The sequence below is a fragment of the Pyrgilauda ruficollis genome, unplaced genomic scaffold (genome assembly GCF_017590135.1).
Source record: "Pyrgilauda ruficollis isolate IOZ18807 unplaced genomic scaffold, ASM1759013v1 scaffold38, whole genome shotgun sequence".
In the NCBI taxonomy this organism is placed as follows: domain Eukaryota; kingdom Metazoa; phylum Chordata; class Aves; order Passeriformes; family Passeridae; genus Pyrgilauda; species Pyrgilauda ruficollis.
Window position 1 is genome coordinate 1,258,211 of NW_024525267.1, and position 72,089 is coordinate 1,330,299.

Consider the following 72,089-nt stretch of genomic DNA (forward strand, 5'->3'; position numbering starts at 1 on the left):
GTCTGCTTCAGTTTCCCTCTTTCCTCAGCTGGAAAAATCTTACTTACTAGAGTAGTGGAGATCTTTGCAAGAGTCATGTTTTCTTTTTCCTCCTCCTGCCTCTGCTTGTCCTTTGCTTTACAATCTGTGCTGATTTGAAAAGGTTTTCCAGTTGGCCACGTCTTCTCTCCAGTAACTCCAGTTTTGTTCTCCTTGCCCTCTTCTGTCTGGACTCTCTGCCCTCTTTGTGCTTTGTCTATTTCCCAACAACTTTTGTGCCCAGAACACCAGGTGCAATTCTTTTCTCCTTGCCACCAGACCAAACCCCTCAGCTGCCCACTCCTACCTGCTGTCATCTCTGTCACTCATCTGTTAAATCCCCAGGCTTCTTTTATTCCTAGGCAAATGTCCCTTCTGGTTCTTTCTTGGAACATCTCCTATGGGTTTTCTGAATATTTCTGTGTGTGTATTTCTCATGATAGTTTTGGTTTTTTGGTGTTATTTCCTCTGTTAATAGGGCACAAGACTATTTCAATGCTCTATTTTGTTTATTAGTACTCTGAAAGGTTTTGCAGCTCATTATTGATGTGAAACATAAATTCACAATGCATCAAAGGTGAATAAAAAACTATTAGACCCCACCTTTGATTCATGTTCAATCTAGGATCATATTGCCCTGGTAAAAATGACCACATAAGGGCAAATAGGTTGATTTGCATTACGCTATGCTGTTAATTAAAAAAAAAACCCCAAACCTTTCATCTAAAACAAAATGGTGTTTTACAAGGAACTTTTCAGATGCTTTAGAATAATCTGCATTCCTTACCTTATGCTTAGCTTTCCATTGGGGGAAAAATAAACCAACAACCATGAGGCTGTGAGTTAAATATGTCATTCTATGAAGAAAATTATCCCTAAGTCCTTTCAGTCTTTTATGCTTTCCATTTTTTGAGTGTTTAGTAACTAAAGATTATTAAACCTAATAAATTAGAATCTTAATCAGTAATAAAACTTCAAACACTTCTACCCAGTATATTATACCTGTAATGTGAATTAATTGTTCACAAATGGCTTGCTCTAAAGACCAGGTACAAATGTTTTTTCACGATATCCCTAGGAAGGTACACACCTACACATGCACACCTCTTCCTTCCATTCACCTTTGTGATTCTAGAATGACATAATAGTTTTTTTATTTCCAGCAGATGCTCTGGCAATTCAGAGATGTGACAAACAACATTTGCAGGAGAAGGTTACGTATCCTATTTGACCAATTGCATACAGAAATGGCAAACTTCCATGCATATGATTTTCCCTTTCAGTTTTCTTATATGAGAAATTTTTCTTGCATCGCATTCTGAACATTGCCAAACACAGCCTTTCTCTCTTTCATATGACACAAAAATTGGTCACTAAACAATTAATTACATTTTGAGCTTAATCTAAACAACAGAACAAAGATATCAGTGCTGAAGTGGCAGCAAGTGTATCTTTAGCTGGTTATATAGGGCTATATTGTTTCTGGTTATATAGGTTATATTGTTTGGGTTTTTTTAAGATTCTGGAACAGTTGTGGGGTTTTTTTTTTTTTGATGCCTGGGGTGTGAGTGCTGTGTGCCATACCATGGGGTCTTGATTAAGAGTGAGAGGCAATGTAGCATCTATGTTTATGTTGAATACTCCATGATAGCTGACTACAGGAAGGGAGCTTTTCATCCCCAAACAAGCACTTGAATAACATCTACACAAGCAGAAGAGAGAGACAGCATGTGCACTTTGGGATAATTTAGTTCTCTCTGCATTCAGGATCGAGCAAACACCAGCAATGATTTCATGCCTGAGCCAGGCAGAACTGTCCCTCTGCTAGGATGATGTCTCACACACAAACAATATAAAGTTAAGTAAACAGCAAGCACTCAGGAAACATTTTCAACTTTAAACAAATAACTTAATAAAAAAGGTAAAACACCTCATCAGGCAATCTACTCATTTTAAAAGTAGTTGTATCCTCTCAAGTTTTTACAACTAGAAATGCAGGCAAAGCAGGCTCTATTTTGGGGCTCTGCAGATAAATTATGTATTAAAAATATGCTCCTACTTTAATGATCATTCTCAAAAGGCTCTTTGAAAATGAAGGAAAAGCAAAGTTTACTTTGGTCAAGGAGACGGGACACAATCCTAAGAAATATTCAAGAATAAGTTATATAAAATTCATGAAGCTGGAATATTTACTCTTTTACCCATCAATCTTGACCCAGCTAAGTTACTTTCATCAGGAGAGATGGAATGCTTTATACTTATAGCCTTTCTAGCAGTCAATACAGTATTGACTGTATTGCAGCCAATGTAGCCAGTGTGGTGATGAGATACTGTAGTTTTCACAGGCTTTCATTAAGTTTGCTGTGAAATGCCATGTTCTCATATTAGTCATCCTCTCTGCTTTATATCTTAGAAGATGCATTTCAAACTGTTTTTAAAGTACATTATTATTCAGCTGTTCACCAGAATAGACCAATATACATTATAATATGTTTACGAGGTGGCAGTCTTACAATTCAACAATTTAAAACTTACATTCTATCTGACATAGCTACAAAATTGTTTCAAATGGCTGTGCTTACTTTTTGGAGCAAGTAGTTCTAAATGAAAAGGTTGATGGCTTCAATTTGATTATTAGCAAGTAAAAGAACATTGGTAGAAATATTGCAGTCAGTATGTTGATATTCCAGGGAGAATGAAAAATGTTTAGTGGACAGTTTAGAATACTGTCAGTATACAGTGTCACAAAAACTGCTGAACTTGCTTCTCTATTTATATCATTGATGTAGGTTTCATACCATTTAAATATCTTCAAAGCCACGTCATTACTGAAAAAATTAGCTGTTTCAACAATAGATGGTAAACACTTCCTTCCTAGTATACTTCCATCAAATATGAGCTATAGGCAGCTGGAGAGGGACAAAGCTTAGAATCTCCTGTCAAAAAGCAGCCAGTCTGCAGGGAATGTGGAACTCACCACCTCCACCATGAGATACGCAAGGTCATCTTTCGTATGTGTGGATGGAGTCAGGTTCAAGCATTTGAAGGGAAAAGAGGTGGAGGAATGGAAGTAAAAGGCAGAAATTTAACCTATTGTCCCAGTAACAAATCATAAAACAGAGAGCCCATCAGATTCTACACAATTTTTCTCTGCCCTGGTAATTTCACTGTGGCAGAGGACAAAACTGATTATCATGTTTTCCTAGTTGCTACTACTATATTAATTAATTCAATGCTTTCAGCAGATGTCTGCATGAAAATACGGCAACTCAACTTGAAAAAACAGATCTTAAAAACAGAGGTCTTAGGAGGTGAGATAATACTCAAGTAAAACAGTAGTTCTCTGAATAACAGGGCCAGTGCTTGTGATATGGAAAATAAGCAAATGAGACCCTGAGGACAGAAAGAAGATGGAAAGAAGGAGCAGAGTTACAGAGTGTCTCCTGAAGTCAAGGTTGGAAAAGTGATGAGATTGTGTGTGAAGCTACATGTGTGTTTCGGCAGCTTCTTAAAGCCTTGCATAACTCTTCAGTGAAAAATGTGTTTGCAATTTCCCCCACCTACCATCAGAAAGAAAGCAATTATTAATTTATCATCAGACAAGAAGCTGTCCTAAGCTATCTACACACATTTGCATCAAGATATTCTAGTGGAATACCTGTCTACAAATATCCAAACAAGTGGCCTTTAAAGCAAAGAGCACTGGTCACACAGAAGCTTTCTTCACTAACAGTCCTGCACACTGAAATGTAGCACTGTCAGTGGGGCTGCAAACATCCACCATCCTCACCTGGCTCCCTGCAGCCAGAGGATGCTCTTCTGTCTCCTTTCCATTCATCCTGAGCCTGTGCTGCTGCCAGCACGTGTGACAACCATTGCCAATTGTGACAGTTGTTTTCGTGAAGGGGGACATCTGTCTACATAAAATGATGCTGGGGTCTGCAAACTCATTCACAGAGGACATGAAATAGTCATCAGATGGTAAAAATTACCTTCTTGGTTAAAACACAAACTGCTGTCCCAAAAGCGAGAGAGACTCTATCTGCCTAATGCTCACCTGAGCCAGGCTGAAGTTTGTAACATATGTGTTCAGGGGAGCCCTTGCAATTGCTGACAGATGGATCTCCATCTAAAGAGCCTTCCACCTCTACTTGCATCTCTCATGTTTTGAAATATTAACAATAAAAATGACCTTCTCCACTATGCATCAAAAAACAGGAATATGAAATTCTTGAAAAAGTTATCAATATATACTCTAAATGTCTTATCAATGAGCTGTTTACAAATGCCAATGAAATGGCCCACTGGCTTTGTGGCTTATCATAGATGGGGCTGTCTCAGAGGAATATCAACATCAGCCCAAGGCTCTCCTTGGCATCCCCTTTCTCCTGATTGTTTCTATAAATCTTTTGCTGCAAGCCTAATAGCAAAAGAGTTCTCTGTACAGTTGGTTCCAATTAAGAAAATTAAAGCTATATATTTGTAAGCAAAAATAAAAATGACAGACAACATTTAAACATCTAAAGCACAAGAACAGTGAATGGGCAGGCAGTTATATTGACTCTTGACAATCTACCTTATGTAACACATTTCCGGGGTAGATGCATTAGCAGTTCAGTGTTTCTTTAATTTTTGCATTGTGGGGTCTTTTTTTTTTTTTTTTTTTTTTTTTTTGGTCAGATCACATTTTATAACACAATATCAATCTTGCCATACCCATGTTCTAGATGGGCTGTAGGGATTCTGCTGCAATTATGTCAAAAATTGAAATATTCCAAAATCTGATTGACAGCTTGGTTACAGTAATGCATGTGACTAAATTCAGGGTGTGCTGGTGTAACAAAGGAGGGAATGCCAGTGGTAATCAACTGTATTTTTGTTAAATTTTGCGGAGCATTTCTTGCTCTTAGGTTGTAGTGCATTGAAACCAATGAGACACCTAGTGGTAGCGCTTTTTTAGAGTTTCTTAGTGCCATTAGAGATTGGGGAAAACCAGTTCTTATGCAAATCTTGTATTTTGTTACATGCCACGTAAATATGATGTAGACTAGCATGGTCATGAACACCAACACTATGCAGTGCAGTGGCATGACAGGAAGGATTCCATGCTATGCTCAAGTACAGAATAGCAGCTCTGTAAGTACTTTTTCTTCTCCAGACAGCTATTTCTGTATAATAAAGCTTGCCAGAAGACAGACAAGTATGAATTATAATGAATTGCAGTGGTTTATTTTTAATTTTCATTGTATTACTTCTCCTTCCAAGGAAACAGTCAATGATTTCTGCCCCTTTTACTTCCTCAAAGAAAGTTTGTAGGAGACAATTAATTCACAAAAACCCCTATTTATATGAATATGGATTAACTTTTGATTTTAAAAAAGGGTGAAATGTGCTGATTTTCATTAGCTTTTTTTTTTTTTTTTTTCTCTGAACAACATGCTCCTCAGACAAAAACTGCTGTCTCCAAATCTTATAAAAGATCTTAGGTGTTTCAGCATGTAGTTTATAAGTAAAAATATTACCTAAATGATAAATTTCTAGTGCTGTCTCTCATGAAACTGATGGATAAATGCAGAGATAGAAATTATTATTTCCTAGATTTAAATAATTCAAGGTGCCACACAGTATAATTGACTCAAAACTGTGCTCCTTCATAGGTCTGCTGATACCTGCTAACCTTGATATTTTGCCTGCACATCTCTTCCACAAGTTTTACTGTCCTTTCAAGTGTCTCCCTTACAGCTGCAAAATCCATTCCAGGCCAATATTTTTCCCTCGACCCAGATTTTATTCCCTTTTAACCGTCTGTAACCACTGACTTGTCAGAAACCAGGTTACCTATATTTGTTCTATTTTGGGGAGTGAGGAGACAGGGTAGAACAACCAACAAGGCTTTTGAATTTATTTGGTATTTACTGACTGTAATATCTTTGAACATGTGCTATGTTTTCCTCTGTATCTGGGTAACATTCAATAAACTTTGCTTCTTGGCAAGGTATAGTTGGTAAAAATGACAAATAAGATGCAATCTAATATAATAAAGTGAAAGATAAAAATATATATAAAGCTAGCATAGTCATTTATTTTCTGTGAAAAGAATTGAAGAGATTGCTAGAGGAATTAACAAGTACATGGTGATTCTTTATTTTTCCCAACACACAAATACATTTTCAAAAAGTGTGCAGAAGGATGCTATTTCTTTTATTTTCAAGCAAAAGAGTTAATACTGCATTGTTTAAAAATCCACTGTAGAAAACATATGACAGCTTGGTGACCTTGGAAGTGATAGCAATGTCTTTAAGCAGTGGGAAATAGGGAACTGTAGATAGGGAGTACAAGGCACAGAGCTCTCCCTCTTTGCATCAAAAGAGGGTTTTAAAAAATATAACCTCATTCTTTCGTGCATTTTGCTGGAGCCAAATCACCTTAAGAAATCACTATTTGATCAAGAAGTCCACAGCTAAGTATAGGATCACCTCATTCAACAGATCTATGTCCTCTGAGCTACAAAGAATAGCAAATAATAAGTTTATAGAATTCTGCTTTCTTATTTAAATAGTATATAATGGCAACACTACTATTTAGCAGAGAAGTGTTTGGAGGTATGTTAATGACCACAAGAAAATTTCAAACCTCCATAATGTGCTTTAATCACCAGCTGGAGATCAAAAGCCACCATGTGATTTTATACAGCATGGGCAGCTTCCAGAACTGCCTTACATGGAAAGAGATCAATGGTAAAATTGGTAGATACAGCAAAGCTTTGCAATAAAAGCGTTTTATGTATCTTGTTCAAAGTATTTAAGTGCCTTTTAGATCACTGATTGAACCATAGACATTATAAAGTGGAACCTTTTAATACCAAAATAAATTTGCAGAGTAAAATTCCATTACAGGAAAAAGCATTGCACTGCAACAGGACAGATAATAATTCTTTCACATGTAATGGAATATATGAAATGTTTGATGATAAACAGAAGTTCTTTGTGCCGTTACAGTTGGATCCTATGCACTGCTGTTTGTGTGCATGTGAGTGAATCTGCAGTGTAGGATATACAGTGCCCCCAGATAAAATGCATTTATACCTATAAATATCACTCTAACTGGGATGGGGGGAGACACTTCACAGTGAAGACAATTCAGTCATTTAAGTAGAGGGAAACTGCCTATGCATATGAGTTTGGACCTTGACCAAAGAAAACATAGAAATGCTTTAGAAACTCATAAAAGTCCTTTAATTTGGATTAATTTAATGCACTTCAAGCAAGCTCTCATCTTAGAAGCTTCAACTTATTTAAAATTATTTCCTTTAACAGCTTCAAATCATGTGTCTGTTAGCATCACAAAACTGCCAGGAAAAAAGTGAAACTTCCAATGGATCTTACTGTGTAGCTTTCCTTTCACCAATTTTCATCATGAGTGTTTTCATCAATTCTTCTAATACTTCATCCCCTTGCTGCTGAATTATTGGGTACTCTGTAGAGACTGGATCTCTTCTACCCCATATTCCATTCCTCTCTTTAACAAATTAACTACTCAGGAAATGAATACAGATGATATTTTAAAAGAGCTGCAAGATTTAAAAGTATTTTCCTGCCTCAGCATCTTAATTTTGAATTTAAAATGTTTTGAAAAGTACCATCAATAATGTCTTTTTAATTAATAATATAGAATTAAGAGTCAAGTAAACCAGGTCTTTGAGATTTGTTACAAATTTCCTTTATCACTTTTTTTCAAGCTAAACAAACTTTACTCAGCCCCTCTGTGTCTGATTCTTCATTTGTAATGAGAGGTAAATATTTATTTTGCTGAAGTGATTCTTTATTAAGTTCTTTAGGAAATGGACCCAAACAAAAGCCAATATTGTACCTTTATTTGGTGAGGAAAACTAAGATGATATCTCATGGGGAACTTTTTAGACAGATGTGTAGTAACTTCACTGAGTAAATAAAAAGTCTCATCAAATTGATTAAGTATTCAAAGTAACAGTTTCATATTCACTGCATTCTGAAGGAATTAATAAACAAAAATTTTTATTTCTTCCCAAAAATACGAAAATTAGTCTAATTTGTAAAGACACCTGGAAAGATTGGCAAAACCAGTTTTGTTCCTATCTACCTTTAACAGCACCCAGACACAATCAGATATTGTACTAGTCTCCTAAAATACACACAGGCTCTGAGGTTACTGGGTAGATAATTTTACATTATCTTGAAATGTATATTAATGGATAAACAAGACAACTCTGAGGAGTGCCATACTGATATTCTTAGAGAATAGTGATTACTCTTTTAAAGCTTAATAAAAGCACATTAGATCAAAAAAGCCACCGCCTTAATTTAAACCTTAATTTAATTTATAAAACTTCTTTCCTCTGAGGAAAATAGTGTGAAATGTGAATGGGAGGACATGAATTAAGTTTACAGTGAACGCATTTTCCCCTTAGTGTCAATATATTCCCACTGCAGGACAACAAGGGGATATGATGGGAAGTGTAATTCCTTATACACCAGAGTAGGGGCACAGTGGGTGCATGGCAACAAAAGGCTCTGAATCAAAAACTCGCTCCTCGGGAAGTGATCATACCACTGCTCTTTTTCAGCCTGTTTATGGACTCTGACCACAAGGTTTTTAGCAAAATCTTCTGTGGTCTAGCCATTCATGAGGTCTGCAATTTGAATACTGTGATTATTTTTTGATTCAGTAACCATAATCTCTACTCCCATCTGTGGTCTTCAACCCCCAGTTAGGACAGCTGAGTGTAGTGCATGTGTACTCTTTTATAGAGTAGCTGGGGTGGTACAGTCTCCTCACTCATTTGGGAATTGTTTTTTAATTAATTAACTAATTTTTAAAATTACCTTTTGTGGTTTTAATGCATTGTGTGTAGTATGACATGGTGTTTCTGCAATGTATATGCATTTTTCTTCTCATTTTGCAAAGTAGAAAAATAAAGATTGCAGAAAGAGAACATATACTGGAATTATAAGACATTTAATTCTATAATTTTTGGAAGAATGGAAATGTGAAGAACATAATTTACTTTAGAACTTGAAACTACCTTCTATTAAATAAAAATGTGATTCACATGTAGGACTGGAATGTTTAATACATTTCTCATTTAATTTTCTCTATCAGCGTCTTAAAATGGTTTCATGATCTCAGTAATTCAGTACTAAAGAGGATGGTACTGCAAGTGAAATGCTATCATGTCTGGTAGTGTTCTTCTCTCAGTTCAAACAAACTTTTGGTCTTTCCTATGAACATATTTCCCCAGAACATACAGAACAGTTCAGATTCTTGAACATCTCTAGTAGCACCTAATATTTCAAAAATACATTTCTAGTATTCTTCATGTAGCCCAGGTGGTTAAGGAAATCTTTGTAAATACTGTCATGATGAACATACCACAGAATGACAGTTCTTTGTTTGAACAAAGATAATAGATTGGTACTATTTAATACCTCTCAAACTGCAGCATGTCAACACAGTGACCATGATTTTCAAAGGCCTTTTTAACAGCTTGAAACACCCAGTAAATTCACAAAACAAAATCATTGTCCTTTTATTTTCCTGCCACATGCCCTAAATTGCCTGGTTTGCCATGTCTTTCGTCTTCTGCTCCTCCCTCTCCCTTCACAGCTCGGCAGAATCAGGTGCAGACATGCGGACATTTGCGCCTGGCAATGGAAGGAGGAGGAATCACCGTCTCTGGAGGTGTTTAAGGAAAAGCTGGGCTTAGTGCCCTGGTCTAGTTCACCTGGTGTTGTCCATAGGCTGGACTCGATGATCTTTTCTAACCTAACTGATCCTGCGGTATCAGCTTGACAAAGGCCTTCCCAAACTTATTGCAGCGTAAGAAACCAAGGTTTCTTCTAACTCTCAAAACTGTTTCACTGAGAAGAGCTGTGAAGCACTGGAACAGGCTGCCCAGGGCAGTGGTGCAGTCACCGGCCCTGGCAGTGCCCCACAAACGCGGGGAGGCGGCACTCAGGCACGGCTGAGCGCGGCACACGGCTTTTAAAGGCGCTCTCCAACCCAACCGCCTCCAAGACCGTGAAAGACTTCAGCTCTTGGCCCATCTCGGGCCGCGGTGCCTCTTGGGAAGTGTAGTCCGTGTCGGACCCTCCTGCGGCCACTTGCTGAGGCTACGGACTATACTTCCCAGCAGGTACCGCGACCAGGGAGGGACGGAGGCGGAGGGCCGCGCTCTGCGGACCAATGGGCGCGGGCGATGCTGGGAGGTGGCGCCGGGGCGGGCGGGCCGCCGGGGGCCGCGGGCAGTGCGGGAATTTCGGACCGGGAGGAAGGAGCGGCGCCGGGCCCGCTCGCGCAGGAGGTACTTGGAGCCAGCGGCTGCTCTGGGGTGCAGATGTTTGGGGATTTTTTTTTAGGAGGCGAGTTTTGGGGCACTGTTTCGCATCTGTTTCGCTGTACCGAGCATCCCCGGCCCTGCTGGCGGATTGCGGGCGGTTTTCCCCGCTTCCCTCGCGGAGGAGGCCGGTGGTACCGCGGGGGCCCGCCCGAGCCTGGTTCCTCCCCAAGGACAGGGAAGGCGCCTTCCCTTCACTTCCCGTCCCTCTCCCGGCCAGGGAGGGAAGGGAGGCAGTGGGGCCGAGCTCCCACAGTTTCCCCCGTGGGGTCTGGGATCCGCCTTTCCCGGCTGTGCCTCCAAAGCTGCCTTCGGTGGCAGCGGCCTAAATTGTTTTACTTCCTGGTTTTTTGGAGTTTTTTAGAACTAAAGCCAGGCGGAGGAGCTGAGTAAAAGCTATGCTCTGCGCCACTTTAGAGGTTCGTCACCTTCGGGATTGTCTCGGTGTGGCATCACCTTGGCTGGGAGGCATTCCTGAGTTTTGCTTTAAAGTAAACTTTTTTTTTTAATTTTTTTTTTTTTTTTTTTAATAAAGGCCTACAAATCGTAAAAGTCTGCGATTTTAGGGTCAGGGAAGGCCTGGTGTGTAAGAATTGGGCTAAGCTGGTTTCTGTCATTGGTTGTGGTTTTTCTTCACTTCCTTTTTTTTGCTGTTTGCCTTCCTTGTTTGAGACTTCAGCAGTTGCAGACAGGGTGAACTCTGTTGTTCTCTTTGGTTTTCAATTTGTGCTTAAGCACTGTAAGAACTATAGGCTTTTATTAATTTATAGGGAATCCATGGACCCTTTTTATGGCTAAGAAAAATACAAAAGCTGTTGTGAAGCTTCATATAACTATTACTGTATTAAAGGGATTGTGTCATCATCTGTAGGAACCAGCTGCCCACTAAATTCTTGGGGATAATCCCTAAGTGAGGTAGGATTCCTGATGAATTTCAGAGCTGACGATTTCTATACAGTGTGCTAAATTATCAAAAAACCTTTAAGTGTCTCACTCACATGTATCAGGTATTTGCAGTTTGTGTGGAGGTCAGGTGATTTGGAGTGACATGATTTGGTACCTTACAGTGCTCACCGGTTTTTATTGCAACAACTGAGTGATGATTAAAATTTTCAACAGAACCTTAAATAACCTTACATTTAAAAAAGTAATGTATTATTGAGAAAGCAATTTGAAATTAGTAGCACAGTCATTCCACTTGTAAATGACTGTTTCCTACCTCTGGACAAGCTGCATTCTAAAATATTAAGTCATCTTGGTTTGTTTAGCAGAAAAAGGAGAAAAAGGCATTTCCTTGGGTAACTATGGTGCTGTTGTGGTTACATATTTCTCAGTAGTTGTCCATTAATGGCATTTATTAATTTTGTCTAAAAATAATTTTTATTTCTTGGGAGAGAACTGTAGTGCTTCTTCTTGTGTGAGTGCCATTAACTGTCCAGTATCTTAATCAGGAACTTAGATTGGAGAGGTTTTCACAGACAGTGATCAGCCAGTCACAGAATGTTTGATTTATTCAAGAAAGTCTTTGTTCACTGTTTACCTCACCTGGTGTGACAAGTCACCAGCATATCAGTTATTTTTTGTGTTGTGCCTCCCATGAAACAGCTCTACAGTTTTCTGGAGTTTTTAAGTGTCATGTTCTTTCTTCCCTACTCCTTGAGCAAAATTTTAGTTTTGTTTTCTCCTTGTGTTGATTTTTTTTTTTTTTTTTAGGCAGACATGGATTTCTTACTTTGACTAATGAGCAGTTTTAATGATATACAGATTTCAGGTCTTGCTGGAACTACCTGCTCCTCTAGGAGCATAGGTCACCAGCATGCCTTCTTCGGGCTGGCAATGAAAATACATCCTACTAACATAAACAACTGTAAAAATTAAAATTTCCAGAGAATGAAAGAGGAAGATCAGGAAGCAACCAGTATAACTTGACACATAGCAGAAATTCCTTCAAAATAAATTTGTTTTGTATTCATTTCAGAGTTTTGTTGATAATGAATGGCAACAAGAATTGAGAAGTGGCTATTCATATTTATTCTAGGAGTTCAAGTATCGCTTAAGTAGCAGTCGTAGCAGGCAACATTTGTAAAGATAACACCACTGATATGCAGACAATTTTGCATCAATAGTGCTATCTCAAGTACAGTGTATTCTGTTTCTTCCAAGATGTTTTATTAGGTAGAAGCCTTTGTAGTACTAAGAGGCTTCTGGAGAGAGTTTAGACAAATAGACTTCTGTTATTCATACTTCTTCGTAGGAAAATCTTTGTTTTGAGCACATTGTAGCAACATAAAATGCTGCTGTTTACAATCGTGCGCCTTGAATATTGTTCTTGTCAGGCACCTTAGCTAAGTAGGGTCAGGTCTGACACTTGAATGATAGTACAGTACTTGACATCCATGGCACTGTTTCCAAGGACTTTGGCATGATTGCAGGAACTAATGAATTAAACTTTACAATACCTGTGGATAGAAAATATTTCCTTTGTTGATAGAAAGAAGTATTGAGAGGAAAGTTTAAAATGTTTTTTTTTTCTTTTTGGAGGGATGGTGGTAAATTTTTAGAAGTGATTTTAGGGAGAAGTAGATGGTTTTATTCCAGTTCTGCAGTGTACAGTAGACAGCTCTATGTCAGGTTTGGTGGTGCATAAGTTTCCTGACAAACCCCTTGTGTTTAATGTATTATGATTTGAAAAGCATATAGAATGATAGAATTTGTACTCAATTTTAATTGTCTTTTAAAAGTTTTTTTATCATGTTTTTTTTTCTAGTTCTATCTTTTCATGTAGAAAATTTCTGCTGTGTCCAGATGTCTTTAGTGTCAATCAATAGAAGATATGTGAATGGATTTATCCAAATAAATGTGGAAGCGTGTACAGCCATTGCTTAAATATTTCCTTGGGTAACAGCTTTTTTGCAAGAGATTGAGTGCTTAGTATTGTGCATGCTGCCCATTGCAAGCGATCAGTGTTTGGCACCTATGGCCTGCTGATAGTTTGACCAACTTGTAAGTAGGCACAGTGCCATGTTAACAGATGGGTATGAATACAGACAGCCAAGAAACCATGTATGTGTATCTAGTGTATTTGTTAAGGGCAGGGTTCCCAGCTGGGGACGTTCAAACTTATGTCCATTTTGAATTTTTGCTTTTATGGATAAAGGGAAGTTGTTGTTAACAATTTTTTTTTTTAAATAAATACCTTCAGGCATACAATTATTGACCATGTTAAACAAAATAAGCGGGGGTGTGGAAGAAGAGGGAAGCACCAGCTCTTCCTTTGATGCTCTTGAGGAGCTATTTTAAGTAAATTTAATTCCTTTTTAAGCAAGGCTGCTATCAGGAGTCTCACTGTGAATGTCAAAGATGTGGAGTGTATCAATAGGTTTGTTTCACAGGCTTGCTAGCCTTATTGTAAGAGAGGCTACAAATTTTCTTTTGTGAGCAACAATCTGTCCAGCATTCAGGCACCTAATTGCCTCTGTCCAAGTCTTGCTCCAATTATTTGTAGTAACTCAGAGATCAAGGGGGTGAAGTCCTTCGAGGCCTCTGCATGGTTCTTATATTGACAGTAAGTGATTTCTTAGCCTGAGGACAAGTATGCTCATTTTGGGTACATTTTGGTATCCTGCAGATGACAGTGTGTGTGATCTTGTCCCACATCTGAGTCACTGGGCAATGCTGCTGATTCTTGCACTTTCTTGCCTTATCTGAGTCAGCTTTGGGGCTCCAGACTTCTGGTTTATTTCATTAACACTTCTAATCATTTCAGTCTGCCCTTTGTTTTAATCCATTTCCTGATTTAGATGGCCTGTGAAGCTGCTTAAAGGTCTGTAGTGATCTTCCTGGCCTGCTCTTTTAAGTGATATCAACACGTGGGCTTTTCTACCACTGTTCCTTCTGACACTTTGACACCATTTCTTTCTCATTGGTATGGTCTTATCTGAGCTGGCTGGAATTGTCTTTGGTGCTTGAAAGTCTCATTTTTCTCCTGTAGAAAATCTGGAGGAAGGATCTTCCTCCAAGACAGTAAACTATGTATCACCTTGAAGATTAAAAAAAAAAAGAAAGACAAAGGGATGTAGAGAGCAGTTTCTTGAAGAGACTATGGATAATGATGTGGGTAAAGCTAGTGTTAAAATTTATGTGTAAGATGTCTCTTGATAGTAGGGAAGAATGTTATTGTATAGAAGTGGAGATATGGAAAAGTAATGAACAATTAAAACATCCTGTTTTGTGATAATGATAAAGCTTGTGCAACGTAGGTATTGGTAAATACCAATATCTTCCTGTGATGTGAGTGTTTCATAAAAGTGTTTTGTTGAAGTTTCTCATTTAGATACAAGTAATGTATTCAGATGTGGTTCCATGACACAAAGATTCTTCACAAATTAACAAGGACCCCAAAAAGGAAGAACTTTGGCCTGGAATGATGCACCTTCTTTTCTGTATTTATGCATGTATTGAGTGACTGTGATGTCTGGAGACTGCTTGCTGCCAGAGTCCATTACTCTCTGACTAGGTTCTTTTAGATGTTCCCTGTATAAAGGATGTAATATTTAATATCAAATTTACTTATTTGAAGATAGTGGATGCTATGTGAGATTTCTGATTTAGGAGAGTGTTATAAAATACACTTAATACAATTATTAAGTTACACTTGGCAAAATACAGCAATTGCAATACACAGTTCAGTCATGGTACTGGTGTGATTCTCATTACCAGTCTCTGTAGTATGTGGTTTTTTACAGCTAAGAGGAATTCCTCATATTACTGCTGAAGACTTGTGGTTTTTCAATATGCAAGTTTAACTCTAGGAAAACTGATGAGCTTTATTTCATAAATTTACTTTTATCTAAGTTTAGACCTGTGATTTTTTAGGAGTGATTGAATGTGATAGATTCTGAGATCTTTTTAGCATGTATTATACAAGGTCTTATTATAAGTTTCTCCTGTGAAGATTTTTGCTGTCAAATTTTTTTGTGATGCCTGGAAAAATTAGTTGTTTCTCACTTTTAATTCATACCAATGAAACTGCTTACTGAATTTCTTTTCAAGCATCTTTGTAGTAACAAATTAGGGTTTAAACAACCCATTCTTTTTTGTATTTCTAACAGATTTCTATGTAAAATAAGTTGGATCAACATGTAACCTATTTTTTAAAAATTATTTTTCCTTCCCTTCACTTTCTCTAGGGAAAATGCCAAATAAGAAAACAGCTGGAAAAAGAGCCCCTTCAAAAACAAAACTTGCTGAATTGTTTGGTCTGGGGGAGGTTCTAGCAGACACATCAAGAAAAGAATGGAAATTAGGTGTCCCTGTAGGGGAGGGAGGCTTTGGACGCCTGTACCTTGGTAAGTATAGCTATCTTTGATCATTCTTTAAAATGGAGAGTAGATCTTTATCCCTTTTCAAAACAAAAGTTGACCCTAAGTTAGAAATATGAATACAGAATAGTGTCTTTACATGATGTTTTCTGCTAGAACCTTAGCTGGGGTCATGGTGTTGGAAAAAAATGATGGAAATAGACAAATGGTCACTTTAAGCACTAGTTTTATGAGTTTCCAGTGGTAGTTTATTCTTTTTAAAAATCAAAATCTTTATTACTTTTTAGCAATGGAAAGGACAGTTTAGTATTTATTTCAGTTTGAATTTTGGTCTGGCTGAACGACTGGATTTTTGCATTATTGTCTTTATAATGATGAATTCTGAACTGAAACTGTCAGTGCATATATCTGGAGGCTACTGGTCAGCCAATACTTGGACTGGTTTTCACTTTGTTATTGCTTTTATTTTTTCATTGCCTTGTGAACTTCTGGCATGCAATATACTTTTTTTTTTTTTTTTTTTTTTTTTTATGTAACCAGTGCTAAAAACAAATCAAAATGTTGAATTTTACAGTTTAGAGCCTCAGTTCAGGACTTGTTTTGCAATTCTGTTGTAAGGAAAACTTCTAAAAGTGAAATAGTGTTCCATACTTAGTAGCTCTTTCACTTGGACAGATGAACAGATAAGAGAGGTCTTGAGACTTTTCTGCTTCATTGCCCCTAGACATTTTTCAACAATTCTGAAGGGATGAAAGTTAATGTGAACATTATAATATAGTCTTCCTCATCTTGGGGAAAAGGTTGTGCTGGATTCATACTGAGTTGGAAAACAGGAAAAAAATCTGTCCTGCTTTTAAAATGAACAGACTGCGGCATAAGTGGGTTAAGGAGAAAAAACAGGACCAGTGGGTGGCTTTTTGCCAAAGAAGCTTTCAACTTCTTACTCAGCCTCACTCAATGAACTACTAAATTTACTGGAGTTCCAACTCACTCGAATTCCTGCTTCGTTCAAGCCAAAGCTTGCTCTCTGCTTCCCCATCATTTGCACAAAGCTGTGACCCTGACTGTTCCTGCACTTTGTACTTGCCTAACTTGATGTTCTTCATATCTGTATCTTCTGTCACAAATACCAACAACTTAGTAGCAACAGAAGGTCACTTTTGGATACATGACATGGCAGCATGGAATTTATTTTTCTTCTTTATGTTGACAAATGTGTATGTTTATAATAGTCCTAGAAAGCAAAAGAATCACTACTGAATAGGAACAAGTTACTGGATAAAAAAAAAAAAAGAATGCCTTCATTTAATAAACAGTCTGTACTCCTCAAAAAAAAGGGAGAATGCAATATCTGTATAAAGTAGCCTTCACATATACATATGTTATTCTCTTACAGGTAAGGCTAAGGTACTGCTCTATGTTTATGTCAGCACCTAGTTACTTTGTTGTATGTTTGTCCATCCTGCATAACAAGTGAGTGTATGCTGTGTGACAGTTTCCTGCTACTAATAAAAGCTTCCTTTTTAACAGCTGATGTTAACTCTTCAAAGGCCGTTGGCAGTGATGCCCCTTATGTTGCGAAAGTGGTAAGAGAGCATTTGAATCTTTACTTCACAACTTGATAATATTTGTTCTAGAATAGAATGTGTAATTGGAAACATCTTCTGAAAATAATGGAATTGCCAAGTGCTGTTTAAAATAAAAGCGTGGGGCTACAAAGGAATGTTGCTGAGAATTGGGACTCCTGTGTATGAGGAACATCATAATAGAACATCAGTGGAGTTGAAAAGGATCCATGAAATGGATCAGATTCTGTTTCATTTGCTTCCTATGAACAACACAGATATCACCAAATGAATGAAATCTGTCTAGCTTTTGGAGAATTTCTGTGGTTCAGCAGTGGGTCTCTGAACTGTTGCTCATCACTGGATATTGATAAACTGACAGATGGATTGTGACCAGAAACAGCAAAACTTTAATTCCTGTGGTCTCCAAAAAGTTTTTTCATAAAAATGTTTTTTCATAAACCACATACATGTTCTAATTTCTATTGAACTAAAATAACGCTAATTATTAAAAAATAATTTTTAAACCTAATCATTAGAGAGAAGAAACAGCATTGTTGATAGTTTATTTTTGGCCCATTGTAGCAAATAATCAAATTCTTCTTATTACTTGAAATTTTCTTATGGTTTTAGTAAAAAAAAAAGAGTTATTTACTTGGATATGGCTATTTCTCTTCCTAAGGTATAAAGTATTTTTTCTTAAATTTTGCCAGAGTATTTTGTATAGATATGGTAAGATCTTAAAAAGTCTTAATAAAAAAACAAGGGAATATGGGAATAGTCATAGGAGATCCAGGCCCTTAATTTTCTTGGTGATGATTCTGTTCCTGCAATAAAAGTAAATACCAGAGAACTGTACAAGAACTTCACAGTGTAAAAGATTAGTTTTTCAGTGCAGTTCAGAACTGCACTGTTTTAACATTTTATTTATTAAGCTATATGATGATTCTGAAATACCTTGTTGCAGTAGCCAACCACTTTGTGTATATGTTAGTGCTTTTAACATTTGTTCCTGAACTATAAGGTTAGGTTAAATTAGAGTAAAATACATTTTGGTTACTATGTGCCTTTAATCTTGGTATTTACATCTGCTGACTAAAGGGAAATTCTAGAATACTGGTTTTGATCTATTCAGACACCCCAAGGTACAGTTTGTGATGACCCTCCCTCTGAAATGTTTTCCCTTGCTGAAAAAAGCAGTGCTTGCTAAGCAATTGTCAGACTGCCACACTCTCAACATCGATCTGCTGCTCCTGCCTTAGGTGATTGTGGGCAGGAATTCCAGACACACCAGGAGCCCCAGCCTGCAGTTGTGTGATGGCCAGCCTGTCCTCTTGAGGGTGGGGGTGTCCATTGTGCATCTGTTTCAGAGGCAGATAGCAGCAGTGGCTTGTCTGGGAGAGGCAGTGGCTTCTAATTACTGGCTCCTGCTGAGTTTGGACTGATCAGGAAGCAGAGTGCCATTTAACTTCCATGGAGGAATCTGGTTTGACTTGCTGGGAGAGCCATCAGATATGCATTACTTTATGCTGTGTGTAATTGCTATTACCCTCATTTCCTGAGCTTGAAACCCTTCCATCTTCTCTCCACCTTGGGCTCTTAATGTAAGAGTTGCCCCAGCTTTTGGGTTGCTCCTGTGCTAGATTCACTTTTTTGCAGCATTTTGTAAATACCTCCATTGCTAATATCCCAGATGACTACTCAATTTTAATTTGACTTTCATAATTTTGTCTTTATGGCAATAAAGAGTAGCCCCAGTCTTTGTGCTGGCTTCACAAATGACCCATAACATATTATGTCTCTACAGTCTGGGATAACACAACTTCGGATAAGAGCCCATTTTCTGATGCCTGGGTGGATTCTAGTTTTTCCATCAGCTGAAGCAAAGTGCTTAACAGCTTTGAACAATTATTAGTGTTTAACAAAATATGTGCTTCTATAGTAACGTTCTTCAAATTAAGCTATTAAAGCAGGATGGAAATTGGCTTAGTCTTTGACATATCCTCATAGTATTGATGTCTGAGCAGTATGAAATGAATCACAGTTTTTATTCAAAAAGAAATGCTTTTTAACATGTGGACTTTTCAGATGTCATTGTTCAGGAGTGGATGCAGGGTTTAATTACACTTCATTACATTGCTGACTGAAAAAGATCAGAATTCTTAAATCACTACTTGAAGTTTGTTCGGTTTTGACATGTACTCTGTAATCTTTCATTATGTTATCTTTTTGAATAAGAATTTAATTTCAGTTTTATAAGTCATGTATTTAGAATGACCCTGGGCATAAAGCTGTAGAAATTTGTGTTTGCACTCCTTCTGGACTACTATGGCAAATATTGGATGGTGTGTAAGCTTTTTTAGCATCATATATGCATTTATTTATGTGTAGGTAGAATTAATGGTATTGTGGGAAAACACCTTCATAGTCCACATAAAGATCTAGTCTATAGTTGAATCATTCACCCATTCTCCAAGTATGAAAAGATAGCAGATTTTTCTTTCTGACCAGAGAAAGAGGTACATTTTCAGCACTGAGGCATAAATATTTTTGGAATAATTTATTTATGGATAAAAAATGTAAGAACTTCTAATGCCTACTTTTTTTTTGGCTGTATTTTAGTAGGAGAACAACATTGTTGAAATCCATGTAAACTAAATTAAAATTACATATAAGAATTAATATTCTAATAAGTTAGGGTATTAATAGATAATGCTACACACAATCAAGTGAATAGGTCAAGTAATGTGTGTGTTTGAAATAACTGCAATAGAAAAATCAATTTATTTTACCCTTCTTCTCTGCATATATAATCTCTGTATTGCTAATTTCTTGTCCATTGTGAATAAATAAACTAACTGTGAAAGTAAATTTGCAGGTACCAAAGTTTCTGTGTGTTGATCACACAAACTGTCTGATCTTTGGTTTTGGGTTTTTTTCTGGTTCCTCCTCACAAGGAGAGGCCAGAAAGCTGCCTTGGCTCCACTGTTTATCAGGGCAGTGCTGCTGGAGAAGGTGAGGTGGAGACAGGCAGTAGCTTTGTAATCGAGTGTCCAGGCCTAGGAGTGGTGCCCAGGCCGGGGGTATCTGCTCCCAGCGCGTCCCGTGTTCCAGCCCAGCCCCGAGCCCGCCCAGCAGAGCCCGCGGTCAGGGCGCTTTCAGCTCTGCATTGCTCCAGGGAGACTGCACAGCACTGAGCCTCTCTTAGCTCCGTGTTACACTCTGCCCTGTAGCAATTGGCTGAATCACTACATCTGTATTTAAAAGTTAAAATTAAACCCATTTAAGATTGGTGTGTATCTAATGTCATGTGATTGTATTATTCTTGAGTTTCTCTGCCAGTAATTGCATACGCTTTGTTAGATATTCCAAAACGGGTATTTTCAAAGAGATAGAATGAATTTGGATATCTATGAGTAACTAGACAAAAATAAATTGCTTAAGCTCATCTCAAAATCAATTACTCAAAAATTACAAGAATTGAGATAATTTTTTTTAAACTTTTTTCTTTTCTGTGTTCTGGAAATGTAGAATCAAGATACTTGCCCATCTGCTGTTCTTGCAGTATTTCAAGTCTTTAGTGTTTTCATAGGAATTTCTCTCTTGAACTTTACTTGTAATACATGGTTCCCATAGTTTTGTCCCTTGAAAATCAAACTGAAATGTACTAAGTACAAGCTGTTTCTGAAATTGAAATAGGTGTAGTTCTAATAATTTAGAGAAATTTTGAAATCCTCTGTTATTTTTATCTTACTGAACTAATGCATGAAGGGAACAAAGTGCCTTATGTTCAATAAGAATTTAACTTTTGTTAAGTTTTTTTCATTGAATCATTTCAGGTGTTATTTTAACATCATTAAAGGCTACTACATGCAATCTAGCTATGATCTGGAGAATCTGAGATAACATTGTTTAATGTTCTCTGCTAAACTTCTGCCAATAATAGTTAATATTTCTATACATTTCAGTTCATTTCTTATTCTTTAGTCTTTTGCTGTGGGACAGTATTTTTTGATACCATTAATGTCAAGCCATTTATAATAAATATAGATTTTCGAGCTAAATTTCTTTTATAATAAGAAGATATTACAGTGAATTTATCAGCATCAGGTAGGGCATTTGAGGGAGAGTATGTTTTTATAGGGTGAATGCTTCAGCTTGTAGTAATTATTAGGCATTAACACAGCAGTTTTTAATGAATTTTAAATTGTCTTAAAGGAACCCAGCCAGAATGGACCTCTTTTTACTGAGTTAAAGTTCTACATGCGAGCTGCTAAGCCAGATGAAAGTAAGCAGTCTATTAAAATGTTTTTAATGACCTACAACCATTTATGAAAACAGAGCCTGTAGAAGTAAAGTAAGGTTGAACCTTGAGAATCTCTTTAGGTAATTTTCAAAATAATTTTTAAATTATTGAAATGGAATGTAGATATACAGTAAATTAGAGGTTTTTTGTAAGAAGTTCTTTGTAGTTCTGTTGGTAGTATTGTCTAAATTTAAACTTGAGTTGCATCCTTGTCCTTACAATGTACATGAGATTAACTTTCCTGTCTACTTTGCTTATACATTTCCATGAAATAAGCAGCTCACAGGTATGCAGAATCTGTAAGTGATGTGACTACTCCCTTTTTATGTAAGTCTCTACTCATGCAAATTCATGAACTTATCTTTATTTGTATTTTCAGTTCAGAAGTGGACTAAGTCCCATAAACTGAAATATTTAGGTGTACCAAGATATTGGGGTTCTGGCTTGCATGAAAGAAATGGAAACAGGTGAATATATCTTTTGTTGACATATATTGGAAGTTATTTCATCCACAAACATTATCTCTTTTAGCCTGAGTTACTTTACAAGGTGTATTTTCTGCTTATCTTCACGTTGTTAACTTCTGCTACAAATTTTCATGTGCATGGCAAGGTGTGTTTAGGGACTATATAAATAGATACATTTTGTTTGTATTCTGTTTGTTACTCCTGTTTGTGTTTGTTACAGTGTTTATAATTGAGATTTCATTTGTTGTGAGCATTACTGTAAAACAATGATGCTCTTTATGTATATGTGGTTTAGAAGCCTTTTGTATTGTAATTAAAACAAAGTCAATTTCTAATGTACAAGTCCTGGAATGATATGACTAAAGTTCTTGTTGTGTGCACTTAAAGTGTATTTTCACTCACAAATATTAAGGACTTAGTGCTCTCTAAAATCTCTTCTATTTTCCATAAGGATGGAGCTTTTTCTGGCTTAATATGTGAGCTGGAATAATTGCTAGTCTCATGTTAAATTTGTTTTAAGTCTAGGGATTGTTTTTAGTATTCTTCCATGCCAGGAAAGGTTTTTGTTACTTAGTCTTTAATGCTAATGCCTGCTTATGTAATAGTCTGTGTTTCCTAGTGGCCCTTCTCTAAACAGCTGTGCTGCAGAGGAGTTTTAGTAGTTTTCTGGCAGCTTACAGTAGGTCAGGCTGCTTTGTGTGCTCACTGCATAGAGCAGTCAGTGGGGATGCCTTAGTATGTCAGAAATATTAGCGTTTCAGTAGATCCTCAACTGTAAAACAAACCTAATGTAAAAACAAAATTCATTTTGATAGCAAAAGTAAATGTAACATTTTTTTAATCCTGCAAATAGAAGTGACTTGCATTCAGTGTTTAGTGCCTGAATTTTTTTAATATAACCAGTATGAACTCTCATAGTTCTAGAACCAGTTTGGCTATAGCAATGAATATCAAAATGCCTCTGGCAAGTGAGAGGTTTTTGTTATTAACAATAGGTCAAAAAAAGTTTTTAATAGACTTCAGTTAAGGAACATTGTAAGTGAACATGTTAAATCAGTTAGCCATTTATACAATCCAATAAATGTATTTTTGTAAGTAGATGATGCTTGGTTTTGCCTATAGTGAGTTACAATAGGGATGCTTTCCTCTGTGAGTACTTGTTATTTTGTTGCATAACTAGAATATAGAGCAGTTCTTTTGATAGATGAACATTTGAGTAGCTGATGTGAAAAAGGTAAGAATTGACGTACAGTGTTAAAAAATGCTGTATTTCAAGTATTTCCCACAGTTTCTTTTGAGAGAGAAATCACTAGTTTCACTCTTTTCAATCACTAGTTAGTACAGTTAACACGCAAATAAAAAATTTTCCCTAAGTATGATTCAGTATCTTTGCTGGTTTTTTGGCTTTGATTCTTTTTTTTCTCTTTGAATTTAGCTATAGATTTATGATAATGGACCGATTTGGCAGAGATCTTCAGAAGATGTATGAAGAGAATGCAAAGCAGTTTTCCCATAAAACTGTACTACAATTAGGCCTGAGAATAGTAAGTTTAAAAAATACATTTTGTTTTCTCAATCTGTCTTCCCTGTGTAAATGTCTCAGTTCAGTCCCACTTTTGTGCTGAGTCCAGGTCCTCTGGTGGGCAGACCTGGGTACTGCATTTACATGACTTTTGTTTTGTTAGCTTGATATTCTGGAATATGTCCATGAGCATGAATATGTGCATGGAGACATCAAGGCCTCAAACCTCCTTCTGAGTTACAAGAACCCTAATCAGGTATTTATGATACATTTTACTCCTCATGTTTTAAACCTATTTGACAACAATGAAAGTGTTTTGAACCTGTGAAATCTAGCAGAAGCTAATTTTTAAGAATGTATATGGTAACATTATTTCTGCTTGACATTTATATCTAGTTAATATTCTGTGATTTTTTAATGCCTTTTGCTGGACAGTTATCATTTGACTATTTGGCCTAAATAGTATTCTAGAGAAATTCTCAAGATTAAAAGAAAATTGACTCAAAAATAGGTATTTGCAGGTGGAAGCCTAAAATTATGTAGCACACTGGTAAATTATGTTTGCCTGTCTGCATTGTTACCTCTTTGCTTTGTTCAAGAAATCCATCAGATAAGTGTTCTGTTACTTGGAAAAATTGGTCTTTAAAGTGTTGATTGTTCCACTTGATTTATGGAAGTCTTTCATTTTTCTGCATTTTAAACTCTCTTTACTATTTAAACAATGCATATTAGAGTTTTAAATTACGGATTTGTCCTTGCTCAAATGTGAAAGATGTAAAATAGTAAGTAATTTCTGTTCTCTTAGAGTAATTATGTTGTTAGTGAGAAGTAGTAGTGTGTAGTATTGTTCAAATGGGTCAACTGACTTTAAAGAGGGTAACACAGTGAATGTGCTATAACTCTATGGACATTACTTTTTTTTTTTTTGCTTGTTACTTGGGTTTGTTTATAGTTTTTAAATCTAATTTTACTGGTAATAACTATTGTACTGTACTTGCCTTCTGTAGCAGCAAGAAATGACTTCCAGATCAGACTGCTTTGTGGAAAACAATGAAACCTAACTGACACATTGTTTTCAAATCATATGTGTTAAGATTAATAAAGTACTGAGAATCATTCACAGTTGAACAACTTGCCATTCTTAATATTTTCAAAGGAGTTATGAGAATGGTTGAGAGTTGCATTTATTATTTGTGTATTTTTTGTATTTATAGTTCTTTAACCTTCAAATGCTTTGTGGGAATTACTAGGTGTACTTGGTGGATTATGGACTTGCCTACCGATACTGTCCTGATGGAGTTCACAAAGTATATAAAGAAGATCCTAAAAGGTGCCATGATGGAACTATGGAATATACCAGTATTGATGCACACAAGGGTGTGGGTAAGGATGTAAAACTTTGCAAGAGGCATTTGCATATCCTTTTTTATAAATAAAAGACTTTAAAAAACTCAGTGCAACAAATAAATCAGGTTTTTGATTCTAAAAAAATGTTTTTCCTTTTTTTTTTGTTCTTTATGTGCTATGCTGGCATTTTTCTTTTTTTTTTTTTTTCTATTTACTAACTGTTACTAATTGTATTTTTAATGTAACTTTCTTAAGAGCTTCTTAATTTATAAAGATAAGAGGTTCAGCATATTGCTTTTTATTTACCAAGTAGAAATGGAATAGTGCTTGTGAGATTTTGATAGAAAAATAAGTCCTGGTTTTAGGAGAAAAGTAGTTGCTGTTATCAATGTGAATCATTTTAACTCAAAAAACTTAATTAATTATGCCTATAGTCACTGAACATCAAAAAACAAGCAGTGAGAAAAGGTTGAATGTGTAAAGGACAGGTTTATGTCTGATTAATCTTTGAGGATTTATAGTGAGTATCAACTTAATTTTCTTACTTCTTAAATATTGCTTTATTAGCATATGAGTGTTTTCTGCAAAAATAACAGTTCTTGAAAATTAGTATTATTATATAAATATTACATAAATATTATATAAATATTATATACTTGAGGATATTTAAAGCTGAACATAACCAAAGACAACTTGGTCTGCCGATTTATATTTCTAGTGTAGTCTGTGGTCACTATGTATGTGAATTGTTTTTTTTATGGGGGCTTATTTCTAGATGGAGGTTTTTGTGAAGGCTTTGGGATCTGATGTCATATGGTCCTTTGTTCAGTTTTCAGGCCATGTAAAATAATTCAGCATTGTAGAAGATTTTTGGGGGAGGTGGGGCTTCAGCACTTTTACCTTTTTATAGTTGAAGGGAAGTAAAAACTATTTTGAACTGAAAGTCAGTCATTTCACTAACTTGTTCTATTTTCTTCCACAACCTGAGTACTTAAAAAGCTTCCCAAATTGGGATAACTGCAGCATGTCATGTCTTTGAATAGAAGAAGTTGATAAAGGGCTTGAAAAAGAAGTGATCCTTCCAGATGTAGGAACAATATTTTTTTCCTTCCTAGCTTTCATGCTAAAATAAAGACATATGTAACAGATAAAGTAGCGTTAGCATTGTCTTAACATATTTATAAATTTGTTTATAAACTGTTAAGCTGTGTGTGCTTTATTAACTAATGTTATGGTTGGTTTTTTTGTATGTGCTTGTATATTTAGCACCATCAAGACGTGGTGATCTGGAGATCTTGGGTTACTGTATGATTCATTGGCTTAGTGGCCATCTACCATGGGAAGATAATTTGAAAGATCCAAATTTTGTCAGAGACTCAAAAATCAGGTGAGAAACTGTTTGTTTTCATTCTCTTTTGAGAATGAAAACGTCTTTCTGTAGAAATGCTTTGTACTTTGAGTATGTTCCCTTTTGGTGAGTAGCTCTTACTGTGTATACCTCCCATTTTCCTTTTATGTCTCCTGTATCCTTGACATATAATTATACTTCACTTGTTCTGCTGGCTTCTTTTGCGTGTCTGAGATGTTTATTTTTCCACCACAGTACTGGCACTTAGAATTGCCATGGTGAAGCCAAAAGCACTCTTAGCAGGATGCAGGTAACAATCAGTCATGCATTACAGGAAGAGAAGTGTGGAGTGTGAGTCCCTTTAACACCATGCTCTCATGTATGTGGCAGAAATGAAGGCTAAAGGGGAATCTTAAATGTCTTTGAGCATCATTCCAGCTCGAGCACTACTGTTATGGGATTTTAAAATTATTTTTGATTTTGTCCTTCAATCTCAATGTCAACATGCCTTCATCTTCCCCTCAGCCCAGGTCAGCCTTCTCTTTTCACATATTTAATATGAAGAGAGCTGTCCCAGCACAGCAGTTTCTGTCTCATTAACAAGTATTTGTTATTTGTCTTCCTTAGCATTGGTGTGTGAGGGTTGAAAATGGACCAGTTCTTTTTCTTCAGTCTTCTACTTGCTTTTGAGAATCAGAAACTGTTTCAGATGACCCATCTGGCATTCATCAGGTTCTGAAATGTGCTGCACACCTACAAATGGCTATACTAAGTCATAACAGAGGCTTATGCAGTAGTGTTTCTTGTATCTGACAGTGGCCCAAACTGGGTACATAAATAGTTTATCAGAACAGGACAAGATTGAAAATTCAAAAGAAACAGTAGTTTTGACTAATTTTGTTTTCCAGATGTAGAGATAATATTTCCATTTTGATGGACAAATGCTTTCCTGGGAAAAACAAACCAGGTAAGAGGAGCTATTTTAAAATACTTGTTTACTGAACTTTTTATATATTTTAATCCTTCTTTTCAATCAAGAACAAAAAAGTGGCCTGAATTTGATTGTTGCTGAAGAGAAGTCTAGACTCTTCATTTTGGCTGCAGTTACGCTACAGACTCTCTGTTATTTCTGGTTAAGCATTTCAGACATGAGATGTGTAAATTGATTTTTCACAACTGAATTTTAGATATGGAAATTTAAGAAGTAGTGCAGTCTTGAAGTATAGGCTGTTCCTATTTGGCACAGGTGATTTGCTGAGTACATTATTTTTTTTTTTTTAACTGACTGTATTAGAAATACACTTTCCTGGGATCTTACTATTTAGTTATTTTCAGCTATTCCTGGTGATCAGAAGAGTTTTCTCATTCAAGTGTGACTTGTTTGTTTTTTCAGTGGTCTAAGGATTCCTGTATTATTTAGTATATGTTTCAGTCTTGAACTGATGAAGTTCTGAGATAACATTGAATTTCCCTTTCCACATTTTTAAATATAGACATAAGAAATACTATGTAAATAAGCATTCATTGGTGAAAATTGGCCTATTAGGGTTTTTTACGACTGACTGTTTTCTTCATTGCAATAAACATGTAAAAAACAGTGATGCTGTCATCACTGGGTAATGAACCTTGGTATAATTTTTTTCTAAAATGTGTAGTAAAGACATAATTATTATGAGTTTATAAATAACCATTTCAAGAATAGCATAAGTAGTGCATGCATAATTTCTGTCTCTTTTGTAGTAAAAGTGAATGATTAAAATGTTTTCAAATAGAACTTAATTGGAAATGCCATTTCTTTAGATGAAATAGCCAAATATATGGAAAAGGTGAAGGTACTCAGCTATGAAGAGAAACCTGTTTATCAGCATTTCCGAGAAATACTTCTGCAAGGTCTCAAGGCCATAGGACAAAAAGATGATGGTGTGCTTGACTTTGGCTTGGTGGAGAACGGAGACTTTCAAAGAAATCCTGTGCAAAAGGTTTTACTCTAAAAATTCATGTCCTCTTTTATTGCATTTGGTTGAGTAAGAGTTAATGATATTGGAAGTAGGTGTCATAACTTAATCCAGTAGCAAATAATTAAATAGTGAAATGTTTAAGTCCTAGTTGCACACGTTATTTTTCTAATTAAACTTAACTAATTGTTAATAAAACTTAATACAGAATGATGTTTATAGAGGTACTTTCATAGTAGATAGTACCTTAGATAACAAAATTTGTATACCTAGATATAATGATGTTTGAACATTAATTTGGTTAATTTACTTATTTCTTTCAATTGGTAAAACTCTGGATGGATCAAGTACATGTAAGATTAGCCTAGTTTTTGTTTCATATTAGTTTCCTTTCCATGACTAGTTCAAAGCTTAGTTTTAAATATGCATCTTTATGGCAAGTATTTGATTCTGGAATTCACATATTGATTTCACTAATCTCTTATTTTTGAGTCTTAACTGTATTGGTAGGCTAGGAGTGTTTTCTTCCTTGTATTTAAGAAGCCTTAAATGCTGGACTTGAATTCCAATTTGAATACAGCATTAAAGACTTTAAGGTTTAGAGAAAGTATGTTAAAGCAGCTTATACCCATAAAAAGGTGGTCACATAATGGGACAGTAATTATCATCTTCTACTTCAAACTGCATTTATTACTTCTTTATTTACATTTGTTAATAGCAGGTGGGCAGTTTACTGGTTCCTTTAACATGAACCAGGGAACTGAGAATTATAATACAGGATAGTAGTACAAGTATGTTGCTTGCTTACTGACATGATCAGCAGTGTGTTAAAGATGGGGGAAAGCAGGAAATAAAAAAACCTGAAGAATTCTAAAGTTTTCTGAAGATACATGTTCAGCATTTCTTAGATCTTTTTGCCCAGTAAATAGTATTTTGGCTAAAATCATACAGCTGTGGTCTCTATACTAATATTTTCTGCTGAACTGAGTGTAAAGGTCCCTCCAAAAGTAGATTTTGATAGCGTAAGTTCTGGTCCCTCTGTGGTTTGATATGGCTTGAGACCTGTATTTTGGGGAAAAAATAATCCATCTTTAATGGTTGGCTGTTTTTTTTTGCTGAGTAAGTTGGCCTGCTGCAGAGCTAACATCTGTGACCTGTAATGTCCTTGTCCAGCAGAGATGTCTGGTGCACATTTGCAATGGAATAAAAACTTGAAAAAATCTTGGTTTTTTATCCTGTGTCAGTGAAGACCCTTCCCAGAGGGTGGGATAATCCTTTTCCATAGGTTCTTACCTCCTGACCTCAAATAGAAGTAAGCCTATTCATTGGGTTCCTTTTTTTTTTAATAGTTTGAGAACCGTGTGCATGGTCAGCTTTCTCAGTTGTCACAAAGATGAAGCACTTAGATAAAACAGGGAGTGATACTGGCCCACATGAGTAAGTGTTTTCAGCTGTCTGCTTCATGTTTCAGTGGGCTTGGTGCTACTTCATGCCAGCTACTGCTGGACAGAATAAGATTGATGGACATCATAACCTTCTTGCTTTTGACCAAACACCAGGACAGATGATTCTTCCTTCTATGTTGCGTTTTGTAGGCCTTGTAACAGCTGCAGCATAGGCTAGGGTAGAAGATAACTTAGTGTTTTAAAGATAACTTCCAAATTCCAAACTTCATTAAAACTACTCTCCATAAATATAATTTGCCATTGATCAGTAGCATTTTGCCTCTGAAAGCCAGGATGTTCTATCACATGCTGAATTTTGTTTGACATGCTTAATGCCTAATCTGAAAAAGAAAAATGCAGTCTGGCATCCACCCTTGAGAAGATTGTGACCTCTAACACAAAATATCTATGACATTTTGGCCCTACTATCTTTTAATCACAGCAGGTCTTAACACACCTATTCTTCATTTCTTTTGGTACAATCTACCATAACATTTTCTTAAAACAGTGTTATTTGACATTCCGAAGTTACGGTGTTTCATAGCTAGGAGATAATATTTCTAGCTTCTGTGTAAATACCTTCTTAGGCTGTAGGATTCTCCTGTGCTATCAGCTAATTGAGCCGTGGTAGGCATTTATATGTTACATATAAACATGGTTGTTCTGGAATCTGAGTCATTCTCCAGTATTGGTATCTGGGTAAAAGTCACAGATGTCTGCTGTATTAAAAGTTAGCATTTTATTTTCTATATCATGTCTCAAGTTTCCCCAGATGTATGAGTAAATTAAACATAGTCCACAGATGTGCTTAAGGTTTTTCCTTTTTTTTTTTTTTCCTGTATAGTAAACATGCTAGTTTGTGAGTGTGGTATTCTCTAGTAGTTCTAGACAAACAAGCTAGCAGTACCACATATTGAAGGAAGTATTTCAAGCTCTTGACTAAATTATTTAGAGCAAGGACCACATTTTACTGTTGTTCAGTGCTGAAGAGTGTCTGGGAAATATTGGGAGTGAAGTAGTGTGGAAAAATACAGATCTTAGTGATTTGTGGTTCCTTCTAATGTTCAGGTTCAGATGTGCAGGTGTTGCTTTTGTCAGATGAATGCTGCCTGATTTCTACCGCTATGTAATTCACCTGCATCAAGATTAAGAAACCACTTTTTATTAAATAAGCTTGGAAACAAGATAAATGTATTTTGCTTTTCTGTAATATGTATTGAATATCTGTTTTTCTGATGAGCATTTAAAATGTTTCCTAGTACAATTGGGAGGAGTGCATTATCTCTCATATAAAAGCAGTACAGTGCTGAAATAGTCCTCCTTAATTTTGGTCAGAATGAACAAAAGTGTCTGTGTTTATTCCTGCCTAATGCATCACAAATCTGCTGACATGCTAACCTTGGAGTCTTGGCTGGCGGTAATCAGGCCTGTGCACCGGCAGGAAAGATGTACCTAATGCACTCCATCAGTGCAGTTTGCATATGGAAGTTCTCACAGGGGAGCTGCCCTGTGCCAGCTGAGGGTTACCTGCCCACTGCAGTTATTGTATGTAATTATCGAACCAATCTGTTCAGCCCAGCAGGGTTTAGATGGTAATCATGAAGCAACACTTTGGAAAGGAAAGATGTAATGCACTCTCTCCTTCTCCTGTGAGCTGTGTGAAGTTGTAGCCACTTTTAAAGCTGTATTAGTAAAGCTCTAGTCTCACACAATTAAAAAATAAATAAATTAAGAAGAAGGAAAAGTAAAACTCCTCTGGTGTTCCATGCTTTTCGTGTATGTCTGATACACTTTATCTTTTGCAAAAATCATGGCTTTAAAACAATAATTTTCCGTAACTACTTCAGGAATACTTTGCAATAGTAAGATTAATTGTAATACACAGATAATAAGAGTTCTATCCATTTAGAGGTTTTAAGATAATGGACCTTGAATAGAGTCCAGATTTTCCAAATACCTCTCTTTAGAACAGAACCCATGGTTGCTATTTAAAAAAAAAAATACTGTCAGTGATTATTAGCTGCTTTTGAGCTGTGCAAAGAAAGCCTTAAGAAGCAAGGATCCAAACAAACTTGACTTTAATGTGGTGTAATTTTTTTAGAAAACTCAATTAATATGAACTTGGGATAAAATGTTATGTGTTCTTTAAGTTTTTCAGGTTATTCCTTTTGTAACATGTATTCAGTGTGAGATAAAAAAAACCCAGGTTATGATCACAACACCTCATGTTTTTCTAAATCAAAATTTCAACTGCTAAAGTGATCTGCAGATTGGGGAACTGTTTCGAGTTGTGTATGGATTAGTAACACTATTCTTGTGTTAATACAAGAATACATTTTTTCTGCTACTGGAGACATTTTATAATATATAATATACAAGAAGGCAATACCTTGTGAGGATATTGTCTGCTTTACATGGTCTTTCTTGCTCTTGAGATCAACTGCTAATTTTCGTAATTTTTTTTTTTCAGAAAAGAAGAAAGGCAGCAGCTACAGCCAGTGAGAGCACTGAGGCAAAAATGGATGATTCAGGAAGTCCAAAGAAAAAGAAAGCTGCTATTTCTAGTAAGTCAAAAGATTGTTCTGACAGTCACATGTACTGGTGTGGCAGGATACCTTGGCTAAAGTCCAGACCCTCACACAGCCACTTGCTCCCCTCCTCAGTGGGACAGAAGGAGAAAATAGGATGAGAAAACGTATTAATTAAAAAAAAGATGAAGAAGTCTTTTACTGTTTACTGTTTTGGACAAATCAGACTCAATTTGGGGAAAATAAATGTAATATATTGCAAATTTAAAATAAATTTGGATAGCGACAAACATTAAAACAACACCTTTCATTCGCTTTCCCCCAAACTCAGCCTAACTTTAAACTCTACCACTCTTCTTGTTCAGTGCAGGGGTCCTGGAGGGGAAGTGTGCTGTGGTCTCTGCTGCTCCTTCATCCTTACATTTTCCCCCTGCTCCAGTGTGGGCTCTGTTTTGGGTTGTAGACTTTCAGGAAAAAAAAAAAAAATGGTGGTCCAGTTTTTTTCAGGAAATATAAATTTTTTCCAGGTTGGGCTCTCACATGAGTTGCAGGGGATATCTCCTCCATTCTGGGTCCTTCCTGAGCTACAGGGAATATGCACTCTTATGCAATGGAATACCACTTCCACCTCTGACTTTGGTGTTCTGTCTGCTGTTTCCCCCTCTTCTCACTGCACTGCTACTCCCTTTCTACCTGTCCAGCGATTTGTTTTTTGTCCTTTCTTAAATCTTTCCACAGAGGTGCCACAAACAAATTTGGCTCAGCTTTGGCCTACAGTGGGCTTGTTTTGAAGCTTTGGCCTGCAGTGAGTTTGTACTGGAGCCAGCTGGAAAGGGCTGTGTCAGGTACAGGAGAGCAGCTGGCTTCTCCCCACAGAAGCTAGCCCTCAGCTTACCAAAACCCAGCCACATAAAATACCCAATAGAACCTTTAGCAGTTCAAGTGCTTTTGATCTTTTGTAATTTCTTGTTAGATTAACTTTGTTAAATAAACTTAAAATATTTCAACTTTCTGTGTAAGAAAGGATTATGCTCCAATTAAGTAGTGCCCAAAGCTGGTGAAATTGCTAGGTGATAAAAATTGGTAGCTGAACCAATATATTTTCATTTTGCCATTCTCTGCTCATTCTCATTTTTGTCCTCCTGTCTTGTCCAGTTCACTGTTAGAACATGCTGACTCCTCAGGATTCCTCTGCACAGAGTGTTAAAGCCAAAGGCTAGCAGCAGAAGCTTCCAAAAGCAAGCATGTTTAAAGTCAAGGAAAGGATTATCTATAAGGATAGAAAATGCTGAAGCTATTATTTCAGTGTAATTTGGCATAGTTTCAGTGCAGTATGGAAAAAGTCATGGACAGATAAAGTAGGATTATTGAAAATCCAATGTGAGAAATCTTCAATAGATCTGTATAGGGAAAGCTGGTGGTGAGTGTCCAGTTAAACTGCTTTATGGATCCAGCTTTGTAGTTCCTTTATGTAAATGTGAACTGAATTCAAGTAATAGCAAAGATATTTTTCCTAAAGAATTTTTGATTTATAATTTTAAGTAAAATACCAGATGTTGTCTGTGGTCAAATAGTCTAAAAATAAAGCAGTAGGACTGAAGTCTACCCCAAAACAAATGTCCTTGTTTAAAAACAGTTTGATGGAGAATGGGAATGGGAAACTGTAAGCTTTCAAAGACAGTAATAATATTGGTGAGTTTTGGATTTACCCTGGTATACTTACTCAAATTTTGGGGCACAAAGTACAAGGAATAAAGCTAATGTTATTCCAGGAGGTGACTCTGCTTTGGTCATTTTCAGCTGTTCATATTATAGAATTTTAATCATTAAGACCAGTGATTATTTCTGGTTTTTGAATGTGTATTTACTTACTGATTTCAGTTTATTATAAATTCTCTAGTTTGTCAGTGGCTGGAAAAGTATTAATTGGATTATACTTTCTTTCAAAGCAATAGGATGATGCTGACACAGTTTTCGCATTTATGCTTATATGATGCTGACACAGTTTTAGCATTTTAGATATAATTTAAGACTTTTTAACAAAATGCTTAATACAGTTGACTATTTTCTGGTTGTGATTTGATACACATGCGCAGAACATACTTTCTTTTCTTATATTATACTACTTTTTCCTGGGATTGTAGATTGAAATTCTTATAGAAAGAGATGGAAAAGAACTTGAAGAATTGCAGTCCAGGTGGTGACATCAGCTTTTTCTAAACAATGAGGTTTTTTCAGATTAAGTGAAGGTATTTGGGAGGCTGTATAGATTTTCAACATAAGCTTAAATGAGAAAAACTTGCTAGTTCAATAAAGTTAGAGATGAAATGGTTCTAATTTCACCTTTTTACACTACTCAATTTAATGAATACCAAGTAGAGGGAGTACATAAAATGCTTTCAGGTGAAATGTGATATATGTACTTACTCATTTGGTTCTCTCCAAATTTGGAATTAAAAACTTCACCAACTACTACATGATTCATAAACCTGTGTTGAAGGAAAGGGTAACTGTATCATAATAGTTTCTGATTCTGATGCTTTTCTAGTTTGAAAAGGACTGATTATTATAGAAATACTTAAAACTGTGTTTCCAAATCTGACTAGTTTTGTGTTACCATGGACTTGTTTCTCCATTAAATGGTTCTTCCTGTGACTTAAAAAAAAATCCTGAAAATCCTGAAGTTCAGTAAAATGGATATTTTCCTGATACCTCTTAGTTGTACAATTTGAGGTTGAGTCATCCAGGAATGCTTTAAAAGTTGTTGAAACTCTATATTATTGGTTTCTAAGAGGCATAAATATGGTGGAATGGTGGTTACTCTTCAGGTATTCAAACAACAACTCATAAATGTTTCAACAAAAAGCAATAGCAAGAGCTGTGCAGCCTCCTGCTGTTCAGCTCATCAGCATTAACCACATCTGACTATGCAGTTTGTCTTGTCCAGTCCAAAAGATTAGTTGTCCCCAAAAGATCCTGATCAGCTGTGTGGCATTTTGAGTACCCTAAGGTGATCAGTGGCCATAGGAAGTCTGCCAGTATTGAAATCTGCTGGGGCTGGGGAGCCCCCAGACTTGTAGGAGGAGGAAGAAAGAATTGTTTGAGGACCTTCAAAAGCTACTTAAATTAGAAAAGGTGTGGTAGGAGGTGCTTTTAATGTTAAAGATTATTAAATATTGTGGATAGGGAGGTTAAAATAGATTTGGTTTACATTTAATTTATCTTTGTGGTTCTTCATGAATAGTAGGGTTTTTTCTGCAATTTGCAAGTGACAAATTCAGTGAGAATTACTTTGAACATGTGCCACTAATTATAATAAAGAGAAAAAATTAGTGTCCAACATGTAAAATATGGGAGTGTTACTGTGTACTTCTGTGTGTGCTTGGAACACAGTTCTTTATTTAATCTACCTTTATGTTTTGGGCTTGTTTCTGTACAATATTTTCAGATCATTTCTAGCACTTAACCACATTTAAAATTTAAGTAATTTATGTTCCCTTTTAACACTTAATGGGACTTTCTTGTGTTTGCTGCTAATAAAAAGTATTAAAACAAAACCTCTTGTAACAAAAATTTTCCATGTGTAATGTTTTGTATAATGACTTTACATGTAGAGGTAAGTAATTTAAGAAAAAAGGTTTTGTCTGGTTTTTTGGTTGTTTTTCTGTGACCTGAAGATGAATTGCAGTATGTTGAACAAGTAAGTATTGCAATTCAAACTCAGATATAAAATTTGCAAGGGAAATTTTTCTACAGGGAAGAAAAGTCATACTGCAGAGACTCAGATTTTTACAGGGAACTAACCTTTTGCAGGATTGCAAGTAATGTTTTGAATTAAACTGCCTTCTTCCTGCAAATTGCTGTGTGGCAAAGAGGAAGGTTAATTTCAGACACATGCTGCATGGGACAAATGATTTCTGTTTATGTACAATTGTGTTTTGAAATATCTTCAGTGAAGCAATTTTTGCAAATAGAAGTAAACCAGTTTCAGTTTCATCTGGAACAATTTTATATGAAAATTTTTAAAAGAACATTCATATATTTGATGTTATCTGTAAGAAATACACAGGCATAAAATCATAAATAATAGATTCTTACATTCTGATGTTTTTCCTTATGAGAATATGAAAAGTATTTGCTTTATTTGTTGCAGGAAAGGGAGTACTTGGCAGAACAGAGTAGCTAAAGCTAAGCTCCATCTCACAATTTCACTGACTTTTCTCTCTCATCCCCACCCCACAGTCATATATTTACTGGAATTCAAGTCCATATTTGCATTCTTCTGGCCTCTCATTTTTTTTTTCTGAGTTGTATTTCTGAATTCCTGTAGAAAAAGAGCTGCAGAGAAAACAGAAAAAGGCAACTAACCACAACTACTATTTGTCGCCCTTGCAATTTCTTCAGCAGCTTCAGAGCACTGAAAAATGCTGGTCTGAGAAGTGTTACTCACCAGGTTTTTTCAGTTAGGCAGGGGTTTCCTGGCTGAACTGGGAAAGAGCTTGTCAGAGGACTCTTCCTTAAAGGAAGGAAGAGTTTTCTTAAAAGAAGACTTGATCTTCTTACAGTCTTCTTAAAAGAAGATTTTGTCTTTTATCTTCTTTAAAACAAAAGTATCTCTTCATTGGCACCATATTCAAAGTGCCCAAAATGGTTGGAGAATGTTGGTGTTTAACTCATTAAATACTGCAGCCTGCCTAAGTTCCCATTTGATGTTTCCTCTGTTTTCAGATATTCTAACCTATGATATAACTTAGCAGCCACCTAAATCCTACCTGATTTTATCTGCTCGGTTATTGTGTTTTCATGTTTCCAAATCTCTCACTGTCCTCCTTTTCATCAAAGAAGGCAATTTAAACAGGAAAGTAGTGGTTTTTTTTTTACCAAAGGAACTTCTGTAATTTTATAAAAACTTTAATTTTTTCACTTGTGCACAGTTTTATTTCTTAGTTGTAAGACTTGTGTGGTTCTAAAACAGTGTACGTGGAATTGGAAGATGAGAAGGGACATCAAGAAGAGATCTGCTCTATATATCAGTCTAATCAATTTATGTTGGTATCAATCTTGATAGATGCCAATATTTTATCTTAAAAGCTGTATGATTATTCTAAAACTTCCCTGGTCAACACCACATGTAATACTTAGTTGTCCTTACTATTACAAAGGATTTAATAAGGGGGAGTATTTTAATATTTTTATTACCTAATATGAATTTCCCTTAAGCTTAGTAGTTGTTCTAGCCACTGTGGACATGAAAATCACACTTATTTTATGCAGTGACCTTTTGCACATTCTATGTCTCCCTTTTTTCCTTTTTTTACTCTCTTCAGATAAACTAGATAAATTCAAGGTTTTCTTCTTGTTTTTGTTAGAGAACTGGAAACCACTTTTTCTCCCCATTTTTCTCAGACCTTTTTTGTAGGACAGAGCCCAGAACTATACACAGTACTGCTGGGTTTCTTTTGTAAAGCTTTGTTTTGCATTGTTCTCTGCCTCCTTGATTCACCCAAGCTGACTCACTGAGCTTCAATGATCAGTGACTCCCACTGCTCAAAGGCTGTTGTCTTAAGCAAGCAGCTTCTTTCTTCAGGAGTTCCATGAACTTAGGTTTTGCTTTTCTTTACCTGTACACTTGACATGGATTGTGGAATTATATATAGTTTTACAAGCAAGAACTGAAGTAGTTAGGCATACTATCTTCAAGGAGGAATTTAGGATTAAGAAAAAAAAATTACGTGACTAGGAGATGAAAAATATTTCATTGTTACTGTATATGCAAAAAGGTAGAAATTTTTATTATGTGTAATATTTTTTTGTCAAAGTGACTGCAGTTGAATGCGATTCACAGAAATAAGCAGTGACATTTTGTTTTCTTCCTTTTCCCTGGTAGTAGGCAGGCAAGAATCAAAGTGCAGGTAGGTTTTTATTATTACTTTTAGGTATGGTCTTTTTGAACAACCTGCCTGCCAGGTTTACTAGGAATCTTACTTAGATGGGATTATTCCTTACCTTTGTTAATAAAATATTGTCAAGTGATAGTTTGGATCTGTAGGCACTGTTGTACTGATAACTGACCTGATTTAACAGCTGACATGGCCAAACAGAAATCTTCCTTTCTTTTTCACCTGTGTGCCTTCTACCTCCCCTTGTATAGACTCCATTCAGAATGCTCTAAGATGCCACAGGTCATTAAATTGTGAGAATACCAGACCAAAATTTTGTTGCTAAGTGTCCCAGTTTCAGCTGGGATAGAGTTAATTTTCTTTGTAGTAGCTGGTGAAGTGCTGTGTTTTGGATTCAGTGTGAGAATAATGTGGATAACACAGATGTTTTGGCTGTTGCCGAGCAGTGCTTGCCCTAAGTCAAGGACTTTCCAGTTTCCTGTGCTCTGCCAATGAGGAGCTTCACAAGAAGCCAGGAGGGAGCACAGCCAGGCCAGCTGGTCCAAACCGGCCAGAGGGATATTCCATACCATGGAATGTTATAGCCAGTATATAAATTGGGGGAGTTGGCTGGGAGGGGCCAGTTACTGCTGGGAGTCAGGCTGGGCATCAGTCAGTGAGTGATGAGCTCTTGTATTGTGGATCACTTGTGGGTTGGGGTTTTTTTACATGTGTGATAATTAATCTCTTTATTTTTACCTTTTTTTTTAATTATTATGTTTTATTTTATTGTAATTATTAAACTGTTCCTATTTCAATCCATGGGATTTTTTTCCCCTTTTTCCAATTCTCCTCCACTTCTCACTGGGAAGGGAGGGGGATTGAGTGAATGAATTCTGCATGGTAGGGAGTTACTGTCTGGGGTTAAATTGTGATCCCAGAGCTGGATGAGCTTAGCACAAGATCAAAAAAATAGCTTAATACTGGAAAGCATTATAAAACTAAAAATTTGGCACATGGGGAGGAAGGAGGGGTGTAGATTTTGTAGAGGATCTAATTCCTTTGGTGAAGATGAGCTAAAAAATGACTCAACTGTATGTGATGATACTCTTGGAGAAGTTGAGCTGAACAACATGTTTTTTAGGAGAAGGTCAGTGTCCAGAAATAGTTGAAGATTCTCCTCTGTCCATGGCATGTTCCCCATCTCCACTTAAAGCTCAATGAATGATTTGATTTGAGCTATACTTTTAAAAACTGAAGGGTTTTTTTTTACTATCTGTTTTTATTTTATTTAACACACAGTTTATCTTTTTGTTTTGTTTGAATTGCAGATGCAATTGCTGCCAGAACACAGAAGATGACCTCTCCAAAACCCAAGAAGACCACAGCAACCAGAAAGAGAGTCCAGAAGTAAATAATATATGGAGCAACAAATTAAGTTGCTCTGTGGCTCATTTCCGATTATTTTTTTTTGTTGTTGTTGGTAGCACTGGAATCTTTTTCTTTCCTTTTTAAATGATGAATCCTGTAAAACATGGACTGCTGTTTGTACCTGTTTTTGAAGAATAAATGTTTTATTAAAATATTTGCATAATTTATATACACGTAAATACTAATGCAAAATTTTGCCAACTTCTGAAGTGGGGATGCATTTTTATTCTTTATATACATGAATTCATGTCTTAAAGGCAAACTAAAAAAGAGTGCTTTTTTCCTGCTTTGTAATGTAGAGATAAAGCCTTATTTAATGGTTTCATTATGGATACTGTATAAGAAACAGCAGTGTTGCATCTGATTTCTCACAGTTCTGAGTAAAGTCATATTGGTGGTCACTTAAATGCACACTGAGATGAGTCTGAAAAAGCATAAATAGCTTTTAAATATGTTTCAAGTGTTTGAATTAAAAATAGAGCGAAAGGCAAAAATCATGTCCTTCCATTCTAGTTTGTATAAAATGCATTTAATTCTTTGGAAGACAGGTACTCAATTTTAGCCCTTTTTCTTGCATAGTATTTGTGTTTGTATCACTTTTCCAATTATTCACAGTTTCTCTGGAAAGGAAGAGACCAGAATTTCAGACAAAGGGCCCAGGGCAAAGAAAGGATCAAACCAAAAGCCGATGCCTATTCTCAACCACCACCTCAGGTTTTCTTTTTATATTAGTGAAAAGACTAGAATATAATTGTGAATAACTTTATGCAGGATCTAGTTCCAGTGAAATATTGTCTCACATCTGCTTCCCACAGCAATAGTGGTTTACCTGTTTAATACTTGAGGAACATGAAATCTTCCAAATCCTTTTGTACAAGCACTTCCTTGGTTAGCTTTGAGTCCTCTATTCAGAATTGTAGGTCAAAAAATAGTGTTGACTTCCAGTGTGAATTCAACTGGAATTCAGCATTGCTACTTTTCATATATCTACTGCAACATACACATAATGAGGCATGAACATCATTCTTATCAGGGCAACCAAAAGTTTGGCAAACCAAAAGGAATCCATATGAGCCAGTGAGAGTGTATTCGTGTGGATGTCCAGCTTGCTTGATGGTATAATGCCTGAGTAGCAACTCATGAGATTAAATGAATATGTTGTAGCATGAAACGAATGAATGAATGATGAGGTTATGTTTGAGACAAGGGAATCCATTGTTTTGAAATAAAACTGGAATACCATATTTAAGAGGTGCTTTCTCATTTCTGTTGATTGTTAGGTTTGTTTTCCTGGGTATTAGCAAAGTGTGGCTGACAACTTTAAGCATAGCGTTCTTTTCATTTCAGATGTAAAAATAGGATTGCTAAAACCTCTCTCATGTTTAAAACTCTTCAAATCAAACTATCATTTTAATGACTTCGTTTAATCATTTTGTTCAGAAAGTACGTTGCACTGTTCTGAGTAGCTATTGTCAGGAAGGCATACTGTATTCTCTTCCTTGTCACATACTCAAAGTTAATGTCATTCTTTTGTACTTCGGTTGTCTGACATTTTGATTTTTTTAGTAACTTATTTACCAGTAAACTTCCTTTGATTACTTTCCAAGTTTTCAAGCAGTGTGTTTTCTTTTGACACCACCAAAGCCAAATGGAACAAACAGTTATTTTCATATATTTGAAAAGAATGTTTTGAGGTACGAATTTCATAAGCCACCCCTACCTCCTCCCACCCCAAAAATTTCCCGGAAAAAGAAGTCCTGGCAGGTGTTCTGTGAAGGGAAAGGGTGCTTTTTATTCAAGGTGGATGTTGTTTCAGGGCTTGTCTCTGCTCACAAGGCACTGCAAAGCCCCAGGCTCCAGCTCGCTGTAACTGCAGTAGTGTTTAAAGCGTGGGACGGGCAGGAGGAGCGGAGGGGAAGGCTGTGATCATACCCGCAGCGCTGCCGTATGGATCACATACAGTGCATGCTTGCACACACGTGTTCCCTCTGCTTTGCAAAGCGCTGATGGGGAAATACAGCACTTGACGAGAGGCGGAGGGTGCAGTTGGATTTTGTTGACATCCCCGTTTGAAAGTAAAGCTCCTAACACAAAAGAAGCAAGCTGCCTTTAGACTGCATTTACTGCTCTTGATGACTCCAGTTGTGTGTAAATATTAGAAAACAGCAGGGTCCTGCATTCCAAGAATCACTTGAGCAGTGCCATGAAGACAAGTGTCCTTACTAGTATTGTAGTCATACTCCCAAGCTCTCCTGCTGTTTCTAATCTGTGCGTGCAGCCGTGAAAAAACTGGACTGACATTTACAGGCACAGCAGGGAGACGCTTGAGAAGGGAATGTTAAAGACTCCGCTACCTATGTTTCAAAGTGGCCACCATACATGATAAATCTTCACAGGAGAACTAGTCAGCACTTCAGCTGATGGTGTAATGAGGATATTGATAATGAAGCACAGAATGCTTCTTTTAGTGCTTGAATATTTTGCAGACAGATTGTTTATATTTTCCCCTAATCTAAAATATCTGGAGAGACAGTCAAATTCAGGATGGATATAACATATTTTTTAGATGGTGATGGTTTGATAATTTTTACAGGATTATTTTCCAATAAGTTAATATAAAATAATAATTCCCAATATTTGCTGCAGCTAGCATTAAGAAGGGGGTCAGTTGCTTTCCTGAGTAGTTTGACAGACTTTTCTCACTGTTTTGTCCCAGTGAGCTGCCAGATTTGGGATGCCATAATACCAGTAATGCAATTAGGTTTTCTGCACGTTGTCTGGTTGACTTCTCAGTTAAGAGTTTCTTTCCCTTTGGGAATAAGACTAGACAGACTGTCATTTGCTATTACTAATTCTGCTTAGCATTATCACTGGAGCTTTTTTGTAATTAGCTATCTTAGTTGGCTCTTAAATTTTAATAGCCAATTGAAGCTACATTTTAGCCAAGTTCCATATCTAAATTGCATTCAGTCCATTAACAAAGTTGGTTAAAAGGCTATTAAAACAAAAGCCAATATATGGTGGTTAGCACTTACATCTTTGCAGCAGTAGAACTACCAGCCTTCAATGAATATTCTAAAGAAAAGGCACTTCCTTCTAGAAAGGAAGTGCACAAAGAATGACCAAAGTTTGTTTTGGGAACAAAGGCTGATATGCAGAATACTTATAGAAAAAGTAAATAAGTTGAAGTGTGTCCTTTCTGGACGAAGGTGGGAAAGATGGCAGGGGGAGATGTAGAAGGGGGCAATTAATGGTTCTGCTCAGATTTGACAGGTTCTGGAAAAGCCAAATAAATGAAATGATGTTTTTCTCCATTTCAGCTGATCAAAATTATTAGCAAAACCATCTGAAGCACCTTCTGGTGGAATTGTCATCTTGCTGAGTTTAGTTTGTAAAACATCCTGCCAGACATTAAAAAAACTGTAAGCCTGCCAGCACATAGGCTCAGAGCACCACTTCTCTAATTGATAGACCCTATAATTTTCTTTTTTTACTGAAGATCATGGCTGGATACCTCAGCCTCCCATGTAATTTAATGTAGCATCAGTCTGAATTTTTTATCCCTAGTAGCATTTGTTTAAATTAGCTTTTTCTCCTCTTTTCTTTCTTAAGGTGTAGACAGGAGATTAACTGCCTTTGGTTCATCCTGTGACTAATAATGCCTTTCTCAGACTTTTTTGCTTTAAAGAAAAATCTTTACTTTTGGGAAGACGTCAGATAATAACGCTGCTATGGCTTTAACAGAGTCTACCAGTTGCTGATGAGCTCTTTCAAGGATGGTTTACAGTGCCCTGTATAGGTGATGATAGGTGAGTATCAGTAGCTTCATTGTAGGAGGTGTGAGGCAGACTCCAGATTGTGTCTTAATAACCAGTATATATCTGCTTTTGCCAGCATATGTAGTGGGACATGAAAAGTATAGTGTCCAAGTTTTACCAGTTCTGCTGTAAAACAGAACACAGAGCTGGTGCTCTGAACAAGAGTCAGATCCCATTGCTTGTAGTGGCACTGCAACATCAAACTGACTGGGAAAGCTCTGTGGGAGTAAATACCAATTTCTTTACCTCCCATGTTGTTTTTGGGGCTTCTGGGCTCTTTGCAAAGATGAGGTAGTCAAAGGGAGAAGGAATCTGTTCTTTGTGAGAAGTGATTTTCATTATGTCCTTTCTCAAGGGCAGAGAGAAAGCAGATGTGATGGGACCAACTTTTTTGAAAAGTCCTGGAGTCCTAGCTGGGATCTTAGATAGCTTTATGCAACTGCACGCTAACTCATAGGCATTTCAGTTTTCTTCACTCATATTATCAAGATTCAGCAGCTGAAGATTTAGAAAGTTGATTCCATGAATTTGATCCGTCATTTAAGTTCTTTATCTCCATGAATGGTACCTCTATAGCAACAGTTTGGGGTTTAGAAACATGCAACAGCTCTAACTGGCTGCTACAATTCAACTACTTTTCTCTGCATGGATGTGCCATGTTTTTAAATACGAAGTGGCAAACAGTATTGCACTGGTACTTTCTGGAGTCTGTGTTTCATCTTGTCCTACCAAAACTTGTCTTCTTCCAGATTGTTGTATATCTTGCCCATGTCGTCTTTCATGCCAGATTTTAATGCCCTTGCATTTAGTTCTGCATACAAATACCTGAAATTGTGAAATGGCTCTCAAGTTTCACAGCTTCCTAAGCTGCTATACGTGAAGCTTTTTCTTCCCCATTGAGAATGCTGCAACAAGGCAAAATTGAGGTTTTGCATTTTCTCAGGAGTACCCCTAAGAGTAAAGGAGTTGTGGAGGAGCTGTCATTTGATAGGAGGAAGTTTGTCTTCCATATTTCTACCCCTTGTCTTAGAAGGTCAGCTTTCCAACCTTGCAGACCTCAGCTGCTGTGATGGTCTTTCATAAGTATATTCAAAAGAAAAGTGATGAGAACACAGTGAGACAGCTGTGAAGTATAGTAAAAGTGAAAAGAAAATATACATTTTTATGAACTTTCCTGAATTAATTCCTTTTGCCAGACCACTCCAAACAGGAAGAAGCTGGCACAGTGGGAATCTGCATCTGCAGCTTCTGAGAGAAGAAAAATTCTTCCTTGGCAAATGGAGCTAGAAGCCCAGAAAATTAAGGATTAATATGTTCATTTATACAGAAGCAGTGAGAACACAATAACATGAAATACAACCAAGGAGGATGCATTTAAAAGACAAAAGAGCCCTGGAAGGGACGGTACTTAGCTTTGTTCAGAATGCAAACTCTAACATGCAGTTCTGGGAATTGGTGAATTGCACAGCTTAATGTTAAAAGAAATTACTTCGTACCACAACTAATACACGAGCTGTGCCTTGAAAACCTGAAGGTACTTTCTGCCAGGAGAGGAGTGGAACACTGGATCTACTTGAAAGTAAGTAACCCTCCAGCTAATTTTGTCTATCTGCTGCTAAACCTGAACAAAAACAGTGTAAGTAATAAATTGAATTCCTTTCTGAAAAGAGATATATCTATAAAAAAATAATAATGCCTTTATTCTTACATTCTCACTAATCTCTCATTGTGGAGCTGTTTGCTTTGGATTGGTGAGAGTGGATCTGCAGTAGCAAATGTGCAGTCCCTGACTCAGTTCTAACAATACTTGGTAGCCACAGTAAAAAATATGCAGCAAAGAGCACTACATTTAGAAGACAATGCAGTGCTGAAAATATCTGGGTGTGGTGTAACAACTGGTTTCCTCTGTCACTGAGACATCATCAGTAATTTGTAGGTTTTGGGCTTTTTAATTGGTGAGGTCCAATGTGGAAGGAGACAGAATTTGAAATTAACACTTATCCAGACCAGGTATCACCTGATAAATCTCTTTGGAGACTGACAACAGTTTTTGCCTTTATTATTCTCATATGTGAGATGGTTTATGTGTGGCAGTGAGTTGTGTCACTGATTGCTTGTTTCCCTCCCTCATGGCAAAGCCCTCTTGAAACAATTTTGAAATTTGTCATCCATTTCGGGTGAAAGCGCTGCCCAAGATTTTCTCTAAATCTGACCAGAATATTTTCTTTCAGTGCATGGAAACTATTCTGTTTTGGGGGTGAATTCCAGTTGTTTATATTGAAAGTCTGACCTTTCAGCGGTAGTAGCGCCCAAAATATTATTTGAAGCCAGTAAGGGCTGCAGGTAACCACTATCTCTGAAAATCAAGTTTATGTTCCTCTGAAAGTATATCCTTTGCCTGCTAGGAAGATAATGATATTTTTGGCTGTCAAGCACACTGCTGAATTATCTTTAAAGATTAGGGGTAGGAGCAAAATTGCAAGAGAGACCCTCACAAGGAATGAGTAATTCAGAAGTGAAATTGCATGCTGCAAACCAGTAACTTGAGATGAACCACAGAAATTGTACTTGAACTTGACATTCTTTGATTAACTGTGGGTACTGTGTCCAAGGTAATGAGGAGCTGGAGGAGTGAGAAAAAAAGTATTTAAATGTGTATGTGTTTTTGCTGCATTCTTCACAGTTTTTTTTCATAATGTCTGTTACAAGCTCTTTGAAGATGTGGTTGTCTTCTTACCCCTCTGCATAATACCTGCTGCACTAGAATGTGAGAAGTTGAGTGTCTGTGATAAAATTAATTTCCTTTTATTAGTTATTTTGTTTATTTCATGGCAATATGCTTCTTCCTTCTGCCTTTCAAGGGAGTATTTTGATTATTCAACAAGTATGTTAGCTTTATTAGACTAATTATTTAGCCTCATTAGATTAATTATTAGCCTTAATGAAATTCATGTTGCCCTGAAGAGCAGAAAATGAGGGGAGATGTGGGAAATCTGGGGCACTGGTAGGCACTGAAGTAGGCCAGGGTACAACATTGTGCTTATAGCTGAGGAGATGGAGTGGCTGTTCTGGACAGGCTCTCTTACTTCAGACTGATGATTCAAGATGTGGGTCTTGCTTACAAGTGTGGCTGCCTTGCTGCTTCCTCTTCATCACATCTACCTGGTAAAAGCAAGACAGAGCCATCTGCCTTGGGTCTTTCTGTCATCTGTCTCTTGCAATCCTTTTCAATCTGATTTCTTCCCCATTTCAGCACAGACAATGCCATTTGCTGCACTGTTCTAATCAATCACTCTTGCAATGTTCAGAGCCCTGGGACCAGAAGTCTGAGCCCTGCACAGTACTAGGGGACCCACTAGATCACTGTGGGTCGCCTGAGTTTTGCAGCTTGGCAGGGGCTGTAATATTACATGGAACTTTTAAGGAGACACAAACAGTGCATGAGCGTTTCCTCTCTTTTCTCCCCTAAATTCTCTCCTTTTATTTCTTTTTTCCACTTTAACATCTCCTCGATCTTTATAGGTTCTACAGATGTTCTCTCCCTTCCATCCATTTTCACTCTACTCTCCTACAGAAACATCTGCTGACTTGTCAGAGAAGCCTACACTCTCTGCATTTCCACATTCCATTTTGCCTTTGACAATCCTATTAGTTTTTCTGAAAGACCATCAAACTGGGAATGAAATGTACCAAGGAAGTGATTTCTTCTAGAAAATAATTTTATCCAATTGTATGATGTTCAGCCACTGAAGTATTCCTTTACTTCATAGGCATGATAATTTTCTGTGCATATGTCTCATCTAGGTATGGCTTTTCAGGAGTGCTTGAGTTTCTTAATATATTAATAGCCCCCAAGGGAGAGACCCTACTTATCTCTTGAAGTCTCAAGTATCTAGAATGAAAGATGGACAAAGAATTTTCTAAGTCATCACATTCCACTGGGAGTTTTTTTCCCCTGAGGAAACCTGCCTGAATGCATGGATAGTCCATATAGGTCAGCAGCAAGCAATGGAGTGTCCAACTAAAAATTGCAAGTTATATTTCTACTGCAGGACTTCTTCAGACAAGTGCCAGGGGATATTATGTGCCCAACAGATGATCATTCTAGTAGAACACCGGTCAAACAGAGATCCAAACCTCTGGTGGCAAAGGGAATGACATAATTTTCTGTCTTAGGAATGGCTGCCTGTGCAAAAAGTGGAACTTTAACAGGAACAGCATTCATTAAATAAATATCTGTAATTAAAAAAATTAATGTCCACTAAGAGATTTCCGTTCTTTTGTTTCCTTTGTTGCAACCTGAAGATGATATCTTTGTCTGAACTGGTAAATTTCAAACCCTGCCCCAGTAGATACATTCCAGTAATGGGCAAGAACACACCTGCTCTTGTATCACAAGCAGTGACATGTTTCTAGTGTATGATCTGCTGGCAAGTTATTTAAGCCATCAGCCCACAAAAGACTATCAAACTTGCATAACTACACACCTTATAACAGAATTTGTGAGCACTGCCAGTTAACTATGTTTGTACTAGCTATGGTGCAGGTGTGGTCTGTTCTTTCTCTCCTCCTGGTGACATCCCTATATCTGAAGGAGACAGTCATCAAGAGAAAGGGTAGGGAACATCTGATGGGTGGATGGGAAAGAGGGATTTTAGGAAAGCTGCTCCAGAGACACTTCCTGTCTCCAGGAAATCATAAGTCCCAGTTCCATGTACGCTTGGTAATCATCACTTCTGCCTTTGATACCATCCTGTATTACCCTATTTGCTGTCATTTATTACCACAGGATGCTCTAGAAAGTTTTTCCATTCTGTCACAAGTTCTTCCAGGTCTTATTCCAGGATCTGGATTTCTTACTTTGTGTTTCTCTGGAGGAATCAATCAAACATACGGGATGACTGCTGATTTTCTGCATTAAATTTTAGTAGTAGATTAATCCTGATAATTAATGAAGCACTATCAAATACAGTAAGGGAGACTTTTATAAGTCCAATGAGAAGGTTGGAAAAGTTAGAAAAGAAGGTTAGAAAGAATTAATGTCTCTCTGAATTAGAGCATTTCCTTCCTTTTTGAAGGCTTGGGGTATTTTTTTGTCTTTGCAGACAATCAGCCCAGTCTAAACACTGAAACAATGTGGGTGAATAAAACTTCAACTGATCTTTGATCATTCAGACTGCAGAAATTCAGGGCAAGTCATTGCTGCCTAGTTCTGTTTTCAGAACAAAGGTTTTTAGAGCAGTCAAGTTCAGCAATTACTATTTTTGAAATTTTAACAGATCACTAAGATACATTAATCTTTTCTTTTGCTTCCTTCTCATCAAAGTATTTGATTATCATTTGATGGTTGGAGGACATCACAGTCAGAAACCCTTTGGCTCTCACTGCTGCATCCTTTGCAAAGCAGCAGCTGAGTTCAAGACCTGCCCCAGAATTCATGCCTGGTTTCTACCTCCTTTTGAGAGGTTGAGTGGTGTTAAGAGTTGTACATAGCTTACAGAGGGCATACACATAAGTGAAACCAAATGGAATTGAACTATTTCTGAAATGATGAGGAGTACCTCTGATGCAGAGCATGGTTCTTTTAAGAATTAGGGCATGTTATTCCTCTACAGTTCTTTGCTGTGCCAAAAGAGGACTAGTCAGTGGATTATTTATATAAAACTTGTATTAAGTTTTTCTTCATACTAATGATGAGGATAGCATGTGTAGAAATTAATTTTTACTTTCAGGATTTCTTACTGTTGGTCTGTTTTACCAAGGTTAAGATTCAGTCCATTCTCTGTTAGACTTTTTTGTCCTTATCAATGATCCTGACATTATATTGATGAGATAAAAATATGAAATGGAAGAATCTACAAGCTCAAACTCAGAAAAAGAGCTTTTTATCCCCTTAAGCTATTTTGTCCTTCCTACCCTGCAAAACATAAGCAAGCAATAGAAGAGGAAAATTAATCAACAGCAAACCAAATTATATAAAGAGAGACATTATTTTTCACCTATCCTTTTTAGAAGGGTAATTGAAAGAGACAGAAGTCAACTAAATTTAGTACACTAAAACAATGTACAGTACTGTGAGTACTGCAACCTAATGGATCAAATATAGTTCTTTAAATCCTTCCCATTGCAAATCCAAGGAGAGAGAATAAAAAGAGGCTTTATTTTCAGAGTTGTTAGTCAGTTAACTGTAAAATAATTTCCAAAGATCAAAAGATGTCCTTAATGCTTTATATTGTGTGGATTCAGGTTAGAATATTTTTGTTCTGCAAAGTTTCCATCACCAGAATCTTTTTTTTTAGCTTGTACAGACATTTAAAATCCACATTCATATCTGTTAAGTCCTAGAGAATGAGATTAATTTGGTTCATTCCTGTCTTACATGTTTCTCTAGATGGGCTTGATATCAGTCAGAGAATAGATTCACATTTCAACTAAGCCAATCCAGTGGGCACCCGTGGTCAGTAGCACAGTCCCATTTTCTTTTGCTGTTCCCTGGCTATTGCTGCCCCCTTTGCAGTGCTAATATTGTTGCTCATTGCAGTGAACTTACTAAACCTGCTGGGTGTACAACCCTTTGTTAAAATAGGGCTTGGGACTTTTCTTCTTTTGTTTTCTTAAGTAAAGTTTAAACCCCCTTTTTAACCAAGAAATAATTATATTTCCCTGGCTCATAATACTTTAATATCATCCATTACTGGGCTGGATGTAAATCATTCAGGTACTGGCCAAAAGTAGTTGTTGAACAGCTCTAAATACCTGTACTGTCCCAAGAGTTCAACCTTCCTGAGAAATTCCCTTTTACCTTCAAACAGTGGAGAAACAGCCAAGTATCCAATCAAGCTGCATCATTATGCCTCATCACTGATATTTTCTTTTTGGGAATGAGATATATATATTCTTATAGAATATCTATATCATGCATTAAGTCACATGTCAAAGTCAATTATGAAAAACAAACTTTTGGAGGCCAAAGAAAAAATGAAAAATCTACAATTACCTCGATTTTCCAACATTGCTTCTAGTAGTGGAGCCTCGGGCATCACCAGGCATTGTCACTCAGCCTGGTGCCTGTGTCACATTTTGCTGTCTCCTTGTAACCAATCTAGCAGGTCACAGGGTTAATTCTAGAATGTCCATTTCAAGCTATTAACTTTGTAATCAGAATAAGTGTTGGTTTGGAATGTGATGAAATGGTTTAGAGTAATTTCCAGGGCTGTCAAGATGCACATGCTAGCCCTGTGACTGCAGTGGAAGCTGAATGATTGGCAGGGACAAGCTGGAACCAGTTGCTGCTGGGCTATCCTGTATGGGTTGTTGCATTATCATAAAGTCATGCATAGACAATAGGTGGATTTGATTTTTCACAAAATGGGTTACCAGTAAGTCTATGAGGTGGTCATGACATTATATTTCACTGTAACATTGAGTGGAAATAAAACACACATCCTTTCTCCCAAAAGCAGTGGCCCCCAGAAGTCTCTTTGTGTTAGAAGGGTGATGAAAGCCTTCAAAATTTCAGGCACTCACCTGAAATGTGCATGTCTGAAGCTTTGTGTGGTGTAATTATAAAGGGAAGGCATTCTTCCCAGTAGTATATTACCTGTTTGAGAGAAAGAGAAATTACAAAGAACGTGGAGTGTAAAATGAGTCTTGATGTTTTAAATAGTATTGACTAGGGCCTCTAAAGAATTCCGTGGGCTGCTTGATAAAGCAGAAAGAGACAATAGAGAATTTTCTGCATGCTGGCTTTGCAGGAACATGTTCTATATTTGATTGTTTCATTGGGTGCAACAACAGAGTATGCTAAACATTTGGGATCGATAATGTTTTTGTACATCTTTTTTCCAAAGATGCTAAGTTATTCTACAAGAACTGAGCATCAGCAGGAGAAGCTCATATCTAGGAACTAAGTAGCCTCTTCCCTTTAAAGGGAAACAAGGGACCAGAAACACAGTTCAGCTTGCTCAGCATCACACGCTAAGTCAGGTACTAAATTGCATATAAAATTCCCAGACAGCACATGTCACTTCATCTCCTGGTAGTTCATACAAGCCCTGAAAAATGTTTGTTCTTGATTAATTGTCAAGCTAAATTATTTAGGTCTAATGTTAATGTCCTGTGGAGGCCTTGTGAAGTAAACCAGCCTCAGTCTATTCAGTCAAATTCAAGGAGGTATCTGTCTGCAGTGGAAACTATACAGGTTCTTCTCTAAACTCTTTTCTAAGTCACAAACGAGGAGTAGTGTATGTCCTGGATTGTTTCTCTTGTCCATTCACTTTTAAATATGAAGGGTAGCACTGAACCAACCATCTGGCCAGTCCTGGGTTGGGAATTACATTAATCACCTTAGGATGGCAAATGTATGTGCTGCACCAACCAAACATTCATGTTGCTGCCAATTTCCCAAAGCCCTTTAGCAGTTAAAATATAATTACCTATGTGGACACAAGATGGTTGACTGAATAGGTTATATCATCAACATAATTATAATGCTAGTACTCTGTAGGTGGTGTGGAGGGCAAAAGTTAGCACATTTCTGCCTTTTTATCTGAGGGAAACTTCCTAATGCTTCCAGCAGGGAAGTCAACTTGCTGCTGGGTTCAGTGCCTGTCTCTGTTGCTGAGACTAGATTAGTCTTTGAGCCTTTCTCACCTCTCTTTAAGAAGTAATAAAACTCATACTCTGCTTCTGAGAAGTTCTTTGCATTTTATAAACAAAGAATTATATACAAAAGCAAATTCTGATTGCTTAAGTTTTTTGCAACATCTTGTGTGAACTTTCCCACTACTTTCCTGAAACCTTCCACTTCATACAAGTGGGCACACTAAACAGGCATAACTTTCTTTGCATTTAGAGGATCTGATCTTTTCAAACTGGTAGATACTATTTTTAAAGGAATTTTCTAGTACATCATTAGTAAAATAAAAGGTATATATTCCTTCTGAAATAATTATTTACAATTTTTTATTTTTCTAGTAATTCCATGATTGCAATCAAGTTATCAGTTAGTAGGAAGAATTTTAAATATATATTCATAGAGGGCATTTTCTCAGAAAGGGAAATAACAATGCACAACCTAGTGTCTTAGAGCAGTAAAAGTCCTGCACTGCTTTTACAAGTTTGGGTTAAATGTAAGGTGTTTTGTAATGTTAGTAAAAATAGCTGTGCTTCACTTCCTCAGGATAATGAGGAGAGACAAAAGTGGCGTGTCCATCTTCTGAAATGTTGATGGGGAAATGAGTTTGTCAGGAGATGGTTTGAAACAGATGCTCAGGTAATGTAAGGAATGCACATGACAGAGTCCAGCATTCCTAGATCCATTTTTGTTGAATACAGCCTCTCCAAGATGATATTCCATGCTTTTTTGTATTGAGTGTAATTAGGTCATTACAGAAATATGTTCTGTCTTCCTCTTAGTACTTGCTACAGCAGCCCAGAAGGAAGTTGACACTTCACATTACCTTGTGTTTTGATAGCTTTAAATGGAAAATCTCCACTGCTTGTTGGGTTGCCTGCTGGAAGCCAGCTGTGGCCTACCATCAAAAGCTGTGTATCAGGTTTCAAGAGAATGTCATAGTGGGGTGATAAAACCAGTGGAACCACATATTACTGTGTGTGGTAGCCCATAGAAAGGGGCAATCATGCCATCAATTTTTTTCAGAAATAGACTTCTAAGATCCAACTGCCAGGTACTCATGGATTGGGGTGTATCCCTGCCTGTGCTTTTGCTCAAGGACAGAGCAAACCTGGGAGCAGGAGGACTCATAAAGAGAAGCCCAGGGAAGTTTGGGGTAGGATGTGGGGTGAAAGACTGAAACTAAGGATAAATTCTGCATCTAAAGGTAGTAGTGGACTTTCTGGTATTCCATTCTCAACACCTCAGTGGGTTTTGCCACAATTCATGCACAGCAACGCCAGAGTTAAGTCATGCAAGGGACCATCCTGCCTGGAAGAGGAAGACCATGGCCATGGCACACAAGGCATGCTGGAAGTTGGAGCGTGAGCCAAGCCTGCAGTTCAGGTTTGTCATCATGTACAAGGCAGTGTGGCCTGCAGGAAGGCCAGGGGTTTGTGAGACCTGGGGTGGCACTGAGGGATGACAGCCTGTGTGTCCAGTCAGACAGCTATGAGGCTCTGCAGGTCCCCAGGAGGAATGCACTTCCTGGGATCTGGTGATTTGAATGATTACAGTGAACCTCAGTCAGGAATTTGTGGTTGGAGGAAAATTGTTTTTAATACACAGAAGAAATCCTCTTAATGTGGGATACAGCTTTGACTTACCTCCACCTGCAAGTCCATAAAGACACTTGAAACTTCCCAGCTCATGCTCCATAAACACACTAGACCTACACCACAGCTCTGGCTGACAGACTGTCAAAGCTTTTAAAATTTTATAAAGTTATAAACATATATAAACTATATATGTACACTGGAAACAATCCAGATTCAAGAAGCATCTGAGAAGGCATGTGGTAAACACAAAGTCAGTAACTTTTATATAACATGGAAGCTACTGGTTTGCTTTAGAACTGCAGAGTTCTGACCACAGTGGATTTGGAAAGCTGGCTGGTGTGGCTTAAGGCAGACCTATTTCTGTGCTGAAGAAGTGATTTCCCAGGGATTTGAGGGAGAAGTAGTATTCCCCTTTAGCTAAAAGCATCTCTATGCCTCTGACTGCCTTATGGAGCCAACTACACTAAGTGCACAAAATATGCAGTTGTCATCCAGGGTACTCTGGATCTAAGCAGAGTCAATGGATTGTCATTTTCTCCTGCCATGCTAAATCTCTTCAATTTATAATTTCTTTTTCCTATACTTTCATGTTCTGCAGCTGCTTGTAAATCTGTGAGCTATACCCAGTTCAAGCTGCCTTCTCCACAAAGAGCAGTCACAAAAATGTAGCTGTGCGCTTTTGTCCACATAAACACACTTCAGCCGTGGGTGCCTCTGCTGTTACTGAACTACTACTACTACTACTTGCTGGGCTTTGAGCCTTCTGTGCCCCATTTCAGACAAGTGGTGAGTTTATTTAAAAAAATCTTTGCACTTATTGAGGTTTTACAGCCAGGACTTGCAGCCACTTAGAACTACAGGCGTTTTCAGCCACTCTGTGACAACAAAGAAGTAAGTAGGTGAAAAAGGACCTAGAAAGTATTTTCAAAAGAAAAGCATCCTTCAAGGAAGGGAGGTCTCACTGTTCCATCAGAAGAAGGAAGGCTCAGTGCTAGGCTTGCCCAAGGCCTGGGATTGGGCTGCAGTCCCCCTGGATGTCACCACAGGAGCCTCTCACAGCCTTGTACTTGTCATTTGAAGGCTTGTTTTTGAAAGAATATTTATGCTTTCAGTTAGACTTCTCAGCTTCTTGCTTCTCTGTCACATTACCTGTGAAAGAGTTAACATGAGAATGAGCTACAAAGCCAGGAGACTGATGAGAAAAAGGGACCTGAAGGATGGGAAAGGCTGTGGTCCATTACGAGGGGCTGGGCTGGGTGTGGGCACTGCCAGCTGGATCAGTCATCTGGGAAAAGTGTTTCAGAGCCTGAAAGAGTAACCGGGGGCTCGTCACCCCCACCCCGCTGTTGCCCTTTCGGTGGGGTCGGGCCCGCTGAGGCATTTGAGGGCTGTGGGTTCAGCAGAGAGCGGCTGAGCAAGTGCCATGGGAGGGCAGCATTGCTCAGACACAGCCCGGCGCCTTTCAGCCTTGTCCTGCACACATCCGTCTCTTCTCCTCTGAGAGCCCCTGCGCACTCCCGGTCCCATGGGACCTGCTGTCCCGGCCACCCGCCCGGGACGCTGCGGAGAGCCGGGGTCAAGGGGGAAACGCCGAGCCCGTGGTCAGCCTTGGCTGCTCACCTGTCCCTCGCCAAACTCCGCCGTTCTTGAGCTGGTTCGGTGATTTTTTTTTCCTTTTGTCTTCGAGTGTCTTCAAAAGATAATTACATGGAGCTGGGGCCATTTGCTCAAGTTACTTTTAATTCCCATGGTGGTTGTAATGAAGTGTGTACTGCACATCCATTTTACTAAAGTGGTGTATAAGGACACACTTGACTTGCTTTTCCTCTGCAGTTGAGAAAGGACAGATCATTAAGGAAACAGGACCGCTATGTTATTGGTGCCTTCAAACAGATCCCTGGCCTGACTCCTTTGGAAGAGATGCAGACTGAGTCTGAGGCTTTGGTAAAGGGCTTTAAAATGCTTCCTCCTGCCCAGACTGGTGCTGCTCCCAGCATCATTGCAGGTTTTATCTCAAAGCAGATAGGATTGCTAGTGAACAGAAGTGTTCATTAGAGGAAACAAGGGAGAAACACCCTGCACCAATGAACAAAACCATTTCTGGAGATTTCCACTTTGTAGTAATGCTGGCAGGCGCTCTTCCCACATGGTTCAGTTGGGGGTTGGAGATTTGTGTGTTTAGGTGCTGGCTGGTCTGCCTCATGCTGAGTGCCCAAGGTGGTGTCAAAGGACAGATATTTTCACATTCAAATCCTCCTTTCCCAGTTCTTGACTTCACAGAAGTTGCAGCACATACACAGATGCACGTTCATTTATTATTTCCTGAAAAATTGTCTCCTTGGGGCTGCTCTCCATAGAAGCGTTATCCTGTAGACTCTCACAGAGGAACTGATGACAGGGATTTAAATCAAGCCCTTCCTGTATGTCAAAAGAGTACATAACTCCCCAGCCAGAGTGCATTTTGAAGCTGAGATTACATTGGAGCTTTCAAGCTAGATATATTTTATATAAAGTAATTGCACAGTCTTGTGTTTAAGATACACACTCAAGTTTCTGTCTTTGATCTAAGAAATGCTTATCTCCCAATGTGGAACAGTGTCAATAGGAAATATTCATACTTCAAATATTGCTTCAGGGCTGGGGTGCTGTCCTGGGAGACTGAAAATAGGGCTGCTCTGTTCCAAGTGATCTCCTTAAACATTGAAATTTGTGAATAAAAGTCAGAGGTGAAAAAAGGGAAAGTTGACATCAGCAGCTTTGAAACTATTTAGATTTGCATTTTCTCTTAAAAAAACCCCACAAGTTGCACAAATAATTCTTTTCAATCCAAATAAAACACAAGGGTTTTATTTTTGTCACAAAAAAACCACAAAAATATTTTTGGGCTGGATAAACTTTATTTTCTTTGTTTTAGTGAAAAACATTCTTAAATATGCTTGTAGGGGTCTATGCAGAGATTCATTGAGCAGAAATCTGTTCGTACTTTTACAGTGCTTTGATCACTGGACTTGGCATTGTCAATTATATTTGATTAACATGACAAATTAATGATGAATTTTTGTCCATGGTGAATAAGCCAACACCCTTTGCTAGTGTGAAAGGCGATTATATTGTTTTTTCACATCTACAGAAGGATACAGGCACCAGGGAAGGACAGAGTTAAATTCCTAATACTTGTTAATAATTTGCCTTTGTATTATCCTGCCATCCGTCTTCCACCAAGTTTTCCTAATGTCTGGGAATACTACATACTGGGATCAAAGTATTAGTTTAGAGGTAACTAGGATTGAAGCTCCTGCTTCTAGGATCAGGGACATCACTTTAACATGAAAGTGTCCCACCATTGATAAGGTTTTTTTCACTGTTCTTCACTTCAAGGGAACTTTGAGGTTCACCTATGTAAAGGCCCAATGTAAACTCTGAATGACCACTAAAAATAAACCCATTTGCTATTTATTATTTTATAGCTGAATATGGTAGCTACTTCAGGGTTGTGGAAAGAGAAGACATCCTTAGTTGTCTGTGCAGAGCATTTGCAGACTAAGGAGTCAGGAAGCACTGGTAGGATATTTATAATCATGCAGTGCTCTGCTATGTTTTCATAGTAAGGAAAATATATTCTTCTGTAGGAATTACTGTGTTCAGCCCTTTGCCCTATGTTAAGCAGATAGTAGTTCAGATTTTAGGGGTCCTTCATCCCTTAAAGTATGCTACCTAAATCTACCACTCTGAGTTAAAAAAATGCCGTTGTTGTATTAAAGCATTGGAGTGTTTCACAAAAAACCTGAAACAAAACACCTTTTGAACTCTAGATTATTAATGAAGAGATCATATAGACAACAGCAAACCAGTTAATTTTGCAGTGAGAGTAAATCACATTCTTTGAACTCCCCAAGGCAGGTTTTCCTGTGGTGAGGCTTCAGGAGGAATAGTAAGCAGGAAATTATTCCTGTGATGTTTAGGCTTGTGGTTTGCTGCTTTGCAATGTGACACATAAATTGGTGGACAAAAATGTTTCTTTTCTATTTGGTGTTGCTGATGAAGCATCCATACCTCTTTGAAAAGTTAAAGTGAACTCCAATCCTGCATTGTTATGTTCAGGAGTCAGTGCTGATTTCTTCTCCACATTCTCCTGTGGCAGCCTTAAATGCCTTTATTTTGCCATGATGCAAGATTGGTATCAATCTATTTTCTTTCCTTTCTTACTGTATCTCAACTTGAATTGAGCTTTTGGTGGGCTCACCCCATGCTTCCTTTAGTATCACATTTAAGGCGTCCAGATGGGGTGACAGAATGGAATAAGACACCAGCCCTCCATCTGTTAAAAAAAAAAAAAAAAAAAAAAATTAAATACAAGGTTTTATTGTTCTTTAAGTAAGAACAGATACAGTCTGTATGTCAAGGCCAAACTATATGCTATTAAATCTATCCTTTGAAGTCTTCCATTGGGCTGACCAAGGACAGATGGTAAACTGTTATCAGTTGATATGGGATTAGGTCAAGTCGAAGTTCAAGATTGAGGGTAACAGTGAGTGTCTCAGTTCAGTTGTGAAATGTATTAGTTTATTTAACGAATACCACATAGTCAGCATCTTTGCTACTGTTCTGCTAGTTTAAGAATTGGGAGATTTATTTACCCAAGGATCTCCTCACTCCTTAGAAGTTTAATATGGCAAATGTATCTGTTGTAACTTAGATACAATGAATCTTTAAATCTTTATTCTTTTGGAGGAGAAAAGAGTTCAGATTTAAGATATACCAGCCTAAAATATACTGCAATTAATTTTAATTTTTTGTTTTATTTTTTTACCTGGCTAATATATTTGCATCATTTTCCTTTGTGTTTCTATATTCTTTGCATATGCATCAACCCCAAAATATTCTCATTGGAGAAACTGATTACTAGTATCAGATGTAGGGAAGCCTGTGGCCGCATTTCATTTCTTACACTTTATTTTCGCACCCAAATAATGAATGAAGACTATTGACCGTGAAGCTGAAATGCTGCATACATGTCAGGCTGCCTATTCTTCAAATTTGGCAGAGGAAATGAACTTGCCTCAAAAACAATCAAACCAAACGTGTTTAGAAACAGCTTTTGCAGAACTGGCTGATGTTTGCCATATGACACTTGCAATGGACATTAGACATAATTTGGAAGCAAGCAAAGCAGTTAAGCGTATGCCAGTGAACGAGCTGAGACAAAATGAACTTTCAAGATCTGGTCATAATCTTACACAATAATTCTTTGTCAGCCTCAGGGTTTAATAAAAAATGTGCATGGTTTATATAAGTTAAGGACTGATGGGATAAGCCTTTGCTAGCAAAGCTAGAGCTAAAAGTGCTCAAAATAACTTCCTAAAGAACAGCTCTTCTTTATAGCTCTACTTTTTTTTCATCCCCATAACTCCTTCAGAAATTCAGTGAAAGGAAACTCTTCTCTATAGGTGTGTTCAGGTAGAAAAGAGGAGCAATATTCATGAACCCTGATAGTGCAAAGTTCTCTACAGTCACAGGAGGAAAGGCTGCTATTGCAGCATTGGAATTATTTTTCAGGTCTATAAATCATGAAACTAAAACAATCCAGGGTTTTCCTAATACTCTTCTGTATATTATGAGTACACATTGACTTCTCCATATGACATTTGTTCTTTTATGTAGTTATTACATATGTTAATGTGTCATGTGAATAAGTAAATATTGCCAGAAAAACAGGACTTTTGAAGTTGTGACACTTTCTGCTTCATCACTTGACATTCAACAGCTCTTCTTAATTTTTACAGTTGGGATGATGTGTAGCTGACTGTAGCGTTATACTGTGTTAGTAACACATCCAAACTGAAAAAAGAGACAACCCTAGAACTGTTTCTGGTTCACTCTCAGCTCAAAGAGGTTTCTGTCTGAAGGCTCAGGACTCAATTCCCATTTAAACAAAATTTTAAGCTTGGCTGGAGGTGCTGGGAAAATCACTTCATACCATTTTTACTGTTCCCTGGACTTGACCTGGTGGAAACTACTGTTGTAACAAGGCTGTGGGCTTCCTCCTGTCTGTCACAAGGAATGCTTCAGCTCCCTGAGTACTGCTGAACTTCAGGGCTCAAATGTGGCACTGTCTGCTCTGCAGGATCCTTTGCTGTGCTCCTTTTTCCCCTTGCTGCCTGCTTTTCTGTGCTGAGCCAGCAACTCCTGGGCAGAGTGACAGGCAGGTTCTGGTGGCAGAGGAGGGACAAGGCACAGCACAGCCCTACAGGCCTCCTTTAGACATCCACAATGTTCTGCACTGTAGTAGTACATAAATTTTTCAGCTTCAAGCTTCAGCTATAAGACTGCTAAATATGGAAAAATCATCTGTGCTGACCGGACTTTTCCTTATCCACTCTCCCAGGTAGATGTATTTGATTCGGGGAACAGGGATGGAGTGAGTGCAGAAAATAGCCATTGGAAACTTGCTGAGCATTTCTGTGAGCCTTTTCTCACCTCAGTGTAAGTTTTACACTATTAACATAGATTACAGAAGTGGAAAAATATAACACCAGGTGGATAGACTCTAGGATCTACTTTCCAGACATGTTTTAGTCACTCAGAAGAAGCAAAACATTTTTATTTCAGAATCTTGTTCTTTTCCACTTTCTTTTTGATTAGCCATTTATAGCACTTACCTTAACTAAGACCCATGTCTGTACTTGCTACTTGAACAGGAAAAAGCCTTCATTGTACTTGGCAACATAAAGGAATGTAAATAATCAAAACCAAACTTCACTTGCTCAGTATATTTTGGTATCTAAATGTGTTCAAAATATGATAATCTATCTATATACGGTTTGAGGTCCTACATGGAGGTTCCTACTGTAATTTAATTTTCCCTTTTTCCTTCTATTTTCCTCTCTGCTCATTCTTTTGAGAACGGATTCACACCTTCCTTGGTTTCAAAATTCCCTGGCTACTGCAGCTTTTTTCATTTGAGTCCAATTAGCTCCCTGAGGCTTTGGTTAGTATTCTTGGATTTTTTGAGGTAAATAGTGAGCAGATTGGACCTCTAGAAGCACTTGGCCTCCCACATCTAGCATTAATGTTTCTCTTTGAGGATCCACCAGGTACCACACTCCTGAAGCTGGAAAATTCTCGGGAGTTCCGTCCCTTCACTTCTGAGCCCAAGCTGACCATCCCCCAGATCTGCGTATAAACCTATTCAGGCATGTTTCCTATATCCACTCTGCCTACAACATTTCTCTTGGACATTGATGTGTCTTCTCAAGGGACCTGGACAATTCCTAGAGCCTGCTGTGCTTCCTGTGATGCAGAGGAAGACATTGCCCTTGTAGGGAAAGGGGTGTGCAGGTCAGAAAGGTGTAACACCCTAACACTTGTGAGAGTCTCTGGGGCATGTCCCCATATCTGTTGTGCTCAGCATGGATTGCTCCTTGTGTGTTTGCTCTGGGACGGGCCTCATGCAAACAACAATGTCAATATATTAAAGCAGATTAGAGTTCATGGGTGCAAATTGAAAATTAGGCTCGTTGTTGTTATTTTTCTCCATAAAAAGCAGCAGCGATTGCATTATTTTGTAAAATGCTAGGATATAATAAGTATAAATGGTACACTTAAAAAAAATAAAAATCTGTTCTGCAATATCCAGGGGCCATGGCTGTCAGGGGCCAACACAGCCATCAAGAAAGTCTAAAATTAAAACAGACAAGTTGCCAATGCATAAAACTGCCATCATCATGTTCATTTCCCAGTTTGTTTCAATGACCATCCCATCTGTGAAACATATTTCTGTGGGACAGTTAAGGGTTGCAAGCATAAACCAGCCCATTTCAGTGAATGCTACAACCCAGGTGTCGCTCTTGTTTGAAAAATGCCTGGGTGGCCCCACTGCCAAGGATATAACCACAGATAATACAATCCAGAAATCATTTCCAAAGCAATGAGTAATTGAAATTTATGTACTTGCATAACTCATTTATTGCCGCGAGAGCAGTGAATCCAAGGTTGTGAGCTCCAGCCATGGGGGTTGTTCCCTGATCCAAGAGGCCTGTGACTTTATTGCTTGAATGGGAGAGCTGAGGCTGGTGACTGGCACTGCTGTTTAGAGGCTGCAATGTATGGCTGGGGACATGCTGGATGAGAGGTAAGGGCACAAACTGCTCTCCTTGGCAGGAAGAAAAATACCTCAGCAGGAGTGATGTAAGTGGGTAGGGGTTTGAATCCAAGGCCTGAGGCCAATCTGATAGGCTCGGTTTTCTCAAATGGAAAGTCTCAGATTTGCCTCATTCTCAGCAGTGCGGTAGCACCCACAGATTCTTTTCTATTTCAAATCCAAACTTAAAGGCTTTCAAGGTCAGTTCTGGTTTTTGCATTATTGTGACTGAGATTTGGGAAGCAAGTTTGGGATACCCAGAAGAACATCATGCTGGAAAACTTCCTTACATCTGGGAGATCTGTTTTTCTTCTTGCTGCTGTCTTGGATTGAGCTGAGGTCATAACTACCCTAGAACTTGTGAAGAGGCATATCTGGTATCAAAATGGAAAAAGTTTTTTCTATGAAGGGTCTGTGAAGTTCTTAAGTGAGGGATACTATAGAAATACTAAATATTACTGTGACTTAATAAATTATTTGACACAAAGGTTTGTTTTAACAAGACTGTGCTCTTGTGTGAGGCACCAAAGCAGGGACACAATCTCAGCACCTGGACTCCAGGGCTGACTTTGTTTTCTCTCTTCCAAAGCAGTCACTTTTTCTTCCATTTTACTGTCTGTCATGACAGTTTTTCCTTTCTTTCAGACAGATGAAGTTCTTTTTAGAATAAGATACTCCTAATGTTGCATAGATTGGATACCATAAAAGGTACAAGGTACTATCAACAACTTGCTTACTTCAGTAGTAAAATCTGAGAGCACCACTTCAGTTTTGTAAATATTGAGACATCTGACATGTATCCACAAAGTTGCTGGTGTGTCTTCATTTTTTAAAACAAAATGAGACAACATAGTTTTTTAGGAGAGAATGGGATGAGATTTTGGTTTTTACATTTAGAAAAAAATAGGGTTTTTTTCTTCTTGAGTGGGAGAAAATCACTGACTGCTATTGCTTATGGTAACAAACTTCTCATAAATTAATACCAAAAGGTTTTGCAATCTGAATTTGGGCTATTCTTAGTCCCAAAAGCCCTGTGTGCTCTGCAGGTGGTGGAGAAATTAAATTTCATGGCAGCCTTTTTTAATCAAGGAAAATAGGGCCTGGAAAGGTCAGTCAGCCTGCTCTTGACAGTGGGGAGACCATAAATACTGCACACTTCTTGTTATCTGATTTAATTTTTTTTTTCTGCACAAACAATATCCTACATCTTGCCCTGAATCCTGAGTCAAACATATCTATAGCGTAAGGATTGCAATAAACCCCATAAGAACATCTTCTCATCTTCCTTCTCTGGTGATGAGAGACACAGACTGAGCTGAATATGTGACTTCCTATGTCCTTTTAACCACAGGTCTGACCTTCTTCATAAAAGTTTCTATGTTATGACAGTCTCGTCAGGATTTACTGGTTGTGCTTATTATTAATTAAGAGGTACTAAGTTTAAAAAGTCATTAGAAATCAAATCACAAAGGATAAGTTAAAAACCTTTCTGTGAACTTTGACATGGCCATGTATTACATCTAAACCCACACCAACAAAAAGAGACATTAATAAAATCATTATATATTTGAAGAGCAACACCTAGCCCATGTAAAGTTTATGGCTACAAATGAATACGTGTCAGGGAGCACCATCAAGTCCATTAGGCCAAAGATTTCACTGTTGCTATTAATTTAGAGGGGATGGAACTTGTATGTTGCCATGATGGACAGTAACATAAAAAATTTAAAGGAGGGAAAAAAGACCCCTTCTCCTTTCTCAACCCAGCCTTATAAACTATATACACTTCTAGGGAAGTATGAATAAAAACAAAACTTGCTGCCATGATTTACTCATTCATAAATATTTTCTTTTCTTTTAATCACTGGAAATCTATTCCAGCGCATGTAAAGTCTTAATGAGACCTAGCAACATTATGAGTGCTGGGAGCAATCGCCCTTCAGCCTCATGCCTGCAAACGCTCTCAAGGCATGCATATATCTCATTATGGCCGAACGCCCTGTCATGTGTTATTCCTTACTTAGTGACAATTTGTCATTGTCACCCTTGACATGTCACTCTGCTGCAGAAGGATTTGACTTCAGCGTAAAATGTGACAATCAGATGAGAGGATTTTGTAATCTAAACTGAAATATGGGGCTGAGAGAGACTAATTTTATTCAAAAACAATCCTAATATAATATAAATGGGAAGAAATGTTTTCATTTAAGGATTTTTGTTAAGGTTTCCTTGCTTTGCCTTTTCCCAGCCCTGCTCCCCCACTTCAATTATTCCTTAGGATAATGCTTTTATTTTTGAAGGATGGAGCCTTATGTTTTAATACCATGCATTTTCAATTAAGTGCACGAAGATCTGTGGATATAACTATTACTTAAACTATAAGTAATGGTTACATGTAAAAATTAGGGAAACATATTGTGCTTTAGATAAATTACATTCCGATTACTTCTTATTATAAATGGGGTAGAAAATGGATTTTTAACTCTGGCTGGCCAAAGAGCCAGCATTTGTATCTACTTCATTTGTTTAAATATATTTCAAGCCAGATTGAAATCCATATTGCCTGACATTAATTGAGTACTGAAGCATCAGTGTACTCAACTTTCACAAACCACTGATGACTGAGTTTCTACAGGCTTGATTTAAAAATATACTGTCCCTTTTATATGAAAATTATATTCCATTTATAGTGTAATTCTTAAAGCCCAACATTAAATGGTATAAATCTTAATAAGATGAATGCAAATATGACATTTGTGCTGTTGAGTTGACATCTTGTTTACAAAGAAAATTATATTCTGTACTTGGTATTTATTAACATCATCTTCTGTATGATATTGTAGGCAAACTGGTTTTCTTTTGAAAAGCAGAATGGAGATAAGAGCAGGGTGGGCTGTGAGATGGACTGTTCCTGAAGGTCACTTACAGGGTTTTGCTTAGGCACCTCATCCTGGACAGGATATTCCATTCCTGAGCATCTTTTGACAATCAATCCTATCAAGTTGCCCAGTAATTTATTGGCTTTGTAGCACTGACAAATAGTCAATCATTCCAATGGTAGCCTACAGGAAGTAAGGCTTGAGCTCATGTTTCCAGAGGTGAAAGTCTAGGGCAATTTAACCCATTTTTCACACTTGTAATTTTCAGAGAAGCAGACATTATTTGAACAAGATTCTGGATTCTGAATTTCACAAAGAAGGTGCAAGGCTGTGATTTTTTCTTCAAGTTTCATCAAATTTTTCTGCATAAGATGAATGAATGAATAAGTTACTAACTAACTAACTAAAGATGCCTCATCAAGCAGCTTTTACTGGCTGAACCAAGTGTCCTATGGCCTTCATCAAGCTGCGCTCTCTCTGAGGTAGGGAATGACTGCTTTTAAGTGAACGCATTATGAAGTGCCATCTGCAATGTGCCGTCCTCCTGGATATTTTTATCAGGACTAACATAGCTCTCAGGATGTCATGGAATGAATGTCGGATAATTTGTACACTTGATTTTTTTTTTTTTTTCATAAAGTTCTTCCATACTATTATTATAATGATAAAGGCAGCTTCCTGCTTGAAGTGCATTTGCTGCTTTCTCAATGTACTTAACTGAAGTTTTTTTCCTTAAAATCTTTAACATTAAATATTTTGTTTAATAATACAAACATTGTGAAAGAACACAGTATGCCTTGAATAATCAAGGCTTCTATGAGGAGTGTGGTGAGTGTGGATTTTTGATGTAAGTTCCATCATTGCCGTCAGAACCAGGAGTAACTTGTTCTTATTTGTTAAAACCAGAGAATGTGGTAGATCTTTAGTTCACATTCCAGGAAGAACTGGTTTTGTTTTTTTTTTTTTTTTTGAGTACTCTGTTTCAATTCACCATCTGCAAGACATGGGAGATCTTAGATACCTCACAGAGAGGTTAATGAAATGTATTGAGGTGGCTGCAGGCATTCAGATAAGAGGTGGGTGAGCATGGAAGCACCAGGTGAATCTCTAAACCATGACTAGCAACTTTTGCTTTTGTTGTCACATCTTTTTTTTTGTACTCTGGTCCTCTCCCACTGACTAGCTTGACAATTATTCTTTATTTTGTTGTGCTAAGTCATATCTTTATGCTAGGTAAACCCATTTTTTCTTATGGTTTTCCTCCTGTTGATTCATCAGTTTAGCTGGCTTAGAAGGGATCTCCTTCTTTTGAGAATGGTGAGGTATAACTTTCACCAAAATTTTCATTGGAATTACCTTGTAGTAATTTCAGTTTTCTGTGTCACAAGGCACAGTTTTCAGGACATTTAAGCCAATGTACTAGATCATCATGGTCAAGGAGTGGAGCTTAACTCTCCTGTACCCTAACTAGTCTGGCTCAGAACTGTACATATGTTGCTTAGTTTGGGATGGGTTTGGCTCAGGTGTTTGGTGTTTGAGTTAGTCAATTTAGCTCACTCAAATTCAGAAACTAGGCCAGAAATGAAAACAACAACAACAAGAGCAACAACAACAACAACAAAGTAGGTATGTCTCTGCAGAATTGGTGCTCTTCTCCAAGAGGTCCACCTCCTTCTTATGCTGGGGCTCCAGAGATGGACACAGTACTGCAGATGGGCCTCAAAGGAGGAGGAGAGGGGAAGAATCACCTGCCTTGACCTGCTGGTCATGCTCATGTTGCTGCAGCCCAGGATACAATTGGCTTTCTGGGCTCCAAGCACACATTGCCGAGTCATGTCCAGCCTCTCATCCACCAGCACCCTCAAATCCTTCTCCTCAGGGCTGCTCTCAATTCACTGCTGCACAGCCTATGTTTGTGCTTGGGATTGCTCTGACCCAGGATCAAGATCTTGCACTCGGCCTTGTTGGAATTCATGAGGTTTGCTCAGGCCCAGCTCTCAAGCCTGCCCAGGTCCCTCTGGATGGAATCCCTTCTCTCCATTTTATCAATGGCATCACAGCTGGGTGTCATTGGCAAACTTGCTAAAGGAGCATTTGATCCCACTGTCCATGTCACCAACAAAGATGTTAAATGGCATGTCTCCTTGCCGGGTTGATGAATCTAATCAGCAAGCTGTAAACATATAGACAAATGTTAGATGACTTGTAGCAGCAGGAGTGGCAAAAGAAAAGGAAAGAGGGCAGTGTTTGTGGTTTTGGACTGCTGCTGTTTGGCTGGGCTTATTTTGAGCAGCACTCAAACAACAGTTAAGGAACAAGAACAAAAATGTTAAGAACCACAGCAATGTATTCTTAAGATCTTGGAGATGTTGATAACCTTTACCTGGACTCCCCTTTTCATAAGGAGGCACTTTCCAGCCATCAGTGATGAGTAACATTCCATTCTGTATGGTCAGCCTCAGTCTTCCCTTCTCTACAGCAAATTGTACCCCTCTGTGCTCAGCTGGAACTTATTTATGGAGAAGGACCTCAAATTAGCCTTATCATTTGTTAAAGCTTTGGGATGATGAATCAGAACCTGAAAGCTATTGGCTGGAGGGAATTATTTAGTGGAATGAATTTCAGAGTTATTCTATTCATAGAAATGTACCAAATCACAGCCCAGAACATTTCTACCCCCTCTCACCCCCTCCAATATCTGCTTCCCTTAGCATATGCCTTTAAACTTACACTTTAGTAGTAAGAACTGAATTTAGATATTAAAGGGGATCAAAGTCTCCGATCTTCATGTTCTTCTAGTAGCTGGTTTTGACATTGGGCTTACAAAAAAACCCCCTGTTGCTCTGAACTGGTATCTCCAGAGACTTAATACAGTGCTGAGGCCACTATGCCTGTCTCTCCCTTGGCAGAGTACTTGGTAGTTGTTTTTCTTTTGTTAAAAGCTTTCTCTCTGGAAACAAATTGCATTCTCACAGAATAATTTTCACAGATTTTTTTTTTGTTTTGTTTTGTTTGTTTGGTTTGGTTTTTATTTAAACTTCCAGTTTTAAAAATTTAACTTTGATTTTTTGAAAGCTCAGGAAAAGTTTTTCAACAGCGGGTAGAGAGAAATCTCAGGTGCTGATGAATGATGGGGTTGTAGATGAAGAATGGACACACTGCTTTCATGCCTGTCTTTTTCTTTGTGTTTTTTCCTTTCCCATAACTTTGCAAACACTGCTCTGCTTTTTGCAGGAAACCAGATTTTTTTTCCCATTGATATGGCTTTCCCGTTGAAATAGAGAATCAATCAGCAAGGAAGGCATCCTAGAAGCATTCTAGGTGCATGCTAGGAGCCTAAATCTCAGAAATTCAGGTAAGAAATAAGGGAAAGAGTTTAATTTCCTGTACTAGACATGTGCAAATATATATCTGTTGCTGAGCCTTTTACTTTGAGCCTGTGCAGACTTTATGTATTTTATCTCTACTTGCTTCGGTAAATTCAGAGGATCAGCAGCTAAATGCACTTTTTTGTGGCTATGTCATCAGACCTTTTTGAAACTGTAGTTGGAGCAAGTGTATTAGAAAGCTCAGAAAAGCATTTTTGAGCATGTAAAAATAATAACAGCTTGCATAAGTTTCCTTACTTAAAACCTACTTTTACCTTGGGAAGCTGAATTTAAATACAGTTGTCTGTGTATTTTTGTGGTTAAATAATTGGTTAAGATTTGGCTTGCCACAGGTGTTTCAGAAAGTAGAATTCATTTTTCTGAGAAAGGAACCATTTAAATTCTGTCTTTTCACACTGCTGCTAAAATTAGTGAATTTGTCACCTTTTTAAAATCCACCATCCCACTCTCTCAGAAAGAGCTGTTACACAGTGGCTTAAACTTCATAGGAACTTGTGGTTGCTCTTTAAACCTGCAGCTACTTTGAACTCTGAGATACAATCAAGGTTAATTTCAGTATCCTAATGCCTTGAAACTGATACTCATGGATACAGAAATCCCTTCTCCTGGTCACAACAGAGCACAAAGTCAAATATTAGTGTCACATGCAAGCTGGTCTTTGCATATGGACAGAACTGCATTAGGGGAAAATTAAATGCTATCAGTTTAGACCAGGGGCTTTGCAAAGCAGATAGCCTTTGGAGCTATTGTGGTTTTAAACGTCAGGTTAATTGAGAACTGCTGTATATTTAATAGGGGGGCCTTTGGGATATGACTACAAGGACTCTTTGTTGTTCAGCAGTACATTAGGCAGAAACTGCACTTCTGAAATGGTCATAAAAATCCCAGGAGGCATAACCATTAACGGGACACTAAGCTCCAATTAAGGGCATGGCCCAAAAGACCAAGGTGAACAACATGGTCCTTAGCATCTGTCTCAGAGGAACTCTGCTCCAGCTGCTTGATTTCAGCTGCAGAAACATAACTGCGAATAACAAAATATTTACTCTGAAAAAAACCCTGTACTTCTTGTTGTCTGGAATATAAATAGGAAAAAAAGAGAAAACCCAAAGGGCCTTTCAAATTAAAATCTCCAAATTCCCTAAAACTAAACTAGAACTGCATATCACAGCTGAGAGTTCTGATCCCTTTTATCTTCACAGGATCTCATAACAGTTGCAGTCCAGGCCTCCAAACTTAATCTTACACATTTTTAATATTAAATTGAACACCTCCACAAGTTTATATTCAGAAACTGCAAAGGGCTTTCCTCTGTGACCTTAAACAGAAACAAAACTGTTTAAGTTTTTTTGTGTTTTGAGAGTTTTTTGGTTTGTTTGTTTATTTGTTTGTTTTTAATTCTCTGAGTTCCATGAGACACAGCCACCCAGTTTAGTCAGTGTGCTTTATAACTTTATAAATTAACTACTGGGTCTTATGGCCTTTTTCTGGTCAAAGACTGTGATTCTGCCATGGACAGATTTTCTGGACTGTCATAAATATACATTTTCAGAAACACTTGGTTATTAGAGTCCAGCTGAAAATGACTGGCATCTTCTGGAAATTTTAACCTTGACTACTTCAATTACCTTAGCAATTACATTAGTAAATAAATAATTTCTGTCTCCCTGCGAATGTCTTCCACTGTTTTATTCTGCTTATAATAGAAACTTTTTCACTGAAATTGCCCGGAGATTACCTAGTCATTTTCCATCTAGACAGACCATCTGAGTGGGATGTTAATTAATATGACACTGTGGAATTCAGTTTAGTGAAGTACCACAAAAAAGGAAATTAATTTCAATCATTGACAAACTTGTCAATTTAGTTGTATTGATTTTTTGATACCTCTACAGCACATGGCAAAGTTCATACATTGTAAAATACATCATTATTATTGGCTCACTCTGCTGGATGTAAGTGGACTGGTTTTTTTTTTTTTGTTTCAATAAATTGACATTCTTTAAGTGTATAAAAATGCAAAATTATGTAAGGGGATTTTTTTTATGCTCTTTTTTAGATAATATCAATTTACTATGTTTAATGGTGAACTCTCAGTCAGAGAATTATTTCCCAGTGTTTAAAGATATTTGGTCTCAAAGCAACCTGAAAACTATTGTTTCTTGGATTGGCAAAGTTTAGCAGAAAAAAAAGATGATGAATCTGTTCATTAGTAGCTGTTGGCCATGAGCTTTCTGGTGGGAGCTGGTTTTCTTCAGAGGCTCTAGATCCTCCTGAGGTTGGAGTGGCTGTGGGCCCCTGGGATGAAAGGTGTTGCTAAAGCAGAGTATGGATCCCTCTCCAGCTGTTTCTCCCAGGGCTGTGGTGTCAAAGCCCTCTCTAAAAGAGCAAAGATCAACTGCAGAATGCTCAGCCTCTACAGTGTTTTAGAAGTCAATGTCCAACACTGTGTTTTGCTTTTACCAGACTTCTGTGGTGGAAAATAAAAAAAAGCAATTGCTGTTCTGCTGACTTCAGCTCCAGCAAAAATAAGTTGAAGGTGTTCTGATTAAGTTTCTGATTTTGGTCTGTCTCTTCAGAGCATAAAGAACTGCAGAAAACCTATATTCAGCTTGTGCCTGTAAGTTTCCTGGTTTTTAAATGCAATACTCTCATATTCCCACCTGAGGTCATTAGCCACAAGGTAGGTTAAAAAAAAGTTTGAAGGATGGATGTAGCTGCATAGAAACCCAAGCAATCTGCACTCATATTTATGCTGATGCTTCTGAAATTCATCGAGTTACTCTGCTAAAACTCAGGTCTACAGAATGTAGTGCTTGTCTAAATTTTCAAATAGAATTTTTATTCTGAGGAGTGCCTGTAATAGAGGAGGGTAAGTAGGAATTTCTGATGGAATGCTATTGCTTTGCATTTCAGCCTATGAGAGCCTAATACCTGAGGTTCTGTTTTGTTTTGTTTTGTTGGGTGATTTTTTTTTTATTCCTTAGTGTCCCTAAACATTGTTTCAAAGTCAGTAAAAGACACAAGGACTTCTGAGACAGCAATAATATGTTGGAGAGGAAGGGGAAATAATTAAAAAAGCTAAATCCTAAACACTTGAGGCTGAAAAGACTTTTTTCCAGCATTAAGTGTATAGTAATGAAACCAATCTTCCCTATAGGAGAATGCATTTAGTTATTGTCAAGGACTATTTGGTGAATTTTAGTCCTTCATGCAATTGCAGTCTTTCTCCCCACAACACAATGATTCAAAAAAATCAGAATACACATTTCTGTGGACTTCAGTTTCAGAACCTTCTTATTTGGCCAAAATTTTAATTTATCGACATTTGCCACAGAAATACTAGAATTTTTCCATTCATAAACTAGACATTTTTTGGCTAAAAAATATCAGCAAAGAAATAAACTCTGACAGAATCCCTAAATTAAAATCTGCTTATTTATTGACTTCAGGGCTCGAATTCCCAAGCTGCTCTGTGTGACCAGCCAATCAATGTTCAGCCCACCAGCTCAGGATGGGGTTGAACATTTAGTTGGCTATTTAAGTCCTATTTTAACAATTACTTCAATAAAGAGAGAAACTGAGGCAGAAATGGGCAGTGATTGGTTCCATCTTCTTGCACATAATGAAAGTAACATATTACCCATTTTCAGTCTTGGGCTTACAGTGTTTTTCCAAGATAATGTGCAATGCTGTTTTTTGTTCTTAACAATGGAGAATATTTGCTGTCTCATTCCTTAGTAGGGGTGTTCAGACTTAGCTGTGACAGGAGTAGCAGGCGTTTCTTTAGTTGGCACAGTTAAATTTGACAGGGATCATGAATCAGAGCCCTGGGGTGACGTAATTTTCCAAGAGGGAAGGACTGCTGGGTGAACACTTCTTTGCCACTGTGTGAATCACTGCTTTTGTGTTAATACAATTAGGTGCCTACAATTAGTCAGTCTAAGGACATAATCTATCTATTGACCCAGATAGCAGATTGGGCTGCAGGTCGTCAGATGTTACTTCATTACAAGGCTCTAATTACTTCCCTTAGTTTTCCCTTCAGGACGATAGAGGTAGGGATACCTGTCAGGAATGTTGTGAGGGGGTTGCAAGGAGCCTTGAAGAGAGTGCTGTGTGAGTA

The 72,089-nt window shown here is 37.5% G+C and overlaps 1 protein-coding gene across 1 annotated transcript; it reads left to right on the plus strand.

The window, feature by feature from the left end:
- The first annotated feature begins 10,288 nt into the window (after positions 1-10,288).
- Positions 10,289-41,115, plus strand: VRK1 (VRK serine/threonine kinase 1). The gene is made up of 13 exons (XM_041476404.1): positions 10,289-10,357; positions 15,580-15,738; positions 17,242-17,297; positions 21,495-21,564; positions 21,962-22,049; positions 23,485-23,593; positions 23,735-23,827; positions 24,822-24,954; positions 26,185-26,305; positions 27,175-27,233; positions 28,067-28,245; positions 32,137-32,230; positions 39,405-41,115. The coding sequence occupies exons 2-13, from the start codon at positions 15,585-15,587 to the stop codon at positions 39,485-39,487; spliced, it is 1,239 nt and encodes a 412-aa protein (XP_041332338.1). The 5' UTR covers positions 10,289-10,357; positions 15,580-15,584; the 3' UTR covers positions 39,488-41,115.
- Positions 41,116-72,089: the final 30,974 nt, after the last annotated feature.

Excerpts from the sequence above, each read along its gene's own strand:
- VRK1 (XM_041476404.1), top strand. The coding sequence starts at position 15,585 with ATGCCAAATAAGAAAACAGCTGGAAAAAGAGCCCCTTCAAAAACAAAA. Across the intron at positions 24,955-26,184 it reads TGATGCACACAAGGGTGTGG|CACCATCAAGACGTGGTGAT; the intron begins GTAAGGATGTAA and ends TTGTATATTTAG. Across the intron at positions 26,306-27,174 it reads GTCAGAGACTCAAAAATCAG|ATGTAGAGATAATATTTCCA; the intron begins GTGAGAAACTGT and ends TTTGTTTTCCAG.